Source organism: Cupressus sempervirens, chromosome 5, assembly GCF_028749045.1.
Source record: "Cupressus sempervirens isolate cs-2001-9-10 chromosome 5, ASM2874904v1, whole genome shotgun sequence".
Classification (NCBI taxonomy): Eukaryota; Viridiplantae; Streptophyta; class Pinopsida; order Cupressales; family Cupressaceae; genus Cupressus; species Cupressus sempervirens.
The window spans coordinates 78,438,861-78,510,949 of record NC_143122.1 but is presented as its reverse complement, the minus strand read 5'-3'; the positions used below and the strand labels follow the sequence as shown (position 1 = coordinate 78,510,949).

The window sequence follows — 72,089 nt, the reverse complement described above, 5'->3', positions numbered from 1 at the left end:
TTTCATCGGTGTGCTTTCCGCCCCAACATTTTCTATGGGGGTTTTGTTGGATAAATGCCCTCAAGATGGGTCAAAGGGAAATGCCCCTTCTTGGGTCAAGGGGGGTTACTTTTCTATTGAATGACATATTCTAACCCTAGTTTTGTAATTGACATAAGCCTTGTTTAAAATGGCTTATGGTTAGAAATTTTTGTGTGATAATTTAGTAGCTTCCTGTAGTGGTATTCACTTGCAAGTGATTGAAATTTGTAATCAATTTGAATCACTAGATAATAATATTGGACTCTTTGTTAGGTGGACATAACCCAAGATTGGGTGAACTACGTGAAATCTTTATCTTTTGTTCTATCTCTATGTACTTTATTCCTTTGCCTTAGTAGTTATATTTGAAAGTGAGTATTATATTTTTGTCTAAAAATCCTAACAAGATGGTGTATTTGAATATGTGTTATGACATGTAAAATATGTATATAAATATTATCCATTAGTCTCCAAGGTTTTTCATTGGGATTTGAATGCCTAAGCTTGGGTGTGTAGGGATACTAGGCCTAATGGCATCCCTAAAGGAAGTAGTGTGTCCTCCTACCACCATGTTGAATTGATTTTGGAAAACTTTGTAAGTTCTGAATTGGGATCGATATTAAGGTGTCTTGATTGGTTTTGAATCCACCTAATTCCTTTGCATCACGAACCCTTTGTAGTCGAGTAGTCAAAAAGTTTTAGGAAGTTTTGAGCCCTTGCAAAATGGTGCAGAGGTTCTTGAACCTACCCAACTTGCCAGCAATCAAACCAAGTATGATCCTTAGTTCATTTAATTATATGAACAACTAAGTTGAGAAATTTATGAACTTTGGTCCAAATCAATGAAGGTACAAAAGTTCAAGAATAACCCTAAAATGCCAATGACAAAAGATATAGAAGAGAAGAAAAATGACTCAAACTTAGTGGAGTCAGGGAGGTTAGTATTTTTATGAATTTTTTCAAAGTGAAATAAAAATAAATGGAGACCCAACCAACTAGACTAGGTATATTAAGTTTAGCAAGGATTAAAAAATGAATTGGATTGTGCATAACTTTGGACTAAAATTATGCAGAACTAGTATGAGAACCAAGAAGCTGAAAAAATAAGGTAATACTCCATAGCCAATGTGTCCTCAACTGTTGTCTTGTGAGTTGCAAAAATGGAAGTTTTGTGAGTAATCACACTCCCATTTTAAGTTAATTCCTTTAAACTATTTTATCAAATTAACTATCACTATTAAGATCAAAACCCATAACTTTTCATACATATCCACAAATCATAATTATTTATCATCATGAAATATATATCTTCAATTATACTTAAGTACTTAAAAAATTTAATAATGTTATCTATATTGTCTTAAGAGCATGTAGAATGCCATGGAAAGTATAAGCTAAAATAAGAAAAACAAGGTTATTTCTAAGACTCGTCAACTTGCCCATTTCATGAGCTTCCCTATGTGTTCTTGCACATGTGTGAGAGCACTCAAACCTTACACTCAATTCCTATGGTGATAAAAAAATTTACTAATCACCAATGTCACCCTTTAAATTCAGCATATAGACTAACTACCTCTTGTAGATTTGTTTATCTTTTGCATTTGTATTGAGTGTTATCAAGTCATTCTTTTGGCACAATGATAAGTGTTTTCTAACAATTATTATAAGAGTTGGGTCACAGGTTTGAATCCCCTTGGGTGACACTAAGTGGGGATTGTTGGATTAACTTCTAATGTCCCTCTTTAGATCTAGGATATGGATGAAATATCTTTTATGGATCCATGTGTCTATGGATTTTATATTGGGCTTTAACAAGTCAATCTTTTGGTGCAATGATACACATTTTCTAATACATTTTTTATAACACAAAGTTATTAATCCTTTCCTTCATGCTCATTTAATGATCAAAATATTATATTAAATCATGTCTTAATTAATTTCTATCTCTAGTCAATTGTAATGATTTTTTAATTCTGAATTGTCCATTCAATTTTGAATGAGGATGTAGATCGAATGACCTTTCAACTTCCTCAAATATGTATAAAGAAGCTTAGTTCAAATTCAATTAGGAGAAGGATATGGGCATGCATCTCATTTTTTGAGATTGCCAATTTGCATCAAATCTTGCATATGGGGTTCGTGGACATACATCACCCATGGGATTTTCCAACTTCTATGAACTTGGGCATACAACTCTTCCACAATTTTCCCCCAATTAGATTGATTCATGTGCATCCTTTCAATTACAAGATTCTCCAATTTTTTATGGAAATTTTAGTATTATTAATAAATAGAAGATTTCATATTGTCTATTATGTGCTTTAAATATCACTATTTCTTCTATCGGATTGTCCTCTGAATTGACAAAATAATTCATATTAATTAATGACTTGAATTAAACTAGAATAAAATATTAAATCAAATATTTTAATTTTTTTTGTCTCTAGACAATTGTAAGGACTTTTTAATTCTTAATTATCCATTCAATTTCTAATGAGGATGTAGATCCATTGACCTTTCAACTTCATTGGAGGTGTATATAGAGGCTCAATTCATATCCAATGGGAGAAGGATATAGACATACATCTTGTTTGTTGAGATTGATAATTTGTATCAAATCTTGCATGTGGAGTTCATGGCCATACATGTCACGCATGATATTTCCCAACTTCTACAAACTCGATCACATAGTTCCTCCATGAATTTTAGCAAATTAGATGATTCAGAGGCATCCATCCCACTTACAAGATTGTCCAAAGTTTCATGGAATTTTTAATATTATGAATAAATAGAATTTTTCATATTGTTTATTGTGTTTATAATACCATTATTTCTTCTTTTGGCCTTTTCCTCTAAATTAATGAAATAATTCATATCATTTAATCCCTATCCATACATTAATCAATCACTCTTAGTCATTGAGTTTCCTCATTAAAAATATATAAATAAAGGCATTTCTCTCATTGTTATCATTAACCTTTTCCAAATCCTTATGCCTCTTGTTTTCTATCAATCATAAAGTTAAAATCATGATGTATGTCCAAGAAACCACATCCCCCTCCTCTGTGCGCCCACCCACCCCCCACCACCCCACACACAAGATTTAGAGGGTGCATTCAATTTAGTGATATTCATGAGATGAGAAGATAAAATGGTTAATTTATTTGTCTATTTATTTCATTTATTTTACATTTTCATCATCTTTGAGTAATTATGGTTATGTCAAGTGAAGGAGAATATTCATCATCATATTTCACCAAAACATCATCAAAAAATAGAATCATAAATTAGCTTTAGTGTAGTAGGAGAAACATTTTATGTATTCTCTCCTTAGGAGGTAAGTAAGTGAAAATTAAAGAGATCTAATGAATATAAAACAAGGGAATTCAGTGGTTTTTAGACAACTAGAGCCTACTAATGAGATAGTGGATGCAAAGGTTGAAACCACACTCAATGATTACTAGGGTCCTTGGGATTCTAAGTCATAATTGAGAGAGAGAGAGAGAGAGAGAGAGAGAGAGAGAGACGTGATCTTTGTGAGTGTTCTATCAGGAAGAGTGGCTATATCACATTGATGTCAGAAAGGGGATGTGAAATCAAGAGGAATCCAAGAAATAATGCTAGGGGAATTGGCCAATGATCTAGAAACTATTAGACATATATGAATTTTAATGCAATTCTGATTACTTACACATGAATCCACAATAATAATAGAACAAATTACAGTTATAGAATAAAATGAAAAACCTATCAACATTACAATTAAAATAACATTTCTTATATCTTTCAAAATATTGTAGAGAATTTTCAACCCAAAAGTGTTCTAAATTTGAATGTATGTGTGAGGGAGGAAATTCAATTTATCAATTAAAATCATGTGCCAAGAAAAATGGTTTGCCTAAAAATCCTAAAGAAATCATGAGCCTAGATTCAATCTTAGGGACAAAACCAAAAGAAATTCTTGAAGGACTCAATGTAACCCTAAAAAGGTTAATTAGGTGAGAATTCTCATGTGATGATATAGGTCCCCATAAGGATGCCTTTATAGAGAAAAAATTGGTAAAAATGAGCTCATTTAAGCTCAAAGAGTGAAAATTAGGCCTCTAGATCTTGGGTGGCTATCTCTATAGCCAATTTTCACAAAAGCCACTTGGTAAGTATCCTCTCTTTTATTAGAAAGGTTGTATTTTAACTTGAAATTGCATTAGGAAATAAAATACTTAGTTTTTATGTGAATGAAACTTGAAAATTTTCTTGATCCTCTTTTTAAAAACTTATGGCACAAGTCCATGGTAAGAGAAGCAATGGCCTCCCTTCAGAAACTAGAAGAGGGAACAACCAAATGGTGTATTGATTAGTGGATAAACTATAGAAAAAAAATGAAGGATTGATACATTCCTAGGATTTGAATGAAAAGTTTACCTTTAATGAGAACTATTTCCTTCATAGTGAGAAGAGTTTTCATGTATAAGCCTTTCCAAATTGAATGGCCTTGAGGAATTCCCATGCCCAATGCCTAACAATAATTTTCCAAAACACATTGCTACAAAGTTTCATATTGATCAACTTAGAACATATTACAAAATAATTTTGATTTATAGAAATCAATCCAATAGCTCTAGCCTCATGCAAGAGACAAAAATAGGCCACTAGATGAAATCCTTGATACCCATTGTTGGAAACATAGAAAAATCATGTGAGGAGGTTTTGAATATTTAGATAAGAAACCTTGGAAGGGACCCAAATGAGGAATACAAAAAAAAAGTCTGCCAACATCTTAGAGTGAATCTCAAATTTCTCAACTAGCAAGAGAGGCTTGGTGATCCAATATGAAGCTTCTTCTCAAATCTCAAAACTTGTCAAAGTTCAAAATAATTGGCATAAAAAGATAAATTTACTATGAGGAATCAAAAAATGTTTCCCCATGATCAATCCACTTCAAACGGAAAGTGGTCAAGCAAGGCTTGATTGTGTTGGTAAACAGATTGTCCTTTTAAATAAACTCTCCAAATGCCCAATTCTGAAAGAACAATTAGATGCCAACAGTTGGATAATCTATCATGAGATTGATAGATTTCCTCTGAATTGGAAGGTACAGCTCCCTTATGGAATGATATGCAATGAATTTTTTTTATTGCCTAAACTAATTGGGTACATTCTTAACCCGAGAACGGAAGAGGAAAACCAAGCCAGCCCTAGACAGAACTAGCTCAGGTAGAGAATTCAGTTCTACACCTAGCCAACCCCAGGAATTCACATTTCCTATGACTCCCCGACATTGGTAATGCAATGTGAATGCTATGTATGCAAATGCATTGGAAAATGAAATGAAAGAGAGTGTTAAATAATCCCAATTCTTGTAACAGTAATGTCTGCAAATACTCTGATCTACAGCCCATTCATAATTCAACACAAGATGGAAGATGATGCCCAAACTTGAAAATAAAAACACTCTGATTGATAATAATCAAAGGAGAAATACTAAATGCTCTGATTTAGAATAAAACCCCTGTTGCTTTGAACATCACAAATAAGAATACTCAGATTTTATTCGCTCACAACTTATGCTCAATCTATTACAAAAACTCAAACTCTTAACCTGCATAATGAAAATGCAAAACAAATTAACTAAGCCTCTTCCCCCTACTCCAGCTCTCTGTCTCTTGTAGAAAAGAAGAACCTATACGCAATGCAATGAAATATCTAAATGAAAATCCCCCCTTCTTTTGTTCCAGCTCTTTGACTGTCTGCAGTCAAGAAGAAGACCCCCCTGGACAGTAAAGAATTGACACCAAGCATGATTGTCTCTGCAATCTCCCTTCATACCAACAATTTGTTGACCCCTTGTTACATCATTTACAACAGCTTATATAGAAAACACCATCATAAGCCTCCATGAGAATATGAAGTGCTTCGAATTCAGAGACTTGGAAAGACTTTGAATAATATTTTTGAAATTACATATAAGGAGAAGCCCAAAAGACTCTGTCTCATCCTTTGATCTGCCTCCAAGAATATGAAATGAAAAGACTCCATCAGTCGACTTGATGCTGGTATGTTAAATGACAATTGCATAACGGAGTTATGAAGGTTCTTGAAGGTGGATTCATCTGTCCCAAATCCTCTTGACACAGAATAAATGTCAATAGAACCAGCAAAAGTGGTGCCAATAGATTGATTGACAAATATCCTCCACAGAGCTCCATACCAGGTCCAAACCATTCTGGGAGATGCTCCCTTAGAAAAGGGCTGAGTTTCAAAACTATCACCAAATAATTTGCTAGGCTACGTGCTATGCTAGCAGCACCAATGTGATAATCAAGCATCAGTTGAATAAAAACAAGAAATGCAGTGAGCTCATTGAAGGCAGAATATGAATAAAGGTATGCTCCCTCAACAACCGCAGGGAAACGAGACAATAGCTCTGCATAGCACAAAGCATTGAGCACACAAACTGCTCCTGCTAGTATGAAACTAATTGTGACACTTGTTTGTAATGAAGAGTAGCAGCACAGAAGATAGCCAAAATGACTAAGATCACAGGATAAATGAAATATGATCCAAAACGATAACATAAACTAGAGACAAAGCCACAGCACACAATACCAAGAATACACGCAACAGCCTCATTCCATTTTGTGAATCCTTTGGTAGGAAATTCAGGTTGAATCTGTGCATCCACTTTTATACGAAGCATGATAACACAAGCCGAAACAACAGAGAATCCTGACAGAGTCCCGACTGACAAAATATGAGAAAGTGAGCTGACATTGAAGAATGTTGCCATGAATCTAGAAACATCCAACCCAAATTCACACGATTCTATGGGAACCCATAATATCTTGCAGATAATACCAGTTTATATAATATAGAAAATCACCCAAGAGGTGCGGCCTCCACCTCGGATTAGCACAAATTGAAAATCTCGCCTTCAGAAATCCCCTTCATCTTGTAATCATTTTGCATGTCGTTTCTTCCAGTAGTATCATTTAATCTCAGAGAACTGATACATAGCTTTATTTTACCAAAAACATCGACCTTTATTATCTGATAAGCACACCTTATTCGGCTCTATTATGTCATCCAACGGCCATTTCTACATATCAGGTCTTTATTAAACTCTTTGGTTTTGAATTTGCTAGGCATCTCAATTGTCTTCATATGATCACTATGAGCTTGATTTCCTTTTCACTTGCTATCTCATGAAATGAATCCTTGAGATCTCAAATGCTAAAATTGTTCATCAGTGAGATCATGATATCCTTGCCAGGTGGGGAACTATCACCTACCCAAATAATGACAACATTTAAAACAACCCACCCGTCTTATGAATGAGAAGGCAAGAAAGAGAGAAACCCGGCAAGGATAGCCTACCTATGAAGGACTTAGACCTAGACACAAAAGACCATACATGACCATGGCTTGACAATCAAAAATGATGGGTGACTGAAAGTCAGGCAACAGATTGCAAAGAAAAGATTGTGTGTAACATGAGGCATTTTTCCATTGAATGCTAGATATGAAGAGTTGACGAAAAATTAAAGACATTAGAGAAACTAATTGATATTTTCTTTTTTTTAAAGAGAGAAATAATCATTAGAAAAGTTCCCATTAACAATTAATTGAGAGAAACTTAGAAGGAAAATTCCCTCCACATGGAATTAGAAAATAAAATAAGCGATATATCTAAGACCTTTTGCAACCAAAACATAAAGAGATGGAGTAGGAGGAAAACCCTTATTTGATGGACCAAAAGAGTCAGAAGGAGGGAGATTATTTCTCAAAAATGATACTACAAGAAATATCATCTATGAAGAGCATTTAGAGAACTTGAATAAATCAAGGGCCAAAACCAAGTTCTTTAAGAATGTCCATAATGAAAAGCTATTCAAAATAATAATTTGTGTTAACAAAGTTAATTTTAATGAGCATATAATATTGATGAGACCAATGGGCTTATTATATATTTGTACACTATTTAGTTATTAATTCCATGAAATTGTGTAGTGTTGACTTGTATGTTTCTTTGATGTTGGTGTAGATTTATTGGTCTTAAACTTAGCCCAACTTATCAGTCATTCATTTATTTACTCCTTCAATCTTTTTCTTATCATCAAATATTGGTCTTTGTTTTCAATAGGAAGTTGTCTTTTTTTGTGCTTGAATTAGTTTGCCCTCCTCATTGCAAGACTTGACTATGGACACTTTAATGTTTGAATTTGACACAGAAATATAGTTATAATTATATACAAATATATACATACATACATATATATATATATATATATATATATATATATATATATATATATATATATATATATATATATATATATATATATATATATATATATATATATATATATATATATAGTTTTATAATTATATACATGTATGTATATATACATATATATATGTATATATACATACATGTATATATGTATATCTACATACATGTATATATATATATATATACATACATGTATATATGTATATATATATATATACATGTATGTACATATATAATGTACATGTATGTACATATATATATATATATATATATATATATATATATATATATATATATATATATGTATCTACATATATATACATGTATGTACATACATGTGTGTGTGTGTGTGTGTGTGTGTGTGTGTGATGTGAAACCCCACTAGAATATTCTACAATGTGCATACTTGCAAATTCTATTTGTTGTTTTGTATTTTAGGTTGAATTATGTTTCAAGGAGCTTACCCTTATAATATGAGGAATGGTTCTACCATACATGTTTTGTATATAACATATTGATATAAAGAAATTGATGCAAAATAAGCCCTTGTGAATCCATATAAGCAAACACCATATTCATTTATAATCATGTATAAATGATAAAATAATGATATACCAAAAAGAGCTAGTGCATTTTCATGTAGCTCTAGCAATGTATGAAGGTGATGGATAAATAGAGATAATTTTGCATCACTTATGTTATCTTTTCAGTACATAATATGTTCTATTTTCCTTGTTATTTTATATGTCTGCATGGCACATAGTTCAACAAGGGATTTCTAATTCCTTACATGTCTCAAGTGAGAAACATTTGAGTTGATACGATAAAGCGCTAGGTTTTATAAATAGTAGCAAATAGGTCTAACATCCACAAATACATTTTGGCCACAAATGAAACACATGTTGGTAGATAAAAACCCTAATAAATTTGATAAAAAGATAATTTAATGAACAAAATCATGCATGGACAACTTAATTAGAAAGAAACATAACGTTATTTCATGTAGAAAAGATGGTTTCACCAACAAAAAAGGAAAGACACAACTTAAATAAATATCCTAAATTAATTAATTAAATCGTAATGATAAAAAACTAACTTAAGATATTCAATTAGATATAAAATTATGTAATTAGTATATAATAAGTGTGAAGATCAAATAAAATTAAATGAGGTATCTAGCACTAATTTTGGTGGAGAATCAAAGCACAAATGTCAAGAGGTCATTTTCCATGCTTTCAAAACTTTAGGACATGTCAAATGATTCACAATTATTTGAAGCTCCCATAGATTATTGTTCTACTTCACGTTTGCAAGTGCAAAAGTGATCTTTGGAAGTGTAGATTTCAATTTACATGAAAATCAAAAAGTATAATTCATGTATTTGTATCAACTAATTTTTTTTGATTGAAACTTATTTGCCTCATGCACTCTCTTTTATCATGAAGGAACTTATGGAGTTACAAAACACTTTTGGGAAGTTAATATCATCACATTATGATCAAAGTAAAGAGCCTAGATGGTTTAATTTAATAATTGTGAAGTAAGGTCAAAGACAACAAATGTGCAACATGCTCCTATGATGATGTGATTATTTTATAATCCTTTTATTTTTTATAATTGAATCATAAATATATCATGAAAATTAATTGGCATTAAATACACCATTCTAACATGTGTTTTAAAATGATTTGAACAATATTTGGTATTATTGTAGTCAATAAAAAAGGGTTAACCAAATTTGAAATTTAACCTTTTAATGTGAGATTTGGTGTTTAAATCTATGAGCATAAAAATGGTTGTATCAACCCGTGAATGGATCTAGTGAGGTTGATCTCACTTCTATTCTTAGGAAACTAGTATGTGGGAAAAACCACAAGAGGGATAGTGGAAATGTAATTTTGATGGCTCTTTGAAAGACTATCTTGGACCCTCAGGGTGGATTTTATCATCAAAGATGTGAATGGTCACTAGTACATTTGGGGGTCATTTTTGACGGCAAGACAATTTGGCTTGTCAAATTCTTTTTTTTAAATATGCTCCCAATAACGTCAAAATTTTGATGACAATTAAGTTTAGCGTCAAAATTTTGACATTTTCGGGGATATAAACAAAAAAAAAAAGTGAATCTTCATCCATTCATGTGGCAATGTGTGGGTGGGAGGCTTCCAATGCCGTGAGGAAGATTTTTTCAGCACCATTCAAGTTAAGGTTTTCAGTGTTGAGTTGGGAGTAAGGGATACTAATTGGTCTTTAAAAAAAATTATTATGATATAGCATGATAGTAGATAGATCCCAAATTCACTTGCATTCGAGCACACCATCTCCATCATCTTCATCTGCTTTGAAATCACCATCGAATGTCTCAAAATCAGCCTTAAAGCATCAAGATTTCCATTTAACCCTACCCTTTTGGGAACGAAGAGACATGTCAAAAGAGGGATTAAAATGTTTTAAATGTGTTACCCTTAATAGAGATCCAACCCTCTTCCACTTTAATTGCCTCACTGTGTCAAATCAATGAACTCAATGTTGGACCACCATCATCCCATGAAAAATTGCTTACAAAGAAAATGTCTACCATCTCAAGATTATTGTGAGGCAAAATGGAAAGATTCTTGTTGAATTACACACTTAATAGAGAAAGATTGATCTCAACTTTTGAAAATAAAGTTCTTATCAAGAGCTATGCACCTATTAACGACGGCAAGTGATTAAATTTAGAAGAATTAAGACAATGCATATAGGGGCATGCTGTAAGACAAGTTTTTCTTTTAGTTTTCTAATGAATGCTTGTTGAGGTGTACTTTGGTAAAGAGAAACTTAATTTCAAAAGTGAAATCTAATTGATAAGTATGCATGTTGAAGGTGCAAGAGAAACATTGAGAGTTGTGTGTTTGCTAATGAAGATTAAGGGGTAAAATTAAAGGTTTCTTATCTTGGGGTGCACACTGAAGCAGAAATTTTATGATTATTTTAATATTTTGACATGTGAGAAAGTGTGCAGTAAGAAATTTCAACTTAAGATAATTTTGCGAGTAGTTCCAATTAGCATGTGTTTATAAGAATGAGGTGAAGAAATTAACAAATTTAAAGAGGTGTTCCTACTTAGGCATGCACTTGATAGGATTCAATTTCAAATGACAAATCAAAATCTCAAATATATGTTGAGTTGCATGCTTGTGCTTAGGAGTTAAGGTTGAATCCTATACCTACGTGAGAAAATTTGTGAAGAAGTATTGTTTTGATGATTTAAAAGGTGGTAATTTGATTAATGAAGACTAATACCCTTGAACGAGATCAAATCTCTTCAGGATGTAAATAAATTTATTAAAATACATTAAAAGCCCTATAGTGATCGATTAGGGTTTTGAGATCAATAAAGTAACATGAGAAGCCATAATCATATTGTAGTTATATTTTTAAGCATAAAAATGACTAATTAGATCAAATCTGCCAATTTAAAGTACCAATCATGGATGACTGTTGGATCATTTGTGTAAAAGTATTAAATCTACAGTGCATCATTTTTAGTAACCATCTTTCAAAACAACTACCAAAACTAAAGGAGGATTCAAATACCCAATGCTGAGCTCTACTAAACTTCAAAACTTAGGTTCCCAACTATTCATTAACGCATTCAACTTGCAGGCTCTAGTCTAGGCTAAAAGGTCTAAAACACACACTCGAACTACAAACTCACCAAACCTTCAAAGAACCCCAAAAAATGAACTTGAGTACACATTTACCTTACCAAGAGCTTTCAAACTTACAACTTGTGGGCTACTAGCTATTGAGGAGATAACTAAACCTTCAAACCCTTGCCTCAATGAGGGTTTCATTGATGATCATAGTAACTGTCTCCCAAACTCTAGTATCTTGCCTACTCTACTCTTCCAAAGGGGTATTCAAAATCCCATGAGTGAATACAAACCTTCCATCTCACATGCAGACTCTAGACAAGCTTCTGTCATGTTGCTTGAATGTTGATTCTCTATATTTTACATGCAACAGCAGGTGATATATGGATTATGGCCAACTCTATTATATAGAGCAAGGTTATGGTGTGGACCAACAAAATGGAAATCAAAAAAATAATAAAGGAAACCTTTACATCCTCCCTAACTTCACACAATGAAAACATGCAGCCAATGTGGCACTACACTCTAAAACTATACAACATTTATTGTCTAAAATAATGAATAATGAGATCTTGGTAATAACCCAATGATACTAGGCACATGTTTAACATCAACATTAATTCTAGACTTCATTTCATCATATAGGAAGCTTATGAATCTTTGCATCCATGAGGTAAGGAAGAAGATATTAGGACTGTAGTCAAATATCAGTACACCAGTAGATTTCACAAAAAAAATGTTTTTTATTATACAAAACCACACACCATACCCTTCACCTTTCTTCTCCACATCTCATCCTCTATTCTTTACATGAGATTGCATTTCTTATGTAATAGCATGACCTTTCACATCCTTGAAGAGCTCGTCGAAGATGGTTGACCTTCCATCTTCTACAAAACTGTCATTTTACAAAAAATGTTGACAGTAACATTTTTTGACAATTTGCCTCTTTTGCTAACTCATGCCTATTTGACACCATAAATAGGTCTAAAAGGCTTACAAGTTACATGTTTAATTCATTTGTGGATTATATAATCTAACATATTTCTAGAATTGTGGATTTATATAATCTAACATATTTCTAGAATTGTGGATTTATATAATCTAACATATTTCAAAGTTTACATATACAAGTTGCAAGACACATCGAAGGTGACACAAGCTAGGAAAGAGAGGGTTGGTCAACACCATCTTGGCTCTGGTGGATATATGAAAATTCACTCATTCCTTGTAAGTACTAGTAAATGAAATTTCATATCAATTTTTTTTTATTAACTTATAAATAAGAAATACATTAATTACTGACGATATTATGCAAAAAAATTTGGGCATTGAATTTAATCTAGTGTCCACAGAAGAGGACAAACAAATTGGCTTCAAGCAAGGCCATAAAGTAGTGGTTTCCCGCTACCACACAGATTTTGATGGTCAAACAAGTGTGGAAGATTTTGGTGCACTGGTTGACACACAGGTAAATAGGCCTAATGAATAATAATAGTAATTGAGAACTTTATAAGAAATAATCTATTTGATGTTAATTCCAAACAATGATAACAATGTGCACATGACATTTCACTACAGCCTACTACTCACGGCACAAATCTTACTCATGGTGACGAAGGCACAGATCCTACACATGACGAAGACCTCTATGTGCATCACAATGATATAGGTAGATATTCAATTTCTATTGAAAATTAATAATGTAATTATTAATAAAATTTAACATCTTAAATTGCAATTGGTGTAACCTTTATGTGATAATTTTTTAGTATGTGGCGCATGATGTTAGTGTTGAGCATGTTGAGGTTGGGGCTGAACAAAATGTGCCAATAGTTGATGTGGCACTATTAGGTAAAGAGAAATCCATGTTATGTTCTTTAGATTAATGAAATACATATAACATTAAAAAGAAATGTTTAGAATTAAACCATTTATTTCTTATTGTAGGGCTGCATCAACCTTGTCCTCGAAAAAAGAAGAGGAAGCCTCATGTCGTGAGATCATAACCACAAGAGCCACAGGATGCCGAAGATAGTAATGATGTGCCTATAATTAGCCTTTATCTTCAAAAATAGAAAAAAAAAAAAAAAGAATGTTAAAACCTTTTTTTGATGATGAATGTGTTGATGGATTTTTATGAATGTTGCTTATTAATGAATTTTATGTCATGTTATTGAATATTGTTATGTCATTATAATGATTGACATGTTCACAAATTATTGATGAATGTTTATAGGCATTAATGAATTATATGTCATGCTAATGAATGTTATGTGAATATAATGATTGATGTGTTCACAAATTATTGATGAATGTTTATACGTATTAATTAATTGTATGTCATATTAATGAATGTTATGCAATTATAATGATTCAATGATATACTTCTAGAATGAATGAATGGAATATCTACTTAGTTGTTAATAGGGAATTTAGAGTGATTATAGCGGGGGGAGGCCAAATGAGCTTCCATCTTCACATGGTTGGCCGTGTTAAGTAGAGAATATGAAAGGATTCATGAAACCAAGTGAAGCTCAAACTAAACCTATCAAGTTGGGAGCAAATAAGACTTTCATCTTGGAGGCAAGTGGCATCCTATAGTGGAGTGGGTTGAAAGTGAACTAGGGACTTTTTGCTTTGTGTTATGTGTTTCAAGGTCTCATATTAGGTTATATGCTTTTTATACATGATTGAGACAAATAATTTTGTATCAACTATCATGTGTTTTTTATTTGATATGATTTGGTTTTTGAAATGCAGGTTAAAATTGATTTTGTCAGCAATCTTCCAAACAATGCCAACGAAGACTTTTTAAGAAAGTTGTTTTAACCTTTTGGGAAGGTATGGTTTTTTATTCATTTTTTATTATAAAATGAAAATTTGACAATGGTCAATTTCTCAACTAGTTGTTGAGATATTTGTGTGTGGCTATAGTTAGAAAGAATTGCTATATCCAAAAAGAGTAATTTTTCTATTGGCTTCGTTCACTTCTTGGCACGTGTTGTAAGTATAAAATTAGATATCACAACAATAATTTGTCATAAGTATGCTTTGTTCTTTTTTTATGCCACAGTTTGATTGATAAAAAATTACAACATTTTTTAACACATTTGAGGTTTGATGTATTCTTTTGACTTATTTTTTCACATTCTATAATGGTTGTTATGCTTGGTTTCTTTGTTGAGTGCAAATGGTGCATATTTTGTGGTTTGTTGTTGAATAGGTACCATTTGTTTTGTAACAGGACCTTGATAAACCAATCAAAGAACTTGATGGCAAAACTATTGATGGTCCTGATAAAGGTCCTAAGTTCAAGATACAAGTTATTTTTAAAATTGGGACTCAAATAATTTTGTTCTTGTGAACCCTTCCATTGAATATCACTTCTATTGTTATGGGTGGTAATTTGTCCAATGTACAATCACATAATTTGCAATCATTTTCATTCAGATTTTTTTTTGGGAGACTTCGGAGATGAAGAAGCAATAATTGAGATAGACAACACAACTAGCATTGAGAAAGTAGGTAAATGAATGATTCAAATAATAGAGCAGGTAAATGTATCATTCAAATAATAGAACATGTAAATGTATCATTCAAATAACAGAGTGGGTAACATAGCAATTTTTAGATGATTTTCACAATGTACGATAACACAATTCATAATCTATTTCCATTCAATATTTTTGTTAGCACAAGGCTCTGGAGGTGAAGATGCAATGATTGACATTAATGTTAGCCCGAACATTGAACCGCCAATCAAAAGAGATGAGGAAGTAGAAACCATCAAGAAAGAAGGTGAGTGTATCATTCAATCACACAAAGCTCTTTAGGAGATGATTTGTGCAATGTACTATCATAAAATACACAATATATTTTCATTCAAAATACTTGTTAGCAAAAAGGGCATCTCTGATCACACAAATAGTCAGTTATGTTTGTGCATTGTTGCATTCATGTCATGTATGATTACACAAGGAGAAGGAAAATACAATCAAAGAAGATGAACAAGGTACAGGTTTGAAGTTCAACAAGATGGTTATGTTATATTAATTTTATGTTCTAAAGTTTTGTTTGTAATTCTCATCCATTTAAATAAAAATGTTTACATCTATGAGTTTCTGAATCTAGATCACTTATAATTTTCTTTATAAAATATATGTGAATTGTATGGTAATCATTCACACGTATGACTATAAAATGTCTCCGCATTTTAAAAAATGCCAAAAAATAATGAGTAGGCTAATAAATCTCTAATACCAAATATATATAAGCTCTATAATAACTGCTTGACATTCTCTATAGGTGATCCAGTAGTACAAGAAGGAGAATGCAGCAATGTATGGCATGTTACGTTACTGTTCAAGAATTCATATTTTGATTGTAGGACCTCATTTTACTATATTGTGTAATTTGTATGTTACATCACTGTAAGCATTTTATCCAAATCAAAGTCATCACTGCTCATTTTGATGCATAGATTAGTATTTAAATCTACCGTTGTTGCATTTGTAAGATATTTTCTTTGTTGATTCATTATATTTTTAATCTTTTATTTGTATGTGATGTTTATTGGTCTAACTATATTTTTTTGTATTCACATGTGCTAGTCTAGGTTTGTTTCATAGGGCTGCTAAATATTTTTTACTCAAAATAATTGGAATAAAGTTTTTTCAACTACAGAAGCCATTTGAAACATGATATTTTGGCTCTACTACACTAGACGAAAAGTGAATAAGAGCTCTAGACAACTGAGCAGCACTAAGGTTCAGATTCTAGCATTCTTTGAGGTGTCGTCATAGCATTATTTTCCATCATAGAGCTATAAATCAGCTCTGAAGTAACTTTCCACAACAAAGTACCATCACACCATCTAGGCACTATTAAGCATCTTAGTATAAAGAGAATATTTAATAGGAAAGGCGAGCTCTTTTTAAGATTCTTTGATACTTGAGTATGTCCTTTAATCAAACTATGGAAGGCCATACTCAGTGCTCAAATAATACTAAGTTTTCAATTCTAAATTGTTAAGAATATGTGCACAGCTTATAATTCTTTTATTGTACCAAACTCTTGAGGAGCTACCCTAAAATAAGGCAAGGGGTTTGTCTTTGTGGTAAAGATTCCACCTTATTGAAATTTTGTCAAAAAAATTACTATCGTCATAGTTGTAGAAGTCATAGCCCATAACTTTCTTACTTATGCTTTCCAAATTCTTTTGAAAACACTAGATCTAAAGGGAATAGCAGAAATTACCAAATAAGGAGTGAAAGTTACGCAAAACTTTCCAACCTCAAGCATGTCTTGGTGAAACCATCTAAATGTTATTTCTAATAATGAGACTATTTGATTTTTAACTCTACCTGTCGTCGATGGTATGACAAGCCTATCGAATCATCTTTGGATGTAGTCAATATTTTGACACTTATCATCGTCAATGATATGGAAAACACATCAACATTCTAACATCGACTAGCATTGAGGTATGACAAACTTGACAAATCATCTCTAGAGTCCGTCGATATTTCGACGTTTCAAACTAGTTGTTTGACATCAACATGTTACATAGATGTGGATGATTTTTTATGGATAATCTAGTAGATTAATTGATAGCGGTGGAGTGCATCAAAATTTTGACATAATTCTAGCGACATTATTTTTTGATGTTAAGGCATCGAACTTTCAATGACCATGCATCAAAAAATAAGTCCAAATTTACTAGTGGGTGATCTTTTTGCACTAGGGGGTAAAAAGTTATAGGATGGTACCAACAGTGTTGCAGAAGTAGAGGCAACTCTCCTAGCAATAAGAGCATCCAATTAATTAGGGGGTCTTTAAAGTGCATGTGGAGGGGGATTCCCTAATTATTATTAAGGTTGTCGCCAAAGAATTTTTATAAGTTTGGCACCTCCAATACTACATCACCAACATTATCCAAGAGTCAGCCTCTTTGGAGGATTTCAAAATCACACACATAAAAAGATTGGGTCACACTGAAGAAAACCAAATTTCAAATTAGGCTTTAAGCTTGAGTGTGAGGGAAATTAGAATTGAAAATTTTCAAATTCTAAACCCACGTGATTTAGAGGAAATAAATCTATGTATTAAATTGAGATTAAAGGAAGAGCTAAAAAAGGGGCAATTAATTCTTGTTGTGATGTGTGCCACATGCAACATTAAATGAGGGATGGGAAGTTTCATCATTTCATTGTTTAGTACACCTTCGAGCATAGTTTTTCTAATCCTTTTAATGAATTTCCTATCACAATCAAAGTGTTTTGACTAGACAAGCCTTGAAACCTGGAGTTATCCTTTACCCTCATTTGTGAGAATAAATATGATGTAGTACAAGGCAAGTGTACCTCTAAAGGGGATGACCTAACCTCCAGCAAATAACCCCACAACAAAAATATAATAAAAACACAGAGATTCAAATCAATTGTAACACATATTCTCATAATAGAATCATAAGATTTACATCCAACATGCCCGATTGTAAGGCCTTTTGGGTTACGACCAATAGAGAAAAAGAAAACAACTTAGTCCTCATATGTGAAGATCCACCTCCTAGTTATCATCCCTCAAGATGATCCTAGCAACTCTATCTTCACTCCATAATGACTCTAGACATCACAAGACCCTCTACTTATACTAAACCAAGCCACAAGTCAGCCTAGAAAGTTATATTAAATAAACACTCAAGCCACAAGTTGGCTTGGCAGATTGAATAAGACTTAGCACATTGCCCCAAGTTTTCAATCATAATTAACTCATAAAATAGAATAAACCTACATAGCCTTAGACATAGACCCACATGCCATCCAACGATCCACATCTAAGATTGCACAAGCCAACTCCCATGGATCGAAGCTCATGAAAACAATCTCCAAAGCTCATCCAGGAAATAAGTAACATGTTACCAATAACCACCAAAAGAGCTCTAACTCCAATATGATCCATCCAATCATTATGTGCACATAGGAAAAGGTCCAAAAATATGCCTTGAACATAACCCCAACTACACGAAACATAGGGTCCACAAAATCCAAGCTTGATACTCCTACATTAGACTCCTTGGGTAAATAGAAAAGTGTGTCAAATTTTGATACCAAAAGAAATATCCACACTCAACTTCATTTTCACCAAAGGCTTCCAATCCATCAAGGATAAGAGAACAAATTTGCACATCGACCGTCTCTAATTCATCCATTCAAACATTAGAACCAAATGAATATCAGCAACCTAATCATCATGCTCACTCCCAGGAACAAACTAAACATAATAAGATTTCACAAACAATCCCTGCAACTCATTAGCATTAGGTGAATCCACATCAACCACACATAAATCTAAATCCACATTAGTAGCGACATCCATATCATCAACATGTAGATCCATGTCCATATCAACAACAATAGAGTCATCAACCATATAAGTAGAAAAACATAAATTCAAATCCATATCAACAACCATATGCAAATCCTTATCCATATCTAAATCCTCATTACCACAAACACAAATCTCATAATCAGTGATCTCATTATCTATGATAAGATTTTTGCAATTTTCTTGTCAGACACAACCAACTGATCATGAAAACAAATATCCTTCCCAGTCTCAACAAGGTTAGGAAGCTCTTCGGTAAGCTCGGCTATCTCAACAACAACCATAAGTTGCTCTAAAGGTTTCATATTAGACTCGACAAACTAATCACAAAACCAACCACACATACCTCTTTTACCTCCACCTCAACCTTGTCATCCTCTCTTCCTTCTCAAACAATTCCTCTGACTAACCATACAACTTTCTTCCAGATTGGTAAACTCCAACTTTGGTAGCATCTACAAAATTCAACTCTCATTTCCTCGATTCGATTGGTTAAATCAACTTCCAACCAAGAAAACTTTTATATTATCTTCATCTAAAACTCATCACAGAGATCTGCAATTGCCCTAAGGTCCAATCTTCTTAGAGGCATCTTCCAAGATCTTAGAAAACCCTCTGTAACAGATCCTACCCGAGCACCTTGTGACAAACCCAAGTTGCTTGCAAGTCATATCACAATATGCCACCTTGTACAAGCAACAAGAAAAAGTTTCATAAGTCCAAGAACAGAGATCTGCAATGAGAATCACACAAAATCTCTATAGCCACACTCTAACAATCACCAACCATATCAAACCTGATGCTCTGATACCATTTGATGCAATGCAAGGTAGGTGTTCCTCCAAAGGAGATGACCTAGCCTCCAACAAATAACCATACACAAAAATATAATAACACAAAAATTCAAATCAATCGCAACACATATTCTCATAATAGAATCATAAGATTTACATGCAACATGCACATTTGTAAGGCCTTCTGGGTTATGACTAATACAAAGAAGAAAACAACTAAAACCTCATATGTGAAGATCCACCTCCTAGCTATCATCCCTCAAGATGCTCTTAGCTACTCCATCTTCACTCCATAATGACTCCAAACATCACAAGGCCCTCTACTTGTACTAAACCAAGCCACAACTTGTCCTAGCAAGTTACATTAAATAAACACTCACATTAGATCGGCCTGGCAGATTAAATAACACTTAGGACAAGCCTCAAGTTTACAATCATAACTAACTCATAAGATCAAATAAACCTACGCGCCTTAGACATAGGCCCACATGTCATCCAACAATCCATATCTAAGATCACTTAAGCCAACTCCCACAAATTGAAGCTTGCGAAAACAAAGCTTCAAAGTTTGTCCAAGAAATAAGGAACACGTTACCAACAGCCACCAAAAGAGCTCTAACTCCAATATGATCCATCCAATCATTATGCGCACATAGGACAAGGTCCACCAATATGCCTCAAACATAACCCTAACCATGCAAAACATAGGGTCCACAAAATCCAAGCTTGATGCTCCTGCATCACAACAACACTGGTTTCATGGTGTGGCCAAGAAGCATTGAATGGACCAATTGATTGAATTTCAACACAAACTACTCATAGAAATTATCAAAGCTTTTACTAGGAGAGATGTTTTTTAAGGTGAAGAATAGGCATAGAACGAACATAGACAATTTTTCAACGATAATGGCTGGGGGACTCCAGTTGGGTGAGATGAAGCAAGGGTCAAGTTCATCACAAAGCAACTTGTATCAACTAATTTGAGAATTGGCTTGGAGGAAATTCTACAAATCTCAATCCCTAAATGGGGTTTGATCATGGGGGAACAAGAAACAAAAATAGAAAAAATTGAAGGGACAAAAACAACACCATTTGTGTGGCAATTTATTGAGCAACAAAGGCATGTGTGATTTAAACAAGTTCGCTTGGGTTGGTATGCCCTCAAGATTTTGATTATGGAGCATATTTTGAATGAAGACATAAAAGCAATAAAGGCTTAGGGAATTGGCGGTCGAAGGATGAAGCAGCAATGGTGTTAAGAATGCAGAATCGGGCATAAGACCCACAACTTCATAGGGAGGATGAGTCATAGTCGAAATGGAAGATAAATGCACTTATTAATGAAAGGATTGGTGTGTTTGTTCCCCCAACCCTAAGGTGAGCTACTAAAGCCTAGTTAGCCCTTATGTGGGTTCTTTTGATTGTGCATTATTTTTTTGTTATTCTATTATGTTTGGTAATGAATTGAAGGAGTTCAAGAGAATGTTCAAATTTTGGGTTGTTTTGTCGTGGGGTGCTCTGGTGTTTGTTGTTTTTTAATCTTAATGATGTTGTTATGGTGTGTTGGCATGTTGGAGGTAGCATTTACAGTTTGAAAGTTGACAAGTTTATCAGAGTCCAACTGAAGTCCAAGTTTTGAGAGGGAAGAACAAGTACTTTATACTGTGGTAGGGTTTGCCTGAGAAGAGAAGGTTTTTTGCATGAGAAATTAGAACTTAGTGGCCAAAATTTTGAAGGTACTCTATGGGGTTTGAGGGTGGCATGCATGCCAACTGAAAAGGTGGAAGAAAGGGGTAAGTGAATAATAGAGAGAAAAAAAAAAGAACGTGTGAAGAATGTGCAATTATGTCCAACATGGAATGGGTAAAATTGGTGTTTCTTGGTACTTCTTATGTCTGTCCTTTTTTTATAACAAGAGATTTAGGGTTGGCTTAGAATTTTGGGATGTTATGTAATTATAAATGCAAATCCTCTTGAAATGTTAATCTGAGCTAGTACCATCTTATGTAATTTCTAAGTAATTAATAAAATCAAAAAATTATTACAAAGGAAAAAAAATGGTCAGATTAATTATTAAGCTGGCAAATGGTTATCTAGATATCAAAATCAATTATGGGGGATAAATGATAATGGGATTAAAATGGGATTATGTTATTAACCAACTTATATGAAATACATCATTTTTTACACTAATTTCACACAAATTAATATATAAAGAACCACCTAATCAATGTGGATCCAAAATATTGAGATAATTTCACCCGTTCAAATGCTTAATTTTAATAAAACTATGAACTATTTTGAGATGCAATGTATTTTTTAAGTGTAACTAGTAAGTAAATAGAAAGCATCACTTAGATACAATGAATGTTAAGTGTACTATTTATAGTCATGAAAAATAGACTCTTGTGAACCACTACCCATGAAACATAAATCAATAAATTTGACTCAAAAACTATATAATTGAATCATGATAACAATATCAGAATTTAATTTACCTTTAAAAATATCCTCTACTTGTGAATTGAACTAAAGTAGAACTTTGTTAAAATAAATAATAAAGATGAAAAAGTCAAAAACAATGTACTCCCCGATCTCTTTGTAATTATTACCAACACAAATGAGGGGGAAATTTTCATTGTCAATTGAACTTTGTTAAAATAAATAATAAAGATGAAAAAGTCAAAAACAATGTACTCCCCGATCTCTTTGTAATTATTACCAACACAAATGAGGGGGAAGTTTTCATTAATCTGACTATTAACTATTACTTATTAAAATAGATTACCAAAAAAAACACGAGACGAAAGGCAAAGAAAATTTTTTAAAATTAATTATACCTTTCTTCAAAATTCATATGATCCAGACAATACCTGTCAATCCTAAACAAACTGTTCTCTAAATGTCCTGTCAAAATTATTTCCGAAGTATCTAAATCTTCATTCATAGCAAGCAACAATAGCTTCAAGATCTGTAACTGAAACCAGGTCACTTATTAGATATTCAACAAGCAATGGTGAAAGGATCAATAAACATATATATAACAGCCTTCTTAATGCTGTTTGATGCATTCTGTATGTTAAAAATACATTATTTACAATTTCGTGCATACATTTGCGTAAATTCAAACATAGCCGTTCAAATCAGGGAATAAATGAAACCTGGTGAAAATATTTACAAATGTCATAACTTATGAAGCAACTGCACATTCTACAAAATTTCTCATTTAACAGGACATATTCTCAATGCTGAAGCCGAAGCAAAAATTCAGTAGAAAAGGTATCAGTTTGGGGAAGCATCCATCTCTATTGCATCTGTAGAAAAGATATCCACTGGTGCTGAGGTGCGATATGCTCCAAACTGGTTGTAATGTGAAGGGAGGCTTGACTGCTGCTTTATTGCTTCATGGTCAAAATAAATGACAACAACTGTAATATCATCATGATAATTCCTCCGTGCACCTCTCTCCAATCCCTGAAGCTCAGCATATTTCATTTCCCGTTTTTTGGCAACTACCTGAAGGGCAGTCCTAATTAGCCGTTTGGCAATTCCCTGCATGTAAGAGATTGCATCCGAAAATTGTAATCATCACAAGGCAATGAAGGCAGCAAATGAGCAAAACAAGTATCACCTATATGAATTTAAAATTTAAAGTTTTGAGGACTCGACATTACAGTGCGTGGACTGTTGTGTACAATCTCAGCAGCTTCTTGCTCATTTATCTGTTCCCATAAGCCATCTGATGCAAATATTATAAATCGATCGTCTGACTTAAGATGATGCACATGTATGGATGGCTCTGCTGACAAAACTGGCCGCCTAAGTGCCAGTGGAAACCCAAAGTGTTGAAAGAGGGGATCTCTATTGAACTCCGGTTTCTTCAAGTATATATCCCCAATTGATCTTGACACCTGAATAATGGAAATAAACTCAAATGGATTAAGGGCCAGATAATTGGAAAATAATCATTCAAAATAAACTGAGTGTTCAGCCATTCATAATACTTGAAGGAAAGATCAACAAAAAGTATAATTGTATAATGCTTTGAATAACAGATCTTTGTATACCAAATTGGAGTGCCCTCCTTTACAATGGCCTATAAAGATACCGTCTATCATATCTCTCCCTATATACATGAATTCGTGCAAGTTCATTTTCTCTGTGTAATAGTCACACATTTAAAATTCCTATATACAGGACAGAACAATAACGTAATAGTCACACAATTCGTGGTAACTTAAGAATATGATGACCATATTCCCAAACATAACTAAAATAACAAACTCGGATTAAAAATGTCTGCTCATTATCAACTGCTCAGGATTTCAGTTTCTCTAGTCTAGAAGCGTGAGATAACCATTAACTTACCGAGTATAAGATAGGACGAGGCTCTGCTTCAAAATGATTAGTTGATTTCAGCAAAATATGCTAATATAAATATTTTCTTGGGTCATAACACAAAAAAACTACTTTACAGTTAATTTGGTCATAAATCTAACAAATAATTAATTAGTGTTCAGAGCATTAAAATACGCCTGAAAATTCATGCCTATCTCAGAAGAAAGGCATTAATATAGCAAGGATACAATCTCCCTCTATCAAACTGTAATAATACACACTTAGAATTGAAACTTCTATACAGATCTATTGGATATGTTGTTTTTATTTACACCAATGGTATGACATTTTACAAGAATAACTTGTGCTGTCAATATTAAACAGCACTGAAGAGCTGAAGGAACAAGTTTAACACAGGAATAATCCTACTCTCGAGATTCATTTGAAAATCCAGCGAACCTGAGAAATGCCAGCTATGACAAACAATCCTTAAAGGGTTTGAAAGATGGAAGTATCATGTATGAAGACAAAATGACAAAACGTAAGTGAAAATAGGATACAGAACAACAAGAATATCTAGTACAGCATAAATTTTGTAGAAACACATGATCAATGCAGAGTGAATTTAAGAAATATGGAATTATCCCAATTAGGTGAATTAAATCAATTAAAAGTTTTATATGTTATCTAAGTTCCATGAGAACTAGAACTGTGTGCAATCAATTCAGGAAAGTACCTTCAATTATTTTTCATTACATATGGAGCTACATGTGTTCATCTTGTTTAGCTTCCAAAAAGAAAACGAGCAAAGACATAATCAACTCACTTAAAAAGGAACTGCTGCACACACTCTTCAATGATTGGAGAAGTTATATTAAAGAAAAGCATGATATACATACGCACACATACATTAATGGGGTGTTAAGGTGGGCATGGAGATTGAGGACAGATGTGTTGGGGACTCCAAGATATTCAATAGAACATCAAAGAAACCTATCTATATTTAGGTGCTGAGAGGAAATCATGCTACCAAGTAGACTAAAATGTATGATAAGGCTGTGAATTTGTTAAGAGCTTTAAACTACTATCAAGGATACATCTCATTTGAAAGGTAAACGGCAACAAACCCTTCAAACCAAGAAGACAATATAAAATGATCTTTCCATGAGGTAATTATTCTTAACTAATGTGCTTCCATATTGCAATATTTAATAGGCAGATTATGCTCTACGTTTGTTTGTACCCAAAACTAAGGCAAGGCAAAGCCTTAAAGAAAAGAATCAAAACAAACATAAGCAAGGAGTAGAAATGCTAAGCGGCAAGAGCTATAATTCCAGTAGGTGGCAGAGGAGGATCGTAGTCCTCAAGCTTGCCCCAGCCATTGGGAAAATCCTGCCGATAAAGAATTGGCTCCCAACACATCATGGCTCCTTCATCATTACCCTGTTCTCTATAAAGTGGCTGAATTCTATTCCTAGAGGAGAAAATGGCCAAAGCCAAGAGAGGAACTTTGTTGCTGTCCAATGAAGAGAACCTCTATCATGGGGTTACGAAGGAAAAGAAATGCAAATGGGCTTGCTGAGACCCGCATGAGCATTGTGACCCCATGCTTGATGCAAAAGTGGAGAACCATAGGAAGCATAAGAACGATGTCTACATGCACTACTATTACATCAACACCGACACCCTCAAGGGTACTGACCCTGTAAGAGAGAGATGTTACTGTGACTTTTGGCAACTAAAAACAGTACATTGCCTAGAGTGATCAAGGAGCCCTTGTAGGTGAGCAACTTCGAAAGCCAATTTATTAGCTCGCAATTTTATCTACATTAGAGCACAAGTGCAAATCAATACTATGCCTTCCCCTTCTGTGTTGACCACTTTTGAAGGCTTCCTAGAGGTTTCCAGTTTTGCAGGGAGTGTTTCTAGTTTCTTGGTGAGCTCAGTTCTTGGTTTTCACAGGTTTCGTCAATAGTTTCTATTTATAGTAAGTGCTTGTAAGGTGCCAACCTTTCAGGGTTTTTTCTAATTCATTCTCCTTGTTCCCAAGAGAGCACTACAACTTATAGTAAACACTTGCATGACACAATCTTTCTTAGGTTTTCTGGTTTGTTCTATTTGGTCCCTAGAGAACACTACCATTTATAGTAGCGCTTGCATGGCACCAATCTTTCTAGGGCTTTTTGTGTTTGCACTTTTTGGTTTCCAAAGAACACTAATATTTATAGTAAGTACTTGCATGGCACCAATTCCTATTCGGTTTATTTGGGTTTGTTCTCTTTGGTTTCATAAGAAAATTCCTATTTATAGTAAGTCCTTACATGATGCCAATCCTTTTGGTTTTGTTCTCTTTGCTTCCCAAAAAACACTACCATTTATAATAAGTGATTGTATGACACCAATCTTTCTCAATCCTTCTAGGTTTGTTCTCTTTGGTCTTTAGAGAAAAAAAATATTTATAGTAGTGTAACATGTTTCTCGGGGACCGGGGGAAAAGAGGATGGCAGCAGTACAGTAGAAGGGTGCGGCGGGGGATGATGTTGGATATATTATGTACAATATCAATATGTATAACACTTAAAATTTAAAATGCTAGTTATAAATAGATGTACAACAATATAATAAGTAAAATTACAAAATTACAAATGCCAAATACTAAATACAGACTACTGTATACTTGGAACTTTGAAGTTTTATACAATAAATATTGAACTAGTAAATACTATTAGAAAATAGAATACTACATAAAAATTGTTGAATTGGCAAATCGAAGATTTATATTATGTCACAAATATGACAAAAGCACCATATGAATTGTAAACATAGAAACCCTAGTTCTGATTTTTATTTAGGCGTAGCCAACATAACTAGCAATAACATATGCAATAGCAGCTGTAAACTCTCATAAACTGCCCATATTATGTTTGCAAATGATCTGAAATGTCCTTCAATCAGTCAAAAATATATTTATATATCTGATTTTTTTGCGAGTCTTTACAAAAAGGAATTTAAAACAAAATACAATTTTTAAATGCCTTTGTACGGGAGACTTCCAGAAGTACCCAAGATGCACAGGGAACTCCTGAGCAACCCCAAGACGCTTAGAGGACTCCTAGGTGTCCGCGTGATGTCCCAGAGACTCCTGCCATCACCATGCTCCGGCAGAGGTTAAGAAACAATAGAGGGATGCCAAGTACCTATCCCCAAGTCACCGGGACGTCCCTATACCGTAAACTTGGAGGTTTGGGGGGGACGCATCCCCTGTTTCACTAATTAATAGTATGAGTTCATGACAGCATCAAATAGCTTCTGGTAGATTCAGTTGGTTCAAGCATGTTATTGGGACAGTCGATTACATCGATAATGTGATCTCTTGCCAAATTATAGTGTTTTAAGGTTTTATTGAAAAACATTAAAACATTAAAGTTAAACTGTATTATTTACATTTAATAAAGTGACTTTATATTGGCACCTAGGGAGTTAACAGTTTTAAATTATTTAAAAAGGTGTTTTATAAGATGATAAAATTAAATTATAAATTTTAACAACCCTAACTCGGATGTTGAGCTTGGAGGTGTTCTAAAAAGGAGTTTTGGAGCTCATTTGCAAGATGTTGAAAATTATCCAGTTTTTACTCTCTAATGGAGACAACCCTGCATGGTTCTCGACATGCTTCATCTCAACCTTTGTGGGAAAACCCTCTTTAAGAAATCAGTTTTGGTGGTGGAAGATCTACTCGAGCAGAGATTTGTTGCAGATATTGTTTAAGTATTTCATAGATCATTTCAGATTAAATTTTCTTGTCCAGCTTCTTTCAAGAACTCTATTGAATGAAGATTTAGAGGCATTTTTTAATACTCATTCCTTATTGCGGAATTTTGAGGGTTTGTAATTCTTGATTCTTCGCATGAGAAATTATGTCTTCATTCTTGGCGTGGCTTGGTACTACTCTTTGGGTGTGAGATTTCTGTTTGCATTTGATGTGGTTTTGAGACTCAATGGATTTGACACATGTCGTGAAGAATCTTTCTAGTTATGGATCAAATTTTTATATATTATTGCTGAGTTGATTTATTTATGGATCTTGCTGAAGCTATTCATGGTTGCACTATGTGTGTAAACAATATTCCTGTTAAAAGGGCTGAAGGTTGGCACTGGCATCCAACACTAGGAAGGACCAAACAAGGTGCTGCAATCTATTTTCTTTACAAAGCAATTTCTATCTCAGATAATAATATGTAATTTTTTATGCTTTTATCAAGGACAATGCAGATTGGAGCAAATAAGGTCAGCCCCTATTTAAGAAATATCAAATCAAAGAAAGTTCAGTGCTGCTGTGTATTTCTGTGAATTCTTATAATGTTTTCAGTTTGGTGCATAAAATGAAAGGTCGGAAATTATGCTTATCATCTTGCAACTCAATTCTGAAATCACGTTACTGTTGTATGCTACAGATTAATGTTTATTGCTGTGCTACTCGGAATCATAATAAGGTCTGCTATATCTATCTATCTATCTATCTATCTATCTATCTATCTATCTATATATATATTCTGGTAGTTAAATTAATCAGCTGCTGCAATCAGAAATACTCCTGTTTCAGTTTGTACATGTAGAAAGAAAGGTTATAATATATCTGCCAATGATTTTACCTTATCTTTATCCGTCTCGTTATCTCTACTAACATGAAAACAATGTTGAGATTGCGAGTGTTGCACACATTGCATAATATTGTTTATATTATATTATTTTATTATGTAATGTTGCACCTAAAAGCACCTAGATGGACCTACAACATGTAGAGATTCCCATGGAATATTCTTAATGAATTGTATTGCAACATTGTGATGATATTTGATGTAATATATTGGGAAAAAATAAATTAAATGCCCAATATTAAATGTGGGTCAATAAGGGTTTGGTAGCACATGGTTTATGTAAACCACTTGGTGGTTTTGTGGGAGCTTGCTACTATAAAAGCAACCACAAGGGTGTAGAGACAAGGCAAAAGGCAAGAAAGGAAAGACGAGTAAGACAAAGCAAGCCAAATTAGCCAAGGGAGCATTTGTGAAGCTTGGAAGTATGGCATGGGATGTGTGGATTCATGCTTGTTCACATGGATTGCATGGTTGTGGCTATGGCTTTGAAGCTTACATGGTTGTATTGCAATGGTATTTTGTTGAATAATACATAGTAATGGATGCTTTTGGAGGCTACGTTTTTCCCTCAAAGAGGATTTCCCATGGTATATCTTGTGTCACATTTTTGTGGGTATGTTGTCTATTCTCTTGCATGTGGATTTTAATTGCTTATTTATTTCAGATCTATTATGGGTTATGTGGCAACAGTAATATTTTAGGTTGCAAGTTTCCTTACAAACAATAGATACAATTATCAAGGAAAACTGTTTGACAATATTACACTAAGTAGAAAGAGTGCAAGAAATTGGGTTCAAAACATGGTGTACATATTACAAAATTACGAGATTTCCACTTTGAAAGCATGTCATATCTGAGAGAATTTAACAAGAATTGAGTTGTTCCCCACAAGAATCAAATACCAAGAAAAAGGCTCTAGTTTGAAAAGCTTCGGTCCAACAATGATTGCCTAAATACATTGGAATCTACATAGCAATGAGCCAACAGAGGACTATAAGGCCCATTTGTCATCAAGCTTTTGCACCATCTAAAAATGTGGACAAGGCCACAAATTACCCTTTCCAAGGTTTGCAATTACAAAATGGGATATCGATATAACATTTCCAATCATTCGACCAAGGTTTATTGCACCTAATCCCAATTATGTTAAGTATTTTAATAGGGACAAAATCAACCTCAAGCTGACAGGATCCAAAATCCTATTGTAGAGCATAAGTTTTATTTTGGCCTCAAGCCCAGATAATATATTTTGGAACCCTTTGAAAAAAGATCCTAAGTCTTGATGCCTCTAGGAAAAACTTTAGGGCATGTACCCAAGAAAAATTAGCAAATGAGTTATTCTAGCAAGTGATCACAGTAGACCAAATGAATTGTTGATTGATAGATAATCCATTATAAAAATCATTACCCTCCAAAGCTAATGACCCACTTGGGACACGAAGTAAACCTATAATGTTGAGTTAGGAATAAAGTGTCTCAACCTTTGATACCTAACATTGCATATTTGAATTTAATTAATTATCTTTTGTGCTTCATGGTTTATTTCATAGGTTTAACTTCCTAAGTTGTCATTCATTTTGTGGGACCTCTTAGTGTGGTGGCATCCTACATGGTAGGTGATGACTATGACCTATTTTTTAGGAAGTGGGCACCACTTGGAAGATGTTATATTTTCAGATGATATTGTCATATATTTCCATTTTGAACTGAAAATTGATTTGGCAACTTGATATGTTGGCTAAGGAGTCTTTTTTGCAGTTCTATTATGGATTAGATTTGTATTTTAATGGCTAACATTTCTCAGTCTTAGTTGTGAATCATAGTAACAAAACTCGCCGCGAGTCAAGCAAGTCATCCGGGTCGGCGAGTCGAGTTGCCTTAGCCAGGTCAAAATGACCTGTGACCCTGACTTGGCGGCTCAATTGGAGTGACTTGGCTAACTCGGCTAACTCGCCTAGCTGGCCCGACTGACTCATCTAACCCAACTGATTTTTAATTTTTGTTTTCAAAATTTCCTTAATACATCTAAAATTTACCTGTGTACTTGTGTAATCAATGTATGTTATGTATGTGATCAAATTACCTTCTATTTCATTATGTTGTTGTATCTTTAAGCTTTATTTGATAATGGGTGCATGGGATGCTCTTTAAATCCTAAAAAATTCCTAAATTTCAAGGGTTTTGTCACTTTGCCGAGTCACAGGCGAGTGTGAGCCGGGTCACGAATCAAGTTACCCTTGTTAAGCCTGAGTCAGGTCGAGTCTCATTACTTTGTTTCTCCCACAAGTTAAGCATTGACAACTTGATATATTGAATGAGTTCACAAGTGTTGATTTGGTAAATTGTCATTTTTACTAAGTCGTGAATATGATAGCATACCCTATTGGACTCTTGTTCACACCTAGGCATGAGATTAATCTTCATATTGGAGTGATTATAAATATGTGGTGCCTTGGCTCATCATTGTGTAAGACAGGTTACAGGTTTTTGAGAGGTTACTATACTGCCAAAATGATTCTTGAATCCAATAACCGTAAGTAGACTCCAAAAGAAAATAGCTCTAAGATTGCATTATAACTGTTTGTGTCACTGATTAATACAAATGAGCTTACTGTTTGTAGCGTGGCTTCTTTCCTAAAAGCATTTTCCCAAATATATGGTGTTATGTATTAATAATATGTTAAATTTGTTAATGTTTAATTAAATGTGCATTTGAATTTGTAAATGTTAAAAGGGTTTTAGGGCTTATGTCGACTCTCCCATGTAGATCAGTGTGGGAAGTGATATTTCATCACCTAGTTTCATTTTAATTGGTATCAACTTTGATCTCAATTGTGGGTTTATTAGGTTTTTTGTACTAATCTAGACTCAATGGTGGTGTGTTGTAAGCACACACACCCCATTGCAAATGGGATTCCCCCTCCATTTTTTCTTTTTAGCTTTGTGTTTGGTTTAATTGTCCTTAGTTTGGAAACATTGTTCAAGTTTCTTAGTTTCCTATCTCTTAAAGAAAGGATGAGTTGAATCAAAAGTTCCAAGGTTGAGATTGGGAATGAAGAAATTTTCTAAGTATTGTGCCTCAATCGCAAAATCCAGGATTGAGGAGGATTTACTATGGTAAATCTGCCTCTAGAAAATCAATGTTGCCCTTCAATTTGTCTCTGTTACTAGCCTTGGACCTACGATATCCAATGAATTCATCTGGGTCTTTATCCGCAGGAGATGATAGCTTTGGATCTATAGGCTCTAGAACTTCATATGCCCCTACCCCTATTGTTATTGGTAAACAAGGTCAACTCAATCAATTACCTTTGTCTACGCCTAATAAGCCCATGCTCCTACTAGGCATCATTTATTGTGGTGGCCATAACTCCTAGGATTGAGTGGAATCAAAATTAGTTATTGATCTCAAAATCCCACTTGAAAAGCTTTGACAAGTGCAAGTTCCCCTTCAAGAATCCTTGTGAAAAGAGAATTCCCACTTTAAAATCCTTGTCAATTCAAAACTTTGCCAAAGGGGTTAAAAATTCAAGATCCGAACTTCAAAATGGAAAATGAAAGATCCTTGTTAAGGAATTTCAAAGAATAGAAATGAAACTTCTTGTTTGCAAGATGAATTCAAGTTGAAGGAAAATTTCAAAATAGGAAAATTAACAAAAATTCTGACTTGTGAAGGAATTCCAAAGTAAAAATGGAAAAATTCAAGACAAGGGAAGATTTCTGCCCAAGAGCTCAAGAATTCCTTGTCCTAGTTGAGTTTCTGCCCAAGAAAGTGCTTTGAATTAAGTCAAAATATTGAAGGGGCAAGGAAAACGGGAAAATTGAAGGAAATATTTCAAGGCTTAGTATAAAAGATCATAGTGAAAATAGGAATTCCAAAGGCAAGAAATGCAAGTCCTTAATTCAAAAAAGAATTCAAAGTGCAAAATGAGGAAATCAAAAGTCTACTTGCAAATATCCTTGCATCATGCTAATTTACAATCTGAAAATCCTTAGGCAAGTGAAATTTCTGCCCAGCATAATGCAAAATCCTTAGCATCATAGAAATTTCGCTTGGAAATCCTTGAGAGAATGAGATTCTGCCCAAGAGATCATGAAAATCCTTACACAAATGAGAATTCCACCCAATAGGAGAGGATTTATCTTTACACACCTTGAAAACCCGCCCATCTTATCCTTAGGCTCATCGAGTTTCCACCTAGGCAAGATTAAATGCAAAAAAATTAAAAGAAATCCTACTTGGGGAAGAGGGGATACGAGTTTGAGTTGTAAATATAATATGACATTGGCTATCGTTGTGAAGATGCAATTCCTTGTAGAGCCCATATATGGAAGAGGGAAGAAGACATCATTCGAACACAAATCAGATCAGGAAAAAATCCCTAGAGATGTGCAAAAATCATAGTTGAAGGAGCAGATCAGACCAATCAAGAGCAGAATGTGCAAGTGAATAGAGTGTGGGTGCCCAAACTTGTATTTATACCATTCAAGCAAAGATAAAATCCATGATTAATGAGGACCAACCAGATCTTGAGGAAAGAAAAAAAAAATTAGAAGGCATCATAAATCAATTGTTAACACCACTCAAATTCCACCCTTCAAAGGGCAATTTGTCCTTGACAACTCCTGAAACCCAACCTTGAAATACTTAACACGATAAAAAGCCCACCCAAGGAATCCAGATGCATGTCTAATTTCTGCCCTTGACAAAAAGGGAATTCAAAATGCTAATTACGTTGGCTGCATCATTACAAAGTTACAACCTCAACTTGAATCATATATAAGAGAGAAAACAAAGAACATCATCCTTGCAATATCAAGCAGTTCCTAGTGAGTTTAAAGCGGATCTAGAAAGACAAGGTCAAGGATAAATCAGAAAAAAAAAATCAGGTCAAGGTATAAATTAAGAATTAGCATTAAAAGTGAGTTTCATTGGGCCAGGGATGATTTCATCAAGAAAATCATGTTCAAAGCAGAATCCAAAGGCATATTCATAGAAATCCAGTGAATCCGAATTTAGAGGCAAAATAAGATCTAAGGCAGAACTAGGCAATTCCAGACTTCACGTGCAAAAACTGGTCAAATGAAGGTGAATTTCCAGAGTTAATGTGCAAACTCAAAATCAGAAAGGACAGCAAATTCCTCATCGGCATCTTCCAGATGTGAATCAAGAAGTTCAACAAGTTCCAAAATCAACTTCCAAAACATTATAGACAAAACCATCTAAAATCCAAAATCAAGAATTCCATATCCTAGAATGTCAATCCAATTCAAAATCAAAATACCAACTCACAATTACTGAATCCAAGTCAAGGTCGGGGGCCTTAGGTGTGTTTGTCATAAAATATTTTATATACTTCAAAAATTGCAATCACATTTCCCTTCATGACTTTGATTTTAATCATTTTTCCTTTCTTTTTCAGGATCGATGCATAAAAGATGTGGACTGATGATGATCATGAAGAAGATGGAAGACTTCACAACATGGGAAATCAAGTCGCATAAAGAATTTCAAGGATTCAAGACAACAATGTGAGGAAAAGATAAAATTCATAATTTGATAAGGACTAGTTCAAGATGTTCAAGCTCAAGGAAGGGAACTCAAGACAAGACTCACACCTTAAGTAAAGGAATAGAAGATATATAAGGAAGCGAACAACTCTACAAATGAAGAATTACAAGAATGAAGAAAGGCATTTATGAAGATGAAGCAATTTGGGAATGAACCATCATAATCAATCGCAAGAAGTAGAAAGTTTATAAAGAGTTAATCAAAGTTAGAAATGTTGAGTATCAAGAGATATCTCTTCTTTGTGATGCGGTGATGAAGTTTACAAGATATACAAGCTGAGGTGGCAACCACTCATCTTACAACATTTGCAATCTCCTCATTGGATGACATTAAATGCTTGAAGGTGGTAGTTAACATTAAATGCTCCCATTGAATTATCTTGGTTGTTGATTTAGAGAATCTGGTTCATTCATTTGTAATTGAGAGGTTTATAATTTGCTTGACCCTCTCATTTATAAAGTCATCAATGTAGCAGGATTGGGAAGAGATCAAAGTTTGTTGCCGAGACTATGTTTTTGATTAACTTAAAACAGGTTTTGAAGGGATCCTGAAACCCTTTTACAAAATAGATCTAAAGATGGAATCCATTAAAGCGAGGCAACAAAACATAATCAGACATAAAACAGGCATGGCAGAGGTCAAAAGCCAGCCAGACAAAAAGACAGCAGGATCAGAAAGGGCCAAGCCCACCAAAAGACCACCAACCAAGATACAAACAAAACACAGCAGAACAGAACAAAGCACAGCTACCCAAGGTACTTCAGCAGCTCCGCAACTTCAAACTTGAGCTTTTCCGTCTCCTCAGCATCTTTCTTTATCTCTTTGACCTCAGTGGCAACAACGGAGTCCTTTGTATTAGCTCTGGTTCTTCTGCTAGGACCAGCTTGAGAATCCATTGGAGACTCCTTATGATCTGCAACCTAAATTATGGTTCTACCAAGCCCACCAAAAGACCACCAACCAAGACACAAACAAAACACAGCAGAAGAGAACAAAGCACAGCTACCCAAGGTACTCCAGCAGTTCCACAACTTCAAGCTCCAGCTTTTCCATCTCCTCGGCATCTTTCTTTATCTCTTTGACCTCAGTGACAGCAGTGGAGTCCTTCTTTGTATTAGCTTTGGTTCTTCTGCAAGGACCAGCTTGAGAATCCGTTGGAGGCTCCTTATCATTTGCAACCTAAATTATGGCTTCCAAAGGAGGATCTTAATATGATCATTTAAAGCCTTCAAGATCTTGTAGCTTTGATCAGCAATGCTTTTCAAAGCAAGATCAATGCTAGAACCCTTACCTTCCAGCACTTAGACCCTGTCCTCCAGCCCTATAAATCAGCAGAGTCCTTCCCTTTTCCAATCATATCAGCATTATCACCCACATTCTGGTTGACTTCATCCACCATATCCCTAGTCACAGAAGTGGCCTCCTGAATATCCACCTTACTTTCCAAAGCCTTAAGCTTCATATGAACGTCCTTGAATTCATGTAAGGACCATTTAATGGCTCTGTAAAAGTCCAGCACCCCATTCCTCACCGTAAGGAGAACATCAAGCCCACATTCTCTACTTGCATCACTAAGAATGAGCATAGATGGGTCAACCATCTGATCCAAATTCGCATCACTCTTCTCTTTAGCATTGATGGCTATATTAATCTTCTGCCTCAGAACCCTTATCTTCAGCTTCTCCAAGTCCACGGCCTTCCAATTCTCAATCTCCATAGTCCGGCGGATGTTAACATTAGGAATTTCAGCCTAAGTAGGAGCAGAGTCATCAACATCAGGAACATTATGGGGAGGAAGCAAAACATCCCCAACAGGCTTCTTCAGGATTTTAGTGTCTTCCTAAGGATGAGACGACTTCTTGTTCGGCATCCCCAGCTCATCCCTATTAGTATCCATTTCTGCATCATTCTCATTGTATTCTTCATCAGAGGAGGACTACCATTTAGGGTTCTTACACTTTTTCCCCGCAATTTTATTGGTTTTAGGGGTTCTTCTTGGAGGTAGTCCCTTTGCCTTTTTTCTTTGTGCCCTTCCTCTCATCTTCTAGTTCAAAATCCCCACTAACATCAGTTTCAGAGAAATTCTCATCATCAAAGGATTCAGAGGCTTTCGTTCCTCCCCAAACTCAGAGTTGTCCTAGATAGACGGCCCCACGGAATTTTCTTTGAGATACTCATAAATAAGGACCATCAGAGCGTCATGAATAGGGGGTTAGTGACTTCCTGAGAACGAATCCCATTTATACTAGCGTTCAAAGAAGTAAACAAGTAGTAAGGGATGAAAATTTTCTTCTTATGCCTGAAATGGTTCAATTACACAAAGTGATAGGTGCAAATTCTAGAAAAACGGCCATCAAGAGTCACATAGTACATTATTGCCCTAAGAAACATCTTCCAAATCTTCTTAATAGAACTCGGATAATAATAGGCTTTTCCCATTTTGACCAATGCCTCTCTCTCATTCTCATCCTTGGGGAAGGAATTAACAGCAGTTTCAGAGTACTTCCTATCCCTATAAAAAAATTCACAACAACTGGGATGCCCATAACTTGGGATATCATTTGCTCATTAATAGTAAACTTGTTCCCTTGGAAAACCAGAGAACCCTAATCCCATATTTTATAGAAAAATTTAGTGAACGTGGATTTACCTCCATGAAGATGCTCCATGAACAGGGTTAGACCTCCTGCTTCAAGAATCTCCCAAACACTCTTTATTTTCCTCCATTTCTCACAGGAAACAGGTTCTCTGCATCTTCTCTGCCCATCCATGTTAAGACACCTCCAACACTTCAAGCAGCTAGCAGGGAGGGTCTGAATCTTGCCAAATTTACACAGCCCGCAAAAAACCCAGTGGCAGGGCATACAATAAAGTATAGACAGCAAGGATACAGTAGATAAAACAAGCTTCAATCAAAAATACCCATAAAACGTGCGAGTAAAAGTGGCAAATATTACCACAACTGTCACAAGGGCATCTCAATTACCAAGACTATATTGAAGTTAATATACAATTTTCATTAAAGATATGGTGGGCATGATTCAACATTTTGCATTGTTTCTACCTCTGAAAGGTTTAGTTAAAGCTTTACTAATTTTAATAGAATGTAGAGATACGTGGTGAATTCCTTGGTTAATACTATTTGTAGTTTGGGCAGTGCCAATTGCAATGTATGGTTTGTCTAAACCTCAGTAAGAACTAGTTCATTGTGAATGTTCACTTGGATTGTGCTAGTATTGAGTATTTAATGAATGTTTAATATGAAAATCCTTTGTTACCTTTGGAGATTGCACCAAGTTTTGTGTAGTTGTTTCCTCATGGCAAAGCAAAGCTAGGTTTAAGGAATTCTAATATCCAAAGCATTATCCATTGTTATCATTGTCCTTAGGTGATGGAAGTAGTTTGGTTCCCTAAACCTTATCCTTTTTGTTTTTTATTTGAAGTTTGAAGTCAGTATTCGAGTTCTAACTGCTTTGAGGTGAAAATTTTTTATTAAATCCAAGAAGTATAGTGTATGTCCCTTTGTGTGTTACCAACAAGATCACATCATATTCACTAAGTGATATACAACACAAAGTCCAATTTGCAGTGTAAACCTTGGGGTTGTCTTATCTGATCATACATTGTCATATTGTTTAGCATTTGAGGTTTCCTAGTTCAAGAGAGGATATAATACTTGGTATTTTATTCGGTGTTGGCAAGTATGAACAAGTGGGATTTTTGCTGAAGTGATTTTTTTTTGAGATCTTAAAGCCCAAAAAAATGGTGAGCGCATCTGGTAGGATTGAAATGGAGAATGATTATTTCTGTGTGGCATCAGTTACAGTTTTGGCAACAAATGAGTTAGAAGATGTGTGGTTAATATACTCTGCAACATCTTTCATGTGACCTTGCATAGAGATTGGTTGTCAAAGAATGAAGAATATGACAATGGAAAGTGTATCTCAATGAATCATGATGATTTTCATCTGGAGATGACTGGGTGTGGAAGATCCAAAATTAAATTCCCAGATGGTAGAGTTAACGGAATTGATGATGTGTTACATATAGAAGACTTAATTTATTTTTTAAAGTCATAAGAGCTATAGGAACTGATTTCAAATCACAGACTGGAAAAGATCGTATTAATAATATAATTATATTGTTGCTCTAATCAAAGGCTGGTATTCTAAAAAATTGTTATGCGAACCTTATGAATCAAATGTTGAGAGTACAGCAATTAATATGTAATCCTGGTCAAAATGACTATGATTGTGAATTCAAAGCTGCATGTATACATCAGATTGTGCTATATGGATAAAACAACATACTGAGCTTGACTGACGTCACCAAGTGCTACTCTTTTTCTATCAATGGCCTGCTTTGTTGTGTCAGTAGACAACAGCAAAGTAGGATCTGAGTCCAGCCATATATTGGGTGCTCAATACTCTGTCCTAGCACACCGCATCTCCAGTGTGGGCACCACCTATTGGATGTGATTTACCTTGCAAATTCCTTCAACCACGCACAAAGATTGCCCAGCATATCAAATGAAGAATGGATCCTGTGCTTGCATTGGTAGGCACAAGCAGTGGACTCCACCATGCACACTTTGAACCTGGTCTATCAATGGTAGAATCCGAGTCTAGCCAGATATTGAGTGCTCAATACTCTGTCCTAGCACACTGAGTCTCTAGTGTGGGCACCACCTATTGGATGTGATTTACCTTGCAAATTTCCTCAACCATGCACAAAGATTGCCCGGCGTATTCTATAAAGAATGGGATCCTGTGCTTGCATTGGTAGGCACAAGCAGTGGACTCCACCATCCACACTTATATATCTTATACTTAACATTGACTTCTTGGGCCTTTCATGAATACCATGAACCTGGTCTGAGCTCCTTGGGTTTATGTCCACGCAGAAAGCAATCACAACAGAAAACCTTTGATTACTGAGTAGCAAGATTGCCATCTCAACACCAAATACTTCTCAGGCTGGCATCTGAGAAAGAAAGGGCATTCTTTTCATGCACATAGTAAATTGACTTCTTTGACACCTTAGCATCCCATAGCAACAGATATTTCCCTTGCAATGTCCGCATGGGCAAATAACCATCACAAAGTTGGTCAAGAGGAAAACACCAATTATTTAAATAAGGTAGGCTCTAAGAGATTCGTTTTATTTAAATTATTAATATTATCACTCATTGAAATTTATTTATTTATATAGGAAACTAGGGATGGCTGACCCAGACAAATCAGGAATATTACCCTGTTTAGAGCAGCAAAACCAGCATCAACAAGTAGACTGCTCAGATCTAAAGACATTTAATTAAAAAAGAAAATAAACACAATAAATTTGGAGTAAATATATGAAATCCTGATTAAACAAGTAGTTTAACATAGACAAACACTAACAAAAGAAGAACCATGCAAGCCAGCCAAGGTCAAAACACTAGCAGAGCAATCCCGAGACCTTGATAATTTGCCTCTGGTGTCTTTCAATACCACTACATTGAAGAGAGCTCAGTACGAAGAAAAATATCATAAAAAGAAGTTCATCTTTCTCCGAAGTCCTTTATCCTTAACCAGATCTATTCTTTCCTTGCACAAGAGCCTCAAAATACTAACAGAAGGGATAATATTAAAAAAAAATTACAATTAATTTTATGGGCGATGCGACAAGACATTACCAATATCAGCTGCCAGCAATAGAAGCCCAAAGCCCCTTTTAAAAAAAGAAATGTCTATTGGATAGGAAATGCTTCCACAAAGGGCCATATGAAACAGGACAACTTTGAAATTTCCTCCTCACACCTCCCAACCCCACTTAACCCCATCCATCTCCTAAGGAATAACACATCTTTCATAGAAACATCCCAGTGCAACACTGATAATGCTTTCATACAGCTCACTTAAGACATGATATTGCCATCAATCCAAGAAAAAAGGTTTACATGAGAACGTAACAAACGTGTGTTTGATCCAAGAAAATTGTTCAACTTCATAATGTGAAAAATATGACTTTTAAGAAGCTATTGAAGAAACTTCAATGAACAGGATGATTATGGAAAGCAGGAAAAAGGCAAAACTGAAGAAAACATCTTTTAAGTGTATCACTATATGGTACACATGGAGAAGGCACCCCTTCAAAGAGTAAAGGAAATACTTATAGTTATGATGATTAACTTTTTTAAAAAGAATCACCATAGCAACTGCTACTAATAAACAATAAACAGAAAGCATTATAATTTTGACCGATCAAAAAATAAATAAACAATAAACAGAATGAAAGAGAGATTTCATAAAATAGCTATCAGACAGCATTATCAAAATTAGAATTAACTGGGAAAATTACAATATATGAACTTAACAGATGCCTGAAGAAACATTCTGACTAGAAAGTGAATATGAAAGTCAAAACTAGAACCAGACAGAGGAAGGCTGAGGATCCAATACAGGAACTGGTTTTCTCGAATAGGATACATAAGTAAATTGATAAGGAGGAAACTATCTTATATACAAATGTAGTCAACAGATATTATAGGTATCAGGATAGGGATAAGGTCAACAAGCCTGTAGTAGAGTTTCATAGTAAATAATAAATATGGATAATACTAGAGGTTCCTCATCTCACATAAAAAATTCTATTTGGAAGCCATGCAGGTCAAATCAGAGGGGTTCCTTATCTCATATTAAAAATTCTATTTGGAAGGCATAAGGGTCAAATCAGCCATGCACAGATTTATTCCAGGTTATTTGATAGAGCTCAATTGATGTTCATAAACATGATAAGGGTATTAAAAGAACCAAACCGACTGGCATATACCTCTTTGGCTAAAGGATATGCAAGGTTACCACAGTAGACAACCAATTATACCTGGAAGAAAGCAACACTAACATCAATTAAAACATGTGCCACAGTCCTTTCAACTGAGATAGGCAGTCGCATTCCATACCTGTATAATGCCTTTAACACGCCATACCCCATTTCTGAAAACCACTATATGTGAATCATCTGGATGGAGGGATTTTAATTCCTTGCGGACTTCTTCTTCAGCTGCATTATGCTCTGTTGACAATCTCTCTGCTTGAATAGATTTTTTAGATCTTGCACTTCCCAGAACAGCTCTTGAATCCCCAAGGTTTGCCACATAAAGCATATTTCTTGATATAACTCCTACAAGACAACAAGAACCTGCAGAAGCAAGCTGGGGTTGTGCTTCCCAGGATCTTGAAACAAAATGTAAAAACTCTTCTTCAATGGCACTGAAGGCCATATGTAGTATCTCCGCGGACATTTTACCTTGCTCCGAGACAAATTCTGGAAATTAAGAAACTATATTATCACCAAACCAAATAAATTTGAACAGCGTATAAAATAAATAAAATTGTCAAACACCTTTTAATTTCGGGTGGGGAGTATCCTGTTAGTCAGGCAATCAGTATTCCTGAAACGATAAATCCATTTTAGATAACCATAAGCCTATCAACCTATGATTTTATATAGAGATTCTGGTTAGGATCCAAAATAATTATCACCAGACATTCAAAAATATATTTTTAAGAAAGGACAGAATAGCAATAAAAAAAAATGTCAAATATATTATGGGCTTTGGGAGAATAATTCCTCTGTTACCCAGGCCACTAGGATACCTAAAACCACAAATCAGTTTTAAAAGCTATAAAACTAACCTATAAATTTGTTTATATGTTCTGGTAATTGCAAGACCATAGTATGATGAATTAAAAAGACAAAAAAATAAATTTAGCATAATTTACATGACCAAAATAACAGAGGCTGCTATCTGACAGCATTATAGCATCAGGCAATTAGTATTCCCAAAACAATAAATTCATTTCAGATAACCATAAGCCTGTCAATCTATAATTTTATTTGGAGATTCTAGTTAGGATCCAAAATGTATAATCACCAGGCATATTAAACAAAACTGAATAGCAATAAATAAATTTGTCAAATATATTATTGGCTTTGGGAGCATAATTATTCTGTTACCAGGCCAATAGGATACCTAAAACCACAAATCAATTTTGGATGCTATAAATCTGCCCTATAAATTTGTTTATATGTTCTAGAGAGAATTCTTGCAAGACCATAGTATGATGAATTAAACAGACAGAAAAAGGTGAACTTAACATTATTTACATGACCAGAATAACTCTGCCTGTTGTCTGACAAGATTCTAGAAACATTAGCGTCTAAATCTTTTGTCTAGTGTAATAGTACATATTGCACTGCATTCATGAAGATAAAATGCTTTCATTCTCATAGAATATGCACTGTTTGCAGCCATATTTTTTACGATATAGATTAACGGATGTTTGTTTTTCAACTTAGTCAGACATAACCAATCAGATATGCAACCTTGTAATCAATGGCTCCTACTTTCCCAGACAACAACAAAGAAACGATATTATCACAACAAAGGCTAAGCATGTATTTGGACAAGAACAAGATCAATCTCTATGCACCTTAAGCTTGATGGAAAATCATAAGGAGCCATGCACGAACAAGAGGAATTATCACCCTTAAGTGTCATTGAAACTATTAATTTTTCATATTTACAGAAAAGATCCACATCAAAGTTCAGGAGGGATTTAGCTTTAAGCATTTATTGTTGATGGCATATGAAGAGAGCACTTAATTATGGAGCAGAATCAACTATGGTACCTCTTCTTGATTGAACAAGAATACAAAGATCTATGATGCCCAATAGGGCAGTTATTGATTTGCAAAGTTATTTTTCCTGTCGAATAAGTCAAACTTTCATTACCAAAACATAACTCAGTAATCCTGCCAGAGTTATCACTTAACCAAGTCCATTGGCCTGTGGCCCAGCATTAAGTTATTAGAATGATTGAAGTTTGACTTAGCATTACCACGTGGAAGTTTGACGTTAGATGGCTGGGAGAGAAGTTCAGCTACAATGCCCATATGGTTCTGCCAAGGATTCAAAAGCAGGTTCGATGACCTCAACATGGAAGTAAGTTTGAATTTTCAAATTAGGTAGAAAGATGAAAAATGTGAACCAGTCTCATCTATTGAGATCAGAGAAACTTTATCCCCACGGATGGAGAGAGTTGACAATCTGGATTGCAGAAAAGATTCAGCTTTCCTGGGTATTCAAGAACTTCCAAGCAAGCTCAGGCCCCTTGAATGGTTGAATATGGAAGAGCTTTGGAGGACGGCAGTAATAGAATCATGAAAAGAGAAATGGTGATATCAAGGAGAGGTGTTGGACTGGATTAGAACAGAATGTTTCCTGGAGATTCTGGTCTTCACCCTCCCTGGAGGTTTCTTTCTCCTCTTGTTTCCTTCCTTCAAATCGAAGGAGGTGGTGCTGCAAAAAGAGAGTTGGATCTTTCATCATTTGCTAAGATTAAAAGAAACTTGAAGAAATGTCTCTAGAGTTGGAAGTATGCCTTTGTTCTCCAAGAATTAAATTAGATAGTATGGGTTGCAACAGAAGCATTAGAGCCTCGTATGCTTTGAATGCATTGACAGTAGCTTGGGTGAGGATGTGGTGGTGCAGAAACAGTCAATTCACAAAAACCGCATGGTGTTTGCTAAATAAAAAATTTGAAGGGACTTGGACCTTCCACTCTCCTAAGGCATCTTCTTATCAAATAGCAAATCTTCTTTCCATCAAGAAGTAGATTATGATTAAGTCCCCTTTAAATATGAATATGTAGGTTATACTTGTCATACGGTTGGGGATTTTGGCCACAATTGCTACACTCGTTAGGTCAGGATGGAGGATATCGGAAAGCAAAATGAATAGGAAAGTGTTAGAGCAATCACAAAAACCTCAAGGAGCTCTTCAAGGAAAGGAACCGTGGCTGGTCTTTTTCAACAAAAAGGCCTAGGCCATTTTTTGTCTTCTATAATAGTTAAGACATTTTCTCAACATGATTGTGACCTTTCAAGGCACATAACCAGATTGATGCATGTGATATTTTGTCATTTCTGGTTTGTGAATGAATGTTCTGTAAATATTTGTTTAGGCCAGTGGGTCGGATTCTCTTTCAGTGGTTAGCTACTAAGAACACAGCAAGGCTGTTTATTTAGTTGATCATGGTATTGATATCTTTTCTTTTGTTTCATTAATAAGTAGTGAGATTGATGATGATTAGATCATCCTAGGTAATCTCCTATATAATGATACATTGTTGTGAGCTGTTTATGTTTACCGTACTTGAGGCTTTAAAAGCTATCACAAGTATCATGTGTGATGTCTTGGCTTCACCAGCTTGTAGTTATGGTAAAGAGTGGTTTGAGGTCATGCATGTGTGAGATTGATTTGAACTATTTCATTGTGTGCTTCGAAGGCTGCAATGGGATGTTTTGTAACTGTTTTCAGTGCACTGCTATGATCTGGGTGTTGGGCTTAGCTTGTGTGCTGTCTTGCTAAGAGTTTGATTGTTTACTGGTTGGAGCCTTGGATGACGCATTGGACATCAGACTAGGGTCACAGCTCCTTGGATTGACTCTGCTCCTAACCATCAAGTATGCAAAATATTCAACAGCCCCAACCAAAACCTATTCAATTTGGTGAAGAGAATTATAGGTGAAGATGGTTTGTGCCATGATGAGAAGTCAAAGGCTTGGTTATGATTCTATCAAACGTTCATGCTAAATTGTGTGCAATTATTCCTTAAGCTAAGTTGAGAATTTGTGTAAGATGCTTCTCTTGGCCCTTGATGTTGAACCAATTGGCATCATGCGCCTGCAGGATTAGAGTTGGTTACTTTAAAGTTTAGAAAGAGGCATGATGGTATCGAAAGAAGAGATTGGTAATTTTTACCTAGATTTGGAAGCTCTCAAAGTTTATAGCCTAGACATGAATACAGTGAGGTGAGGAATTTGATGGTAGCCCATCGCCCAGACTCATTGGAGATGATAAGCACGTACTGTCTCCTACACTGAGCAATGGTCAGTCGCTTAGGACCACTAAAAAGATCAAGGTTGCATCATGTGATCCAACAGACTTATTCTTAACCTGATTTAGGAGGAATCCCAATTTATTGTATAGCTTTCTCATAGTGGCTTTGCCAGTAATTTTATTGACATGAAGTATTCCACGTAGATCCATGTCACACCATTGACTGCAACAATGTGAGCCTCCAAATAAGAAATCATGTGGGCCATCCCATCTAACTCAGGATACAAACGGTGTACCTTGAGAGTGTATTTCTGAGCACCCATATGGTCTTTTCAGACATAAATATCCTCTATGATCTCATGTGGGCCATCCCATCTAACTCAGGATACAGACGGTGTACCTTGAGAGTGTATTTCTGAGCACCCATATGGTCTTTTCAGACATAAATATTCTCTATGATCTCTGTAATGCTTTTTGCCTCATCCTTATTACACTCCATTGATAACTGATATTTTCACCAAATAAAAGATAAATGTGCTCATAATGTTTCATTTACACACAAAATCGCAATCAATTCCCTATACAAGTCATAGAAATAAATCTTTTACATTTGGAGATAAATCAAACTTAAAAAGAAAGCAGCATGCCAAAAGCTTTCTCTGTGATCAGCAATTAAGTTCTAACAATTCTTACCTTTATTTCAGGATGAAAACAGTGCAAAAATGGATAAAAATATGTAATAAAAGCTCCCATGGATCAAAGGCTCCCACAAATGCCTTATTTAAGAGCATTTCTGAGCCACAAACTACTTTGTTTACTTTGATGTGCAAAATAAACACATATAACAGTCTGTAACTAAAATAAATCATCGAGTTCAAAGATAAGTGTCCCTAATCCATTACAAAATCATTCATGCTAGTTGCAAAAGGAAATCGTTTTTATCAAAATCTCCATAGAGGCATTTACTGGCCTCTAATCATTGCACTTTATGATTGAAATATTTATTTGTTGAACAGCTCCAATATCTTTACAAAACATAGTGTAGTATATAGTCTGTACCTTTTTCCTTATATGTCAATACCCTCAGAAGCCACTAGATGCATGCCTTCAAATGCCTTTATTTGCACGACTTCAACTTCACCTATATTGTGTGCTTTTGTGATGGGTTGATCGTCGTTTTCTAGTCTCTTCTAATCTGCTTAACCACAAATCATCAAAACCATAGTGCAACTCTCTTGAGATCTTCAATGTGCATCTCGTCTCTTCCATGTCTTTACAATTTTCTCATGCCATCTTCTTCCATGTCTTTACAATTTTCTTGTGCCATCACAACATCCATCCTCCATATTGATAACATCACCAAAAAGGTGTACACTATTGTGGTCCTTTGTATGTCATGGTCTATCAATCTCATCCAAAAGGAAGATTGATCAAATAAATTGTGGAAATTGGCAAATAGGAGACACACGCAAGACAAAAGCTACAATGCAACCTGCTCCATGATACTCAGCAATATTTTATCAAGCGCCCCAACATGTAAGGTTTAGACACCTAATTTGCACATTGCTCATGCCATCACCTTGAGATGAGGAGTGAATCATCACCTTCTAAGAATACTTTCCTATTGTATTCAATATCCTTACTTGACATATTATATAGCCACTGCCTTGACCTCTATGATATTGTATGGTAAATGCCCTACTTGAAATACAATATATGCCTCAATCTTCCATGCCTCTATACTACCTTAAAACTTCAATAAAAACTTAAATCACTAAAGAACCATGACGAGCCAGTCTCCACACAGCTCTAATACAATAGGTGAAAACGAATGTGAATTTAACTGTTACTAATTGTAAATGCATCACATGCATTTATACAATCATAAACAATTGAGACTACTAACAAAATAACTGCCTAATTAAACATTGTAATAGCTGATTCTCACTAGCCAACACTTTGATTGGTGGTAAATAGCACTCACTATGAGAAGCTCACATAAAAGGGGAGGAGAATATATTATTTCCTCACAATTGATGAAACAGGCCTCAAAAGTCAAAGTTGCTAAGTAAGTAGAAAACTAACTGGAGGATGGAGGCATGGGAGATTGGAGTATATTCAGTGACCTTTGATCAATCACCAAATATGTGGTTGCAGAATCACCTTAGTGACAAAACTACTTGCAGCAAATCAGCTGAAGTCAACAATAACTTCTAACAGCGGTGGCAAATTCCCATGTTGTTAGATATCAAGTGGCAATTTTCAACAACAGTGGCTCCAATTGGAAACATTTTAAAAATTCCCGTATTAAGTTCGAAAGGAGAATGTGGACATCGTTGATGTTGTAAACAATGCATAGAAGAGCTATTGGCTATAGAGATCCTCTGACTAAGTGTGGTCTTTCAAAGTTAAGTTCACTAGAAATGGAAGTGGGATAAGTTCTCATATGTAAGTGAGCATATGCAGCAAGATCCAAATAGCAGTATGCAGACCTATAAGTATGTACAGGCATATGACTAAGTTTCCAGCTTGTGATGCACTTCCTCGTGAAAGATATTGTAGTGAACAAAGACACCAATGTAATGCAGTTCATGGAGCTTGAAATGGTTATTGATAATCAAAAAAACATATGAGATGAACAGGTAAAAGTGCTTGTGTTCGTGTTCAGGCTTTTCGTAAACACATGTGAATACCATGGAAGGTTGATGAGAACTAACTTTCATTTGAATAAAGAACATAAAACATGAGAGTTGGACTCACTGCAGTTGAAAGTGAGAAAGCACTTACCATGTTCAAACTAAGGAGGGGAATGTTAGTAAAACTGTTGTAGGAAACCACATGTTTGTTAGGATTATTACATCATTAGTTATTAGTATTAGAATATCATGAGATAGGTTTTGTTGGAATTATAAGATGAAAATTATTTGTTACTTTCTTTAAAAGTTTGCTTATTTACGTGTGTATTTGTTATAGTTTGGTAATTTGGCATCCCGTAAGGTAAGGGAGTCAATATAATAATTCTTCTATAATAGAGGAGATCTAATCCCTATAAATTTGCATATGTATTAGCGAAAAAAAGTGGGAACTAGAAAGACATTATTCTCTGTATTTGTTGTACCTAAATTTATACTAAAATTTAACTCTAGTCATGAGATTAAAAACTCATTGAGTATACCATAGTATTAATTTTTATGATCTGAAATGAGACAAGCAGAAATAACAGATACAACAATGGACACAATGAATTATCTTGGGAAAACCCTCCAACTTGAGGGAGAAACTCAGCCACAAATATATCACTTATATTTAATGAAAAAACAGAAGACAGATTTACAATTTGGCCAGAGACTAGACCGAACTGCAGCGATGATAATAGCAACCCCCTATATGTGAATATCCAGACAATAATGAATTCACCTTAGTATCAAATCTTCTTGAATAAAAAGATATCAATCTGTATCTCCATGCAAATACCTCCTCGAAATATATAAAATTGTCTTGACACTTCATTGTCTTAACGTTACAAAGTGAAGACCCTTCATTGCCTTGACGTTACAAAGTGAGGTGTGTATCAGAGGGAAAGAACTCCTACAGCTATAACATCAACACTCCCTCTTATCTATGGAGGTATCTTTCCAGATATTCATGTCATGGAGTCTCTCAATATGACACCCACAATGGCTACAACCATCTGTCTTAAAGAGTTTTTCACACAATCTCTCAACATGATAATGTCATGGAACCACTCAACATGATGTCCACCATAGCTACTTCATGTGTGGAAAAGGGTCTATCACAGAATCTCTCAACGTGATAATGCTATGGAGTCACTCAACATGAGGTCCACCATGGCTACTCCCATATGTGGAAAGAAGCAAGTGCACAAGTGTTCATCACAGAGTCACTCAATGTGATGTCATCATGGAGTCTCTCAACATGACATCCACCACAGCTATTCCCATGAGTGGAAAGAGCAACATCTCTTAGAGAGCTTTCACCTCATATTTCTCCATCTTAAGAAATATGCATTTTAGCAAGTAGCAAGGATCATTGATGTTCAAACTCCCACTCAGCAAGAGCATCAGACTCAAATGGTACATCAAACTCCCTCTGAATGTTAGAGGTATCATCAAGAGATATGTCCATACCTTGAGGAGCCTCCTATCACTCAAGGTGCTTCCCAGTAGTCTCCACAAAATTCTTCAATGAATAGTACTTCACAATTCTAGCACAAAGGACATCAAAGCAAGCATCTACAATCTACAGGGATACCTTGTGGAAGACATTGCACAGGGCATAGTCCATGAATGAATGAATGAAAGATTTTAATAATGTCCACGAGGCCAAAGCAGCATATGGGACCACCTAGAAAAAAATGCCTCCTGAAAAGGGCAAAGCCTGGCTTATGTGTAAGATAGATAGGATAGTTTCCTAGAGGGGGATGGCAGAAGCACCCAGCCCGTCCAGAGAAGGAATGAAGTACGCTTGAATTCACAAAGGCAAGCATTTTCTTAGGTCCCATGTTGTTTTGGAACCTAGAGGTCCAGGCATTATTGAGCTGAATCACCATCTCATGGGAATCAATAGGATCCTCATGGGCTTCTGCAGCAAGATACACTGTTACCCACCACTACACAACTACCATACCCCCATCGTTATCCCACCTGAGTGAGTGAGAAAACCTGTTGGTCTAATCGATATCTAATGTGAGAATCAAACAAATTACATAACCGCCAATCTTCTCCGAGACTAACCTTCTTTTAGTGCTGACCCAGTAGAACCTTTACAAGATCAACCAGTTCCAGCATTACTATGGGCTCAAAGCATTTGGTCTACACCCAGACCGGCCAGTAATTGGCATGCCTAGGATGCAAAAGATGCATAGGAATCTTGTTCCTTGTTCAATCAAGAGGAGAATCTGAAATGGCCAGGTAACGAAGTAAGACCATGAGGTAGAACAAAGGAGGTCAAACTGAGAAGAGGTGGAATAGAACATGGCAGAAAAATAATAAAACAAAGAGGAACAAAGGACATGATTTTCAGTCTGCAATTCATCTGTAGAAGCTCTAGATGTTTTGATTAAGTCTAAGTAAGAACAATTAATTTTATCCTTTCAACATATTGTAGATCTTTTGTAAGAGTAGATATTTTCAGATTGACATAAATAAAAGATCATTTTGGTATTCTCAACAGGCTTGTGTGACTGTTTGAAAAATTGAAAGACTAGGCTAATAAGTTTTGGTAATCATTAGGTAGACACCTTGACTAGAATGGACCATAAAGTTGCAGTTGGAAAATACCCACCATAAAATCTTGAAAAAAATAAGGCCATGGAAAGACCCACCTAATAGATGTTCTAGTCTCATCCATATGAGTTAACATAAGCCCAATTCCAATTGGTATGAATGTAGCAGTAACAGTTCCCTCAGTTAAATAGCTGGCCCCAAGTTGGTTTTCTTGTTGGCCAAGGGGTCAAATTGACTTGAATGGAACAAAGGACGTCAAACTGAGAAGAGGTGGAATAGAACATGGCAGAAAAATAATAAAACAAAGAGGAACAAAGGACATGAGTTTCAGTCTGTAATTCATCTGTAGAAGCTCTAGATGTTTTGATTAAGTCTAAGTAAAAACAATTAATTATATCCTTTCAACATATTGTACATCTTTTGTAAAAGTAGATATTTTCAGATTGACATAAATAAAAGATCATTTTGGTATCAACCGGCTTGTGTGACTGTTTGAAAAATTGAAAGAGTGGGCTAATAAGTTCTGGTAATCATTAGGTAGACCCCTTGACTAAAATGGACATAAAGTTGCAGTTAGAAAATACCCACCATAAAATCTTGAAAAAAATAAGGCCATGGAAAGACCCGCCTAATAGATGTTCTAGTCTCATCCATATGAGTTGACATAAGCCCAATTCCAATTGGTACGGATGTAGCAGTACTAGTTCCCTCAGTTAAATAGGTGACCCCAAGTTGGTTTTCTTGTTGGCCAAGGGGTCGAATTGACTTGAATGGTTGTTCCGCATTCTTCGGTTTAGTTGTGTGGGACAGTCTCTGGGCATCCTACCACACTTTCCCATCAAATTCCTAAAATTATTAGGTGTTAGAAATATGCTAAAAAATGGATCCAATGCATTTAGGTTTCTTTGTTTTCAATAGGGACTATTTATAATCATAATGTTTGATGTTAATTAATTACAATCTCCTCTAACTTTACTTGTCATAGTTCAATTTCGGGGTCAAATCCTAGTTTCTGTGTATGATGTAAGAGCACTGACATCCATGAGCTATCATGTGTCACAAAACATATTAGAAATAAAAATCAACTTTGTTGTGGTTGTTCTGTTCGCAATCTTTTTATCTATGAAACATGAACTTGAAAGTTTTCTACAAGTGCAACATGAATTGCTACAAGCCATCTACAATTTTCTATAGATTATTTTTCAAATTGCTGCAAGTATTCTATAGAACGCCACAAACATATTGGAGGCCTCTATAGGAGTTCAGAGACTGCTAGAAGGACATTCAAAGTTGCTACACATATATTGGAGCAGCTACAAGGGTTTTTGGACTGTTAGAGGCAATACGATGACATACTATAGACATTTACTGATAAGTCATATGCTGGGTTGATTAGCTAGTATAATCATTGTTCCATTTAACAATACAATCAATCACAAATAGATGTGTAGCAATCTATTGTGACACATAGCTGGTGATTATTCCATCTAGGAGCTGATTGTCTTGAAAGGGGGTCACACATTTGTCCTTCCTGTCATTGACAGTGCTGGTTTTGTGAAACGTCACGATTACTTCGTTGGTCATTTGCTTCTATTGCAACTTCTCATTCACCTTAGATGGAGCCAATCGTTCACATTCCTTTGGGACATCTTTCTTTTTTATTCTTTGTTTGTGGAAGTTGAATGGTGGCATTTGGAAGTTCCAATGACATATGAAATATGGGAAAGTTATCATTGAGGACCAACTGCTAATCTCCAGCAGTCATCATTTTCTATCAACAATTGGGGAATTAAGGCAAGTAAAGTTTCAATCAAGAGGAGAATCTGAAATAGCCAGGTAACGAAGTAAGACTATGAGGAAAAACAAAGAAGGTCAAAATAAGAAGAGGCGGAACAGAACAGGGCAGAAAAATAATAAAACAAAGAGGAACAGAGGATATAATTTTCAGTCTGGAGTTTATCCGTAGAAGTTCTAGATGTTTAGATTAAGTCTAAGTAAAAACAATTAATTACATCTTTCAACGCATTGTAAATCTTTTGTAAAAGTAGGTATTTAAAAATTCACATAAAAAAAATCGTTTTGGCGTTCGCAGCCGGCTTGTGCGACTGTCTGAAAGAGTAGGCGGCTGATAAGGTTTGTTAATCATTACGTAAACAACTTGACTAGACTACACCATAAAGTTGCAGTTGGCAATTACCCACCATTCAATGTTGGAAAAGAATGAGGCCATGGAAAGACCCGCCAAATAGATGATCTAGCTTCAACCATACAAGTTAACATAAGCCCAGTTCCAATTGGTATGGATATCTACATGGGAATTGAATTGAAATAACATCAAGATCTCCTTCATAAACTACGCAAGCACACACCCAGTTTAACTAGCTTCCCATACCCGGCCAAATTAATAATCTGCGCACGCACACACCCAATTTAACAGATTGCACAAACAAAATCAAAGTAGAAAACAGCACCCAAACACAGCCAAAATTGATGCAATCTAGAAAACTAAAGAAACTACCCAATTAGACACCCAGTTTAATAAACTGCATATTCAAGCACCCAAATCAATAATTTGACCGGGCACACAACCAAATTTAACAAACTTCCCCTCACCCAAATTATTACAACCTACTTTAGCACGCAAAATTATCAGAAACATAACAGAAAAACTTACCTTCCAGCCGCTGGAAGAGATGCTGATTAAGAAACCTTGAAGCTTGGGGGCCACCATGTCCATCATAGACTCCTACAAAAGAACCCCATGGACCTGTAACCACCTGGCTCTGATCCTCCATGCTCGTGTTAGCCTGCACAACAGCCATGGACAGATACCCGGGTGGATGCTCTTTCACATCCATATTCCATAGGCCAGTGTCACGTGAGTCTTTCCGCAGATTTTGGAGGGGATTAAAACAGGATCTAAACATACTTTACCCCCACAGAAATAGTGCACCATTCCTTTTAGACCTGTGGGTTTATGAACTTCATCTCTAACAAACCCCCTACAAACAATCTCTCTATTAGATCCATATATAGCTTCAAGAATTCTGCATTTGCGGGTTGGTCAACAGCGCAAAACGGGCGTTCATGACAAAATGTTTGTCAGTCAGTTCGACCATTAACCAAGTCTCCTTATATTCAAGGTTATGTTGATTTCCGTGGTTAAAAATTGGAAATTTTAGGCCCACTATAATCAAAGTCAATGGAATGTTGAGGGCCTGACATGTTGGTGTAATTAGTACGATCCAAATTGTACCTACCAAGTGGAGTTTGATTTGTTGTTTATTTTAATGGATGCCGTGCTTGATTTTCTTCGCTTTTTTTCCACGAACGCAAAGGAAAATGCATAGGCCACAGAGAGAATTTTGTTGGTTTGTTTCGAGGCTAAGAGAAATTTTTATTGACTAGTTTGTTTATATATATATATATATATATATATATATATTTATACATATTATTTTGGAAAGGTGTATTGCAGTTAAGGTGAATATGATTAAAGATATGCGTAGAATTTATATGTTGTATTTAATATTAATATTATCAAAACAAATATATATTACATAAAAATATGTATAATAACTAAAATTGTTACATATAATGTTTTGATAATATTATCTATATTTTCAAATAGAAATACATATTAATATAAATGAATTCATTTGATCATATAATTTGTTTTGATAATGTTATCTACATTTCTAAATAGAAATACACAATAATAAAAAGAAATGCATTTGAGCAATATATTTTTTTTGCTATTAATTGGAAATATATTATATGATAATTATACTAACAAAATATCTATTTATATGCTAATATTATATGAAAATTGAAATTGTAATATTTTTTAATAATATTATCGGCATTTTCAAGTAGATTACATATTTATATCAACACATGCATTTCGGCAGCATATTTAGTGACATAAATTATGAACATATAATATGATGACTTATACTTACAATTTTTTTTTAAATTTCACCCCCATAATTCAATCATAATATTTAGAACCATGACTTATGACTTACTTGCAGTAGACAAATTTTAAAACAAAAAATAAAAACATGTAATAGTTAAGATAAACTAAATCTGTAAGTGTTGAACCTTTGTAAGAATATATTGTTAAACAATTTCCACAGTTAGAAGAAAATTTAAATGTCATTTGTAATAGCATCAACACAAATTACCATCATCAAAGTAAACCATTATAAAAGCATTAGAGTTGAAGCCATGTTAATTAAAACCACATATGTAATACTCCATATTAACCATATGTATAGATTTGACTCATAATAGCTGGAAATGTATGTCCTGCAACCATAACCATATAAATTATAAAGAATAACAAATCATAGTCCAAACCATGTAATCTATATCATGATTTAGAAGTTTATAAATGGTGCAAATGACACTTATTTAAAAGTTTTGAAATAACAACATCAAAATTACATAAAGAACACTTCATGCTAATGGTGCAAATACACTGCATAATGTTCGATGATTAGGATGGTATTGTGGCCTTTATTTTGCAAGTGATCATGATATACTTCTTGCATAAAATTTGGGAAAACAGCCACTTTTGTATATATTTCCTTACCATGGTGTACAACATCTTTCATTTTCATTATTTCTAGTTCTTCAACATAATCAATGGATAAGGTAATGTTTAAGATATCTTGAAGAATTTTAGAGCAACACTCTAAAATTGATCTTGTGCACTTAGCAATAGGTGTTTAATAAAATGTACTGAGATGTTTGGACTTGCATCAATAATTTTATATTCATTTTCTAATAGATTGATAGAATGAAATGTTACCTTCAAATTAATGTTAGTATATGATTTAAGAGGTCAAATTTCAACATAAATAGTATAAATTCAAATTTAGTTTTTCAATTTTTTTCGTGTGTGTGTGTAAGTTTCTATGGATATAAGCATTTTAAAGTGGTAGTAATTTTAATTATAAAGTGGATAAATATATATAGTCATTGAAGCAAATTTGAACAAAAAAATGAATACCTCGATATTCTTCTAAACATTTTAATTTATTTTCTTCATCATTTTCTTTTTGAAAGTTGTACGTGTCATTTTTTATCCTCATAATGGTCATATGTGAATTGTGGTGTTGTTTTAAGACTTTGTTATGTAAAGATGGATTTTCCTAAACACTTGTCATGTCATCAATATAGAAAAAATATTTTAATCCAAAGGCACATAGACATAGTCGTAAGACCAAAGGCTAGTCAAAGGTAGAATTTTCACATTAAAAATATTCAAGTATAAAATTTGACCAAAGATTGTTGAAATATTAATATTACAATATTGCATTTCAAGGTTCTAAAACATAAAGTGACTAAAATGTTGAAATAACATTTCATGTACAATAATCAAATATGAACAAAAGAATGTCCACTATTTATCAAGCACTGATACATCAAAATAGTATAATACATAAGGAAAACTCAATACATCATGAATGATCAATAAACATCCAAATAAGTTAATAATCAAGGCACCACACTAAAACTTCAACCTTGTCTCTTAAGCCTTCAGACATCACATCCACCTGCAAATCCTAAAACAAGAGTGTGGCCCAAGCACTTTTTTTGCCCAACCATGGAGTGGTTAGCTCCCCTAAGGCTCTTCCTAATATGAAAAGTGCACTAACCCTATTTGAGAAGCCTAGCAACCCAACACAACTGGATAGGAAGAATATGAAAAAACTGTGAATTTTCCTACTAAACATTCTTTAGACTTAAAAATTAGATATGCAAGGTGGCAAAGAGAAAATTAAACATCTAACCAAGCATATTTAAACATTCCTATGCAAATTAAGCTTTGGCCAAAGCACATTAAAATTTTAGGTTCTAACTAGTAGACAAATCAATTTATCCTATTTACTCTTCTTTGTCATCCACATTATACCCAATTCTATTTTATAAAACTTTTTTTAGTAGACATCCCCAATAAAGCATAACAATCTATTTCAATAAGAGTTTCAAATATTCATATTCCAATAAAACATAATGATCTATTTCAATAAGAGTTTCAAATATTCATCTATTAAGATTAATAGAAAAATGAAACTACAAGAATATTTACACTTTTCAAAGTGTACATAAAATTTTATATAATTGTCAAAACAAAAGTGATCCCACAATTCCCTTTGTTTCAAGTTAATGAAATGGATTTAAACAATCTATACAACTTTCTATATTTCAAGCTAGGTATTATCTTTTTGTGATATGTTTTTTTTCTTTTTTTTATGGATGTCATCCAAAAACAAGTTTTAAGTACCTGATACGGGCCCACGCGTGCCTAAAACCTCTTCGGCTAAGAGCCAAGGACTATGGAGCATCCATGCTGCCAAATTTGCCTGGGGCACGATCCTAGCCTCATCCCTTATGTCTTCGAGCCTTGCACTCAACAAGACTTGATCTCTGGTGGGCTCTTTGTGAGCCATTCAACTTCACCAGTAGCTCAAGGGCCCATTCAATTGTGATATGTTTTGACTCATATTTGGAATTAAACCTCCTATTAGAAATAGAGAATACTAAGAGGGGGTGAATCAGTATTACAACAATTTTTGGCCAACTTTGGATTTTAACAATTAACCATAAAAATGCATAAACAAATAAACTAAATAATAATGAGCATGCCACAAGGAAACTCATAACACCATATTTTGTTAACCACAAAAACCCTAGGCAAGGGAAAACTCTAGTGAGGATGGTACATGTTGGTTATTTTTCCCCTCATTCATCCCATCATAGTTAATCAATGAGAGAGATGTTCAGTGGGTTGGATTCTTTCACAGTGAGTTTGTTAGAAATGCTTTAGAATAACTAAGAGGGGGGGTGTGAATCAATTAGTCAAGGTCCAAATGTCCAATTCAAACTTTTTCACTAAGTGTAGTGAGCCCATTCAACCATTCATTCATCCAAGCTTTAACTTTCCTGTTTAGCAAGTTACTGTAAATCAACATGCAAACATAACACATAAAAAGATCAACACATAACACAATGATTTACGTGGAAACCCAATTTGGGAAAAACCACTAGTAACATACTACTCAATTCTCACTCTTTTGAAGTGATGCCCTGTGAAAGGCCTGCCTTGTTAAAGGCTTACAACACACTGTTAAATGTGACCTTATTAGAGGATTTATCCACCCTATTAGAAGTGGGCCTAGTTAGAGGACTTTAGAACATTCACTTGGAATGCCACCCTGTTAAAGGATTTACCAATGGTTATTAAACCAACCTAAGTCCATAGGATTTTCATGTCTAATACAATTGCTAGAGAGTATTAGAAAATCTTTGAATTGATTACAACATACAACTTAACTTGTAGATCTCAAATCACTCTTTAGCTCATCACATTGCCTGGCCTTCAATCTCTGCAACTCTATCAGCTTGCCCTCCTTTCAAGCTTTGTCTCCTTGAGTCTCCATGCTCAATGTACTAGTGCAATCATCTTTCTCTGACCACTTGTCAAAGTAGACCCTCTATGCTCTTCATTCTCATAGATGCCTTCTCCTTGACACCCTTCTAATCACTTCGCAATGTTGGCACTTCAACAGCAGCACTTGCTTCTTGGTCGATGACTGCTTAAATAGAAGTTTGGAACTTATTTTTCCACTCGATTATTTTCTTCTTTTAATTTCAATTCATATGGATTAGGTAAGATTCATTAAATATAACCCACATTTTGTTTCCTCTAGAAACTTCTTGAATAATCCTTTGAATTTGCCCAAAAATGGTTTACATAAAATTTTGTGCCACTAGCTCATCATCCTTATCCTCCAACTAGTTCACAAAATTCAAGATAACAACTATGTTGGCTCAGATTTGGCGAATCTTTAACATTTTCAACAATGCAACAGCTCGACACTATTGAAATACTGGTGCTTGGCACATATTGTGTTACTCGACATCAACTACATTTTTCTGATGCTCGACACCTGAAGTTCACTCGACACCTATTACTTTGCTCGGCACCTGAAGATTACTCGGCACACACTAGATTTTTCATTTGCTCTGCTCCAACTAAAAATTTGCTCAGCTTAAACTAGCTTGCTCGACACCCACAAATGAACAATTTAAGCTTTGCAGTCAACCTTGTTACAACTTTATTCCTCCAATGCTTCTAAGTGTGACCAACCTCTGTATCTTCAAGTATGTTATCAATACATCACTTAACCATTGTCTTAACTAATCTTTACACTCCAATGCAATATCATAACTCAACCTTTCCCTTAGGTACTCTTGTTACATCTTGTTGATCAAATCCTCTTCATCAATCAATCAAGTGATAGTACTTGGATCTTATAAGAAAATGTCATTCCTACACATAGCAGGTTTGACATCAATGACAAAACAATGATTGAAAACATTCTTTTAACAACAATCTCCCTCTTTGAATCAATCTTCTTCATCAATGATCTTTTCAATTAGATTTCCAACAATCTCCCTCTTTGGCATTGATGGCAAACTAAACTGATCAACCATCAGACCAAACTATTCAACTACATGCTAACTAGGTTAGAACAGTAAATCAAATGCCAAAAAGAAAATTGTGCTACCATCAGTTTTCACATCTCCCCCTTTATGCTAACTTCACCCTCTTAGCTATTGTACCATTTTTCTTTCCTTTCTTCCTTCTTACAGTTTCTCCCTTTGTATGCATTGTTCATCTTTTGCTATTCTCTGTTCTGATCAGCTTCTTCATCTTCTCCCTTAATATGTTGATCAAATGTTGTTGATCAATTTCTTACTACTCATCTCCCTCTACTGTTGATTAGAGCTTTATCCATTCAGAGCTTAATCCATTAAATGTTGTTAATCAGTTTTTGCTCTTTCTCCTACTATTGATCAGTTTCTTTACTCTTTCTCCCTCTTTGACAACAATGCCAAAGACATATTGTTTCAGCATCTTAATATGCAAGTGTAGCTTTTGCAGGTTCTTTCACTTTCTCCCTCTGTCACATTGCTTGTGACTAATTTGGAACTTCATTACTTCTATTACTTTAGGCAAGAATCCTAAAGTAAGTATCCTTCACATCAGTGTGTAATATTCCAACAATCAATTCATTTGATGCAGGGCAGTCTTGCCTTTTTTCTAAGTATCCTTGGCTAGGGATATCACCCCTAACTTACCTCTACAATGCTCAAAAGCATCTTTAGGTAGTGCTTTTGTGAAGATGTCAACAATCTGTTCCTTTGAGCTAACATATTCCATCTTCACTTGCTTGTCTTCCACCAATTCTCTTACATATTGATACTTAATTGCAATATGCTTGGTTTTAGCATGCATTACAAGGTTCTTTGATATGTTGACAGCACTTGTATTATCACAATAAACTATCACGGGCTCATTTTCCTCTTCCTTCATACCTTGCAATAGATGTTTGATCCATACAATATTGGTGCAATTGATAGCAGTTGCAACATATTCAACTTCTATTGTGAATTGTGAGGTACAACTTTGCTTTTTACTAGTCCATGTAATCAATCTTTTTCCCAAGAAAAGTGCACCTCCACTGGTGCTTTTTCTGTCATCAATATTACCTCCCCAATCTACATCAGTGTAGGCTCTTAATACAAACCTTTCACTCCTCTTATAATACAAAACAAAGTCATAAGTTCCCTTTAGGGACCTTAGTATTGTCTTTACTACCATCAGGTGATTTTCTCTTGGATCTGTAGAAAATATTGCCACTATTCCAACAGCTAATGCAATGTCTGGTCTACTATGTACAACATACTGCAGCTTTTCAATCATTGATCTATACATTGTCTAATTCACTTCAGCTAATTCTTCATTCTTGGATAACTTATGTCCTGTTGCCATTAGTGTGCTAACTGGTTTTGAATCTTCTAACCCAAATGTTATGAGTATCTCTTTGATGTATTTTGATTGGGTCACAAATATGCCATGCTTCAATTGATGTACTTGCAAACCAACAAAGAACTTGATTTCTCCAAACATTGACATCTCAAACTCATGTTTCATATGATCAACAAAATCTTTGTATAGAACATCTTTTCCTTCAAATATTATGTCATCAACAAAGATTTATGATATCAAAATGGCTTTACCTTTTTTAGCCTTAATGTACAAGTTGTTATCATTTGTTCTCTCAAATCATATCTTCACAAGATATTTGTGCAATCTCTCGTACCATGCTCTAGGTGCTTGCTTCAAACCATAAAGTACCTTATGCAGTTTGTAGACCATATCTTTGTTCATGTTATGAACAAATCCCTTTGGTTGTTTTATGTAGACTTCCTCTTCTAGTATACCATTTAGAAAAGCAGACTTGACATCCATTTGGTAGACTTTGAAACCTTTGTATGCAGCATATGCAAGTAGTGTTCTTACTCCTTCCATTCTTGCAACAGGGGCAAATGTTTCCCCATAATCCAGTCCTTCTTCTTGTGCATAGTCTTTGCAAACAAGTCTGGCTTTATTTCTAGTTATCTCACCATTCTCATCAAGTTTGTTCCTAAACACCCATTTAGTACCAATTACATTCTTATCATCTGGTCTAGGAACTAGGGTCCAAGTTTTGTTCTTCTCAATCTGATCTATCTCCTCTTCCACAACTTTATACCTGTCGTCATCTTGTAGTGCATCTTTTACTATTGTAGGCTTAAACCTGCTTAGTAAGCACGATTCATTCTTAAGTCTATTCCTTGTCATTCGTCTTGCATCCTTGTCACCAATTATTTGATTTGTGGGGTGATGTCTTTTGACATATTTGGCTAATCTTGATTCTGTCCTTATTTTCATTTTTGATCCTTCAGCACCAGAGTCATTTTTCTCTTCTCCATCTGGTACTTCATCATCTCTTTCATGTATGCTAGTTTCAAAATCAAAATGTGGACTCCCTTCATTTTGCAACTCGACTTTTGAATGTAGCTCGACATTCACTGGGTGTGACTCGGCTGATACTGAAATTTGTTGTTGATTCCCAACTTGATTAGTAGCATCATCTTCAGTAGGCATTCCTTCATAGAAGTATACAAAAGATCTATAATCCTCTGATTGCTTAGTTCCATCAACCTGAACTTTTTCATGCTCATCAAAATTTACATTTGCACTTTCCACAATCTTGTTAGTGTTAGTATTCAAACACTTATATGGAGAATCCAAGGAATATGCCTTCATCACTTTTTGCATCAAACTTGCCATTTCTAGTATCTTTAAGAATATAGCATTTACAACCAAATACTTTGAAATGTTTTACATTAGGTGAGTGACCATACCATAATTCAAAAGGTGTTGCATTTGTACCTTTCTTAACTTGGACTCTATTTAGGGTGTAAACAATAGTACTTACAACTTCTCTCCAATATTTTAGAGCAACATTTTTCTCCATCATCAAGATTCTTGCACAGTTTATCACTGACCTATTCCTTCTTTCAGCAATACCATTCTGAGGTGGAGTTCTTGGTGCTGATGTTTGTCTTTTGATACCTTTATCATTGCAGAATATTTTAAATTATTTTGATATAAACTCACCTCCTCTGTCTGACCTTAGGCATTTCAGACTCTTCCATGTTTCCTTCTCAACTTTGGCCAAATACCACTTAAACATTTGAAATGCATCAAATTTTTGCATTAAAAACATAGCAGTCATCATCCTTGAATAGTCATCTACAAATAGCATTATGTATCTATCTCCTAGGTAGTTTTGCACTTTTATTGGTCCACATAAGTCTGTATGGACTAATTCTAGTACTTTTTTGGATGTGAAAGTTTTGCTCTTGAAACTAGACTTAGTCATCTTCCCTAGTTGACATTGTTTGCACATTGTGTTTTCAGGCTTCTTTAGTTTAGGCAACCCTCTGACTTTCTTCTTTTTGTCGATGCTAATCAATTTGTCAAAGTTAACATGACACAATCTTTTGTGCCACAACCACACATCATCAAGTCTAACAAAAAGACAAGTTGCATCTTCCATATCTAGGTAAAATAGATTACTCCTAGTTTGTTCACCTTTTCCTATCAGATTTCCATCAATGTCATAGATCTTGGTAGTTTTGTTTCCAAACTCTATTTTGCAACCTACATTGCCTAAATGTGATACACTCAACAAATTATAGTTCAATCCTTCAACATAGTATACATTATCACATGAAATTTTCTCTGTAAGTTTAATTGAACCTTTCCCTTTGATTTGACATGGAGCATCATTACCAAATCTAACACTATTTCCATTATACTGAGTAAAGGTAATAAACTTACTTTTATCTCTTGTCATGTGATGTGAGCATCCACTATCTGTGATCCACTTGTCATTCTTGTTCACACAGGTTACTAATGTTGTTGCTTCATCTTCATCTTTATTTGATTCATCCTTCATGGCCACATAGACTACTTCTTCATCATTCTCATCAGAATCTTCTTCAATAGTGTAGCATCTTTTGCCTTTGTCCTTGTAGTCTCTTCTATCATCTTCTCTTTTGTTCTTGTATGTGTTTCCTTCTTTGTAGTTCTTCTTCTGTGTACATCTTGCAGCAATATGTCCTACTTCATTGCAATTGAAACAAATGATAGGGAGTTGACCTTTGAATTTACCTTTGCCTCTATGGAATCTCCTAGCCAGTAGTGCTTCCAATTGTTCCACATCTTCCTCATCTGTGTTGCTATCACTGGATGCATGCTTTCATTTTCTATTCTTCTTCTTTGATGTCACTTCCTTAGTTTCTTTCATTGTCAACTTGACCTTGAAAGTAGATTCAAGGTTCTTAGGTTTGTAGTTATTAAAGTTGGGTAGTTCAAATGCAGTAAGCCTTCCCACTATTCCTTTAAAAGTCAATGCATTTCCTGGTATACACCTTAACTCTTGGATGGTTGAAACTCTAATAGCATAGATAGGGAGCAGGGTTCTCAAGTATTTTCTATTGACATTATCTTCTTCTAATTGACCACCTAGACTTCTTATTGCACTTACCACCTGGATCCATATTGAGCAACATTCTCTCCTTCCTCCATTTTCATGTCATCAAACTTTCCTCTGAGGCTTTCTCTCTTTGCTCTCTGAACATTCTGATCTCCTCCATAGATATTTGATAGGGCTTTCCACATCTTGAATGCATTATCACATCCTTTGATATCATCATATTCAGCACAACTGAATGCAGAGACAATCTCCAACATTTCCTGATTGTGCTCCTTCCTTTTGTTCAAATCATCTACAGTAAGAAGTCCAGCTGGTTCTAAATGTTCTGTTCCAATTGAGGTTTTTGCATAATCAACTATTAATCCAAGGTGCAATTTCATTAGACTCTTTCATGCAACAAAATTATCTTTGTTGAGCTTGGGAACTTCTCTCTTGGACATCTTGATCTTCCTGCTTCTAGTACCTTGAAACTAAATCAATAGATGGCTCTAATACCAATTGTTAGAAATGCTCTAGAATAACTGAGAGGGGGAGTGAATTAGTTATTCAAGGTCCAAATGTCCAATTCAGACTTTTTCACTGAGTGTAGTGAGCCCATTTAACCATTCATTCATCCAAGCTTTAACTTTCCTGTTTAGCAAGTTACTGTAAATCAACATGCAAGCATAACGCATAAAAAGATCAACACATAACACAGTGATTTAAGTGGAAACCCAATTTGAGAAAAAAAACACCAGTAACATGCTACTCAATTCTCACTCTTCTAAAGTAATGCCCTGTGAAAGGCCTGCCCTGTTGAAGGCTTACAACACACTGTTAAATGTGACCTTGTTAGAGGATTTATCCACCCTATTAGAAGTGGGCCTAGTTAGAGGACTTTAGAACATTCACTTGGAATGCCACCCTGTTAAAGGATTTACCAATGGCCATTAAACCAACCTACATCCATAGGATTTTAATGTCTAATACAATTGCTAGAGAGTATTAGAAAATCTTTGACTTGATTACAACATACAACTTAACTTGCAGATCTCAAATCATTCTTCAGTTCATCACATTGTCTAGCCTTCAATCTTTGCAACTCTGTTCACTTGCCCTCCTTTCAAGCTTTGTCTCCTTGAGTATCCATGCTCAATGTACCAGTGCAATCATCTTTCTCTAACCACTTGTTGAAGTAGTGTTTTTCCTTCTCCTAGATGCCTTCTCCTTGGCACCCTTCTAATCACTTCGCAATTTGGGCACTTCAGCAGCAACAATTGCTTCTTGGTCTGTGACTCCTTAAATAGAAGTCTGGAGTTTCTTTTCTCGCTCAATTCTTTTCTTCTTTTAAATTCAATTCGTATGGATTAGGTAAGATTCATTGAATCTAACCCACATTTTGTTTCCTCTAGAAACTTCTTGAATAATCTTTTGAATTCGCCCAAAAACGGTTTACATAAAATTTTGTGCCACCAGCTCATTATCCTTATGCTCCAACTAGTTCACAAAATTCAAGATAACAACTATGTCAGCTCAAATTTGGCAAATCTTTGACATTTTCAATAATGTAGTAGCTCGGCACGATTGAAATACTGGAGCTCGGCACATACTGTGTTACTTAGCATCAACTACATTTTTTTGATGCTCGACATTTGAAGTTCACTCGACACCTACTAAGATTTTCTGATGCTCAGCACCCAAAGATTACTCAACACACATTAGATTTTTCATTTGCTCGGCTCCAACTAAAAATTTGCTCAGCTTAAACTAGCTTGCTCAGCACCCACTAATGAACTTAGTTTAAGCTTTGCAGTCAACCTTGTTACAACTTTATTCCTCCAATGTTTCTAAATGTGACCAACCTCTGTATCTTCAAGTATGTTATCAATACATCATTTAACCATTGTCTTAATTGATCCTTGCACTCTATTGCAATATCATAACTCAACCTTTCCCTTAGGTACTCTTGTTACATCTCGTTGATCAAATCCTCTTCATCAATCAACTAAGTGATAGTACTTGGATCTTATAAGAAAATGTCATTCCTACACATAGCAAGTTTGACATCAATGAAAAAACAATGATTGAAAAAATTCTTTTAACAACAATCTCCCTCTTTGAATCAGATTTCCAACAAAATTAACATGTCAAATATATGGCTAACTTTCATGTTTTCCACATTTCACTATTTTGCAAAGATCCCATTCTTCCCTTTATGAAATGGTGAAATCTTATTGTTAAAAAATGTTTTCTATTCCATAGAGGTCTATTTCTGCGCTCTTTAAAAATAGAAAGTTTCTCTATTTCGTAGGGTGCCCATTTTGCCCTCTTGCAAAATAGTGAAACCCATTCATAATATTTTGCATATGTTTTCCTTATGTTGAACTAATAGGTTGTGTCACATGTTTGGGTGTTAACATTTCATGTTATCCCTCCCCGTATTTTCTTCTGCCACCCATCATGGAGAACTGTGCCAACATTTGATTTTAAGGCTTCTCTATCAATAGGTATTTGTGGGCCCATGATTGTGCCACATTTAAACATGTTTCATGGTGTGCATCTTTCCAAGTATCAATGTTGAGGGATTTCTTTTTCTATTTCATAGTATGTTATTGGAAGTCATTGTGAAATAGTGACATTCAATTAGGTCAACTATGTAGGTGTGTACAGGTGAATTAAAACTTCGTGTTATCCCATCTTGATAGCTTTTTGACATCGTGATAATCTAATTCATTGTGGGAACAACATGTTTCCAAGGCTAATTATTTATGTTGGGTGACTTTTTGGGCCTTCACAATTCAAATGTGCTTCATGCTTGTTTATTACTTGCAGAGATCTTTTTCTATCATATTTATCTTTCTATGTGTTGGGTGCATTCATTTGGCTTTTCATGTCACTTCCAAGAGAAAGTTGATTTAAAGATCATATTTTTTCTAATATTTCTTAATTTCTCCCCTCTATAACCCAAATTCACCGTGGTTAGGGTTTGGACTTCATATTTGATTTATGCCTGAACTCTTTAAAAGGAAATCTTGTAGATATTTCTTGGGGTTCTTTTGCAAAAATCTTTGCTTAGCAACCGTAACTTTGTCTTGTCATGCATCAATAAAATCTTTATTTTTTCTTTTCTCCCATTTAGTTATATGTGCATATTTATTGCCTATTATTAAATATTTATTTTATGTTCTTTAATTTTATGCATTGTGTCAATATGGTCTATGTATGTTGCATTGTGAATCTTATTTCCTTGTAACACATCATTGGCTTTGACCCACATACAAGTCCTTAGAGAATATATTAGAGTGAGATTCATATAAGTTTGAGTGATTATTGGTGTTATGCGCTGTACAAGTTTGAGTGCTTATTTTTGTTATGTGCATTTATAGGAAAGGAAGAATAAAAAAATCTATGAAGTGCATTGCCCCCTTCCCTTCAACATTTTAATTTATGTAACCCTTCACTCTTTTCCCTCCAAGTATTAGTTTAGGTGCACTCTGATAATGAAGAAGTTGACCTTCTTCAAAAATTCAATCTCTAATTTTAAATCCCACACTTTGAGACCACACTTTGAGATTGTTTCCATGTTACACAAGTTCGCTTGAAGATAACATGTTGGGAAGGGGTGTATACTTTTGTATCAACCATTTTTGACATTCTCGATGAGACTGCATTCAATCTTAATAAGAAGTCTGTTGGCTGTTGGTGTTAATTAAAGGATTTTAACTTCTATGCTAAGAACATGGTTTTCCTCTTAGCATTTTGGCTTCGAGAGGATAAAATTGAAGCACTTGGTGACTCAATCTCTATATCTTGGTTTTTAGAGTAGATTTGCTATGATTCATGCCCATAATTCAGATAAGGGCATCTTCAAGAGGTAATTTTTAGTTTACCCAACTCTCCTTTTCAAGCTCTAGAAGAAGAAGAAACAACTTTTCTTTATCATCAGAAAGATGTATAGAAATAACTGCTCCATCTCCTAGATCTCTTTCTACTCCTTCAATTGTTAGATCACAGCCTAAAGTTCCATCCATTCAATTGAATTGGTCATTATTTCACATTGTTGTCCTAAGAAATCAAGTTTTTGCCACCTTTAATGATGGAATCCCTCTCGTATTAGCTCAAAGGAATGATATACCAATAGTTGCACTAAAAGTATACGAAACTTTGTCGATGAAACTTTCATTTCCCCCAAAGATCATATTCAAGAAATTCCAAATGTCTATAATATTCATGGTATCACAGAGGATGATGTTGTTATTGGACTTTTGGCATCATTATCAAAGGGAAAGGATTTGTAGTGTTACAAAGGATTACAACACAACTCCATCCATAGTTGGGATGATTTAGGTCAAATACTATGCAAACATTTTGAAGGCAAAAGTGAAAATCTCTCACTATTGGAGCAGCTAATTACAATTAAAAGAGCACCCCATGAGTGCATGACTGATTTCAACTTTATATTTCAAAAAATATAGGATAGAATTCTTGTTGCAATGACATCTTCTCTTGGTTATATCTTTATGCATTATCTCAAAGATTTTTATAGTGATATTGTGACTATGTTACATACAATGGATGGAGATACTCTGCTAGTTGTATATGATATAGCCATAATGGCTTAAAATTGTCTAATTTAATGTGGGAAATTAACTCCAATGCCTTTATTTCTATATATTCCTACACATCAACCTATTGCAACTCCTATTTCAATTGTTTCTACAAGCCAACTCCACATTGACATCTCACTAGCCTCTACAACTTCCAATGAGTTAGAGGAATTGAAAAATATGATGAAGGGTATGATGCAAATTTTGGATAAGAAGTTTCAAAATCATAGCCTGGCGATGCAAAGTGTTTAAGAAAAATATTGGTCAAGAAAATTTGTTGTTGCAAACCCTTGGAAATAATGTGACAACTCTCAAAAGGAAGAAAGATCAAATTATTCGGCTTCATTAGCCTTAAAATCATAATTTATTATCAAATAGGCCACTACATCAAGTGTAAAATTTATGGGGCTAGAACAAGATTTTCACTAATGCACCCCATGTAGCCCTAAATCAGACCAAGGCACTTGTTCCCCAAAAAAAAAATCTCAAGAGCAAGGAGGTTTCATTCCTAGTTATCAATCTCATGATCAGGGTGCATTTTCTCAAGCTTTGACCATGCAAGAAGGAACAACAACTTTTGATGTAAGAGGATTGCTTGCTATGTCCTTTCCTTGTCCAAAAACTCACTAGGATCTTTTTTAGCCCATTAGGGCTCCTCTTTGTCACCCTAGTCTCAGAGGATTGCTAACTTATCCCCTACACCTCCCTCTCCATTTACACCAATGGGTTTCCTACTTGCTTCCACCTTTTAGGCACTACAACTTGCTCACCAAGTTCACTTTTCTACCAAACTTGACCTTTTTGCCTTGTACAAGGAGTGAGAGATCCATTATAAGCATTATAGGCCTCATCCATGCTCGTGGTCTTGAAATCCAAAGGTCTTTTTACCAATTTCTTCACACTAGCCCAAATTGGCCTAATTAGGCCCCCTAACTAGGTTTTTGGGTGGTAACTCTCAATTATTCTTAATAAGTTGGAAAACTAACCACCATTCTGAATACCCTTTTGGAAGAGTTTTAATATTTTTTTGGTCTTAGGTTCCCAAACTATCTGTACACCGCCTTGCTATATAGGTGCCTAAAAATAAGGGTTTCCAACATTTCCAACTAGCATACACTAGGGTCTGATGAAATTCACAACAAAACTAGTCTTGGAACCTTCTACTTTGGTACAAGGCTTCCTTACACAACCCTCCTCCTTATTCAACACTTAGATTGAAGTATCTGATACATTCAATCCACTAAATCCCAATTGCTAGCACTGTGATTACTTAGCCTTGCACCAAAGGCTCGCCTAGGTCATCACATTAAAAATAGTTGCCAAGATTTTCCAAGCCTCTCCTTTTCTATGTACACTATACAAGGGCTCCACTTCCATATCCCCAAAAACCATGATGATTCCATGGCGAGGATTCATGGGGGAGCCATTTTCTCAAAATTTGTCAAAGCAAAAACAACGAACAATCTATATACAAATGATTTTCTAACTATGCACAGATGGATTCTAATCAATTTGAACTCTAATACAAAATGTATTGTAACAACATGAAAAATAATAATCAAACACAAAAATAATCCTTTCAATCCATTGATTCATACATGTAATCAAGAAATCCAAAACTATCAACTTCTAGATTATATTTCATGGATCCACTTGCTACAACTCCCAAATCTTGGAATGGGTTCATTTCGTCATTTTGTAGGTTTACCAAGAGGTTTTAGATAGTTAGAATAACCATCAACCTCAGATCCATGACATGTTCAATTCTTGCTCAAATGTTGTCATGCAACAATTCAAAGTTGTTGACAACTTTTACATTTTTGGCATTTATCACTAAGAACTTTCTAGGTAGATTCAACATAGTCCATTTATGATGTCTAGGCATGATTTAGCCTTTAGAGAATCAATTCATGTATTTTTTATCATCTTGACCTAGTTTACAACTTTGGAAACAATCGACATCTTTCTTAACTTTTTGCCCAAATGATAATGTAGGACCTCTAGCCTATGCAAAAGGATGTAAAAACATCATAGAGGACAACATAGGTTCAAAACCATACCTTTCTCATAATTTTAGGGTATAAGACCCATAACCCTTAACAACCTAAACACAAGTAACCAACCTAACCTTGAGCCTAGTCAAATCCACCTAGGAGCAAACACAAGTGGCCTTCTAAGGTCCAAAAACAACCAACTGACTTGGCTAAGGTCAGTACAAGCCAAAACCCAAAATATAGAGTTAGGACTAGGAGTTAGCCTAGGTGTTCCTACACAGACTTTAGGACAATATTATACAAATTAGTCCAATATTGGATATTAAGCTCAACTGCATGGAGGTGCTTCTTATGTTATTTTGGTAAGGAGGATTTTTGTTTTAGAAATCAAGAGAAAAATAATGTTGCAACTATGTATGCCACAACACCACAGACAATGAATAAGTTAGCTACCCTAAATCAAATTCAAAATAAAGATCATAGTTACAAGAAGCTAGAGAGCAAGGTTTATCTTGTACAAATGAAAAGTGGACCATCATATTCAATCATCTCTATAAAACCCAATGAGGACGAAAAACAACATGAGAAAATAAAGCCACCTCCCTTTTATATCTCTTTAGTTATAGTAGATAAAATAGTTTATAATTGCATGATAAACTCTAGTGGTAGTACCTCAGTCATGGCTAAGAGGGAATCTTCTCAATTGGGCATTAAGTATGAGCCTATGACTAAAGGGGTTACTCAATTAGATGACACTTCTTGCAAGACTATACTGGTATTGAGAGATTTGAAATTGGACCTACATGCATGTCTTGACTACGCTATTTTGCAAGACATTCTATTATAGACCTCCCTACACACTTTTCCATTTACTTATCTAAAGATTTCACTGCTAAAATAAGTAGTGATTATATTGGTGTTGATTGGTCCCACATGGTTTTTAGCACTATACTTCTATAGAAGCATACCCCTTTTCCATTAATCATGTAGATCCTTACATGATTGGTCCTAAAAACATGAATTGTACTACCTTTGATGAGGAGGGAGACTACTTGGATCAATTCATACATGTGGATGAGGTTGGGTTGAGAATCTATGTTGCCCATGAACAAGATGTTGTCATTCCAAATTTGATGCAAGGTGTGAAGGAGGATGAAATGTTGATGATCTTTTCAATGAACTCCTTGGTTGTATTGTTCATAATGAAGAGTTTCTACTTGGGCCAACATTAGCTGATGTTTTTGAGCAACAAGAACAAATGGATCAGCTAAAAAGAGTGGTGTTCTCTCAAGAGGTTGATGAAGATATTTTGGTCTTCAAGGACTTAAAGGGTGATTTAATTAATTAAACTAGGTAATATGATCAAATAGTAGGCTCCCCTTTTGCATCAACCATATGGAATATTTTAATGCAACTAGCTAAGTGATGGTCGGAGGATGGTACATTGACATGTGAAGTACTCCAAGATGAGGAGGAAATAAAGTTATTTCAATAAGCCAGTTAATGGCTTCATTTGATTTCTATTTGCAAATGTTAGTTTAGAGTAGTTTAGATGTTTTTTAGCTTTGAAAGAAGTTCACATGCACAATTATTCCCTGTTGGAGATAATAAGTTTTGGACTTTTGTTTTTTGTTGAGGTTGCAGATTTTGTGAAGTCATGTGTGGGTTGACATGTTGTTATCTTTTGGTGACTATGCCAAATGGATTTATTAAAGCCACTAACATTATGCTTAGCATGCGAGAATCCCCTCTAAATCACCATAAATGTTG

General features: G+C 34.8%; 1 protein-coding gene across 1 annotated transcript; it reads right to left on the bottom strand.

Annotated features, from left to right (window-relative positions):
- Positions 1-23,146: 23,146 nt before the first annotated feature.
- On the bottom strand, positions 23,147-53,835 carry LOC149554641 (putative protein phosphatase 2C 78). The gene is made up of 4 exons (XM_089828703.1): positions 53,506-53,835; positions 41,641-42,005; positions 23,807-24,043; positions 23,147-23,684 (listed from the first exon to the last, which is right to left on the bottom strand). The coding sequence occupies exons 1-4, from the start codon at positions 53,756-53,758 to the stop codon at positions 23,415-23,417; spliced, it is 1,125 nt and encodes a 374-aa protein (XP_089684829.1). The 5' UTR covers positions 53,759-53,835; the 3' UTR covers positions 23,147-23,414.
- Between the last annotated feature and the right edge of the window lie 18,254 nt (positions 53,836-72,089).

Bases quoted from the DNA above. Each gene is read 5' to 3' on its own strand.
- LOC149554641 (XM_089828703.1), bottom strand. From the start codon at position 53,758: ATGTTTAGATCCTGTTTTAATCCCCTCCAAAATCTGCGGAAAGACTCA. The intron at 42,006-53,505 runs GTAAGTTTTTCT...CTTAATTTCCAG, and splicing joins TCTCTTCCAGCGGCTGGAAG to AATTTGTCTCGGAGCAAGGT. The intron at 24,044-41,640 runs GTATGGAATGCG...TCCATTATTCAG, and splicing joins GTGTTAAAGGCATTATACAG to GTGTCAAGATCAATTGGGGA.